Here is a 72,089-nt window from a genome sequence, read left to right as displayed (position 1 = left end):
TCTCGCACGTGCGTGTCCGCACCTACGGCCAACCACACCGCAGGTGCGATGACACCATAAGCTGTGATGCTTCAGCAATACTCCCAAGTCAAATTCTAGTCCACTAACCACCTGGAACCCACCAAAGGCCCCCACAACCTTAACCAAATATACCAACAAGTCCTAAAATACCATACGAACTTAGTCGAGCCCTCAAATCACATCAAACAACAACAAAAACATGAATCGCACCCTAATTCAAGCTTAATGAACTTTGAAACTTTAAAATTTTACAATGGATGCCGAAACCTATCAAATCACGTCCGATTGACCTAACATTTCGCACACAAGTCATATTCGACATTGCAGACCTACTCCAACTTCCGGAATTATAATCTGACCCCAATATCAAAAAGTCCACTTCCGGTTAAACTTTCCAAAAATTTAACTTTCGATATTTCAAGCCTAATTCAGTTACAGACCTCCAATTCACAATCCGGACATGCTCCTAAGTCCAAAATCATCCAACAGAGCTAAGGGAACTGACGAAACTCCATTCCGGAGTCGTCATCACACAGTTCTAACTACAGTCAAAATCCTTGAACTTAAGCTTCCGTTTTAGGTACTAAGTGTCCCAAATCACTCTGAAACCAAGAACAAAACCTCTCGGCAAGTCACATAAGCATAAGATGATACGGGGAAAGCAGTAAATAGGGGATTAGGACTATTACTCTCAAAACGACTGGTTGGGTCGTTACAAACATATATTCAAAATCCAAAAGAAAAAAAATTAACATAATACTCTTATGTAAAATCACAACATAATATAAAATAAGTTTCAACCTACTTTAAATAAATATAATTCAAAAGAAAAAGAAAACATATGTCCATAACCTCATTCAATAATGAAATTTTACTTTAGTGACACCACTCATGTTATGCTAAGTTTATTAATGGTTTATTATTTCTAATATTAGGAGGAACAATTTAAAAACTAGAATAATAGCACAATTATGCTAAATGAATAAAATAAAAAACTAAAACAATATGAGCAACTCTATGGAATCACAAAAACTAAAGGTTGGAAAATAAAAATATTATTTAAATATTAAAAAGTAATCTGTCATTTTAATATAGTTAAGTTTGCATATAACCTTATCCAATAACAACGTTCAATTTTAATGACATCACTCATTATAAGTCAAGTTTGTGGATGACTTATTCTTTCTAAGAATACGAGGTATAATATTTCAAAAAAATTAGAATTATAACATAGCTAATTATAATTAAAAAAATAAAATAAAATAATTCAGAAAGAAATAAAATATGAGAAAATATGTAGCAGCACGTGAAGTAAAGGATGGAAATGAGAAATAAGGAAATAAAATAAATAATATAAAAATAATATTTGAAAAAAAGAATTTAAAATTTTTTTAAAAAAAGAAGAAAAAATTAGAAATAAAAGTAAATTAAAAAGAAAAGAAAAGAGATTAAACAAATTACCTGGTAATTACACCATATAATTACCAGCAATTCTCAGCTCCCCATTGAGAATTACAGAATGTAATTATACCCCTTCAATTACACTCAATTACATGCTGACCAAGAGTTATTTTTTTAATTACATCCAATTACAACCAAATTCAATTGTAGAGTGACTTTCTAAACAAGCTCTTAGTGGTCAAGGGTAGGGGTGTCAATGGATATTCGAAAACCGACTAAACCGAACCGTACCGCATCGAACTGATTTTTAGGTTTTTTTTTAAGAAACCGTAAGTTTTTATATAAATCTATAATCGCGCCGATAATTAGGGTAGATTTTTTTATTTTATAAAAATAAACCGAAAAAAACCGAACCGTACCGAATAAATTTTAAATGTGGAAAATATATTTATCTAGTAAGTTTAAAAATAATAATGCATTAATTTTTTCTTTGGGCCTTGGAATTATGAAAACTATTACAAGTCAACAAGTAATTAAACTCAAAATACTAATTCCTAAAACCTATTATGCTACGTCCACTTAAATTAAGTTATTTCAAGTATCTTTATTAGCAAGACAAAAAGTATTCTAGCGATTATGAGTAGCAAACTATAATGTATTGAATATGTTTCCTTTCATATAATTTAGATTTATCTTTTTGAATATTTAATCTTCTATAGACTTTATTCTTGAGTCCCAACTTGGTTAGTATCTTTCCACTCGTGTGATTTATATTTTCTTTGTCTTTGCTTGGTTTCTTTTACGTTGTTGTAGAATAGTTGATAGATATATACTCTAGCCATCTTTCATTTTTTTAATTCATCACCATTTAAAGAGTAAAAATGTCTAGAGAGTTTTGCTAAGTCCTATAAAAGAATGTATATTATTGCATTCTACTTTTACTGATGAATTTTATATGATATTTAAAAAAAACACCGAAAATTAACCGAACCGTACCGATATCGAAGAAAAACCGACATGATTGGGACGGTTTCGAAAAGTCTAATTTTGGTTATACAGAATAGAATAACCGAAAAATTGGTATGGTATAAATTTTATAAAATAACCGGCCGAACCGAACCATTGACACCCCTAGTCAAGGGTTTCAAATTCATTGAAGGATCATAGGTTCAATGCCTGCTAAGCGTAATTCTTCTCTTTTTAGCTTTAGTTTTTTATTTTTTGAAAAATCTATATCTATCTATACTAAATTAAGAGTACGAATGCCCTTACCGAAATGTCGTTCACATTTTTTACCCTTTAAAAATAGAGTTCACACTAAACAAAATAGTCAATTAATTATTTTTCCTTAAATTTAGGATTTTAAAATCAACTAAAAAATTTGTTATTAAATTTTTCCTTATATAAACAATGTAAAAGGTCATAATATTTTAGGACTTCAAAAAAACCAAACTTTACTACTTATATAAGAGCACACGCATAAACATATTTAAGAAAAATTCCTAACAAAGCATGACCCGAAATTTTATATGTGTGACATACAAAAACATACTTTTTATAAATTTGGTATATATCACTGTCACGACCCGAAATTTTCCATCTTCAGGATCGTAATGGCGCCTAACATTTCACTTGCTAGGCAAGCCAACATTAAAATAGTCTTAACCATTTTTTAAGTAAATTAAATTAAATAGAAGTCAATTACTGAAATAAAGTGCGGAAGACCATAAATACTGAATTATCAAAATACATCCCCTAATCTGGTGTCACAAGTGCACGAGCTATTATAATAATACAATCAAAGGTCTGAATAAAATTCAAGTTGTTTGAAATATAATACACAACTAAGATAAGATAGAAGGGGACTTCAGAACTGCGAACGATGTGCAGTTATACCTCAAGTCTCCTCTGAGTAGCTAAATCTAAGCACGTTTATGGTACGCCGCTGAGACCAACTCTAAAATCTGCACAAGAAGTGTAGAGTGTAGTATGAGTACAACCGATCTCATGTACTCCGTAATTGTCGAGCCTAACCTAGACGAAGTAGTAACGGGGCTATGATAGGACACATACGTAAATAACCCATACAAGTATATACATATATGAAACAACAATAACACAATAAATAATAATTTATAAATTTGGAAGGGAACATGCGAAGGGGAGTGATATAAAAATTTTAGCAGGAGAAGTATCACATAGCAGCCAATTGATTCATCAACAATAAAATGAGCAACTGATGATATAAAAATGGCACGGTACCACCCTTCGTGCTTTTACTCTCATTCCTCCCATAAATTGATAAATAAATAATAATAATTGGCACGACATCACCCTTCGTGCTTTTACACTACTTGAAATGGCACGGCAACACCCTTCGTGCTTTTACACTCTTCCTTACCATGACAATGATATTATAAATAATAAAAATGGCACGGCATCACCCTTCGTGCTTTTACACTCTTCATTACCATGAAAATAATAATATAAATTTGGAAGAGTATTTAAATGCGGAGATATACACTTATCAATTAATTCAATACCAGAATACCGACTTCACCTTCCAAAATATTCAACAATAATTAAATGAATAAAAAATTTATGAATAATGATCAAATAGTCAATAATAAATTTAAGCAAGAATATCTTAATTAAATTGGCAGTTATTCACAATAAATAAATTTCACCCGCATGCTTTGACTCAACCACAATGCATAAGTACTCGTCACCTCACATATACGTTGTACCCGCACATTAAATCATGTAGCAAATAGACAAATAAGTCATACTCCCTCAAGTCAAGGTTAACCACGACACTTACCTCGCTTTGCAACCGAATTCAAGAATCCAATAAACCTTTGCCTCACGAATTCGTGTCCGAAATCCTCAAATCTAATCATAAACAATTCAATATAGACAATACAAATCGTAGGAATTAATTCCATATGAATTTACTAATTTTTCGGATTAAAATCCGAAATTCATCAAAAAAATCGATAGTGGGGCCCACATTTCGAATCTCGGAAAAACTTACGAAATCCGAACACACATTCCGATACGAGTCCAACCATACAAAAATTATCAAATTCCGATGTCAAATGGACCTTCATACCATTGAAAAGTTTTACCCAATTTCTTCCATCTAAATCTGAAATAAATGATGAATATAGACATGAATTTATGAAATATAATCACTTTTGGTTATAGAACACTTACCCAATTCAAAGTCGTAAAAAATTACTTTGGAATCGCCTAAATCTCACACTCAAAACTCAAAAATGAGTAAAAATGAATAACTCCCGATTTTTATGTGTTCTGTCCGGCATCTCCGCTCTGCGGATATTTGACCGCATCTGCGGTTTTCGCTTCTGCGAAAACTTGACCGCATCTGTAGTTTTTGCTTCTACGGAAATTTAACCGCATCTGCAATTTCCAAAATGACATAACAGAGATATTTCAATTTCCAGAATCGAATTCCGGCCCCGATATCAAAAAGTCAGATCCGTGGTCAAACTTTGGAAATCTTTAGCCTTTAAATTTCTAGTTTCCGTTAAATGGCCATAACTTAAGCTAGGGACCTCCAAATTAAAATTCGGACATATGCCCAAGTCTCAAATCATGAGACGGACCTACCGAAACTGTCAAAACACTGATCCGGGTCTGTTTGCTAAAACTATTGACCAAAGTCAACTTAATTGAGTTTTAAAGCTTTATTTCCCATATTAATTTATTTTTCACATAAAAACTTTTTGGAAAATTATATGGACTGCGCACGCAAGTCGAGAAATGATGAATAGTACTTTTCGAGGTCTTAGAACAAAGAAATAATTATTAAATTTAAAGATGACCTTTTGGGTCATCGCATTCTCCACCTTTAAAACAAACGTTAGTCTTCGAACGGAATTAGAAAAGTATCTGAGCTGGTGAAAAGGTGTGAATATTTACTCCGCATATACGACTCGGACTCCCAGGTAGATGCTTCTACCGGCTGACCTCTCCATTGCACCTGAACTGAAGGATAACTCTTAGACCTCAACTGTCGTACCTGCCGGGCTAGAATAGCTATTGGCTCCTCTTCGTAAGTCAAATCCTTGTCCAATTGTACTGAGCTAAAATCTAACACATGGGACGAATTACCATGATATTTTCGGAGCATAGACACATGAAACACCGGATGAACCGCTGATAAACCAGGTGGTAATGCAAGCTTGTAGGCTACTTCACCCATCCTTTCAAGAATTTCGAAGGGTCCTATATACCTAGGGCTCAACTTGCCCTTTTTCCTAAACATCATTGCACCTTTCATAGGTGAAACCCAGAGCAATACTCTTTCTCCAACCATGAATGCAATATCACGAACCTTACGGTCGGCATAACTCTTTTGCCTAGACTGAGCATTGTGAAGTCGATCCTGAATAATTTTGACCTTATCCAAGGCATCCTGTACTAAATCGGTACCCAACAACCGAGCTTCTCCCGGTATAACCAACCAACTAGCGAACGACATCGCCTCCTATACAATGCTTCATATGGAGCTATCTAAATGCTCGACTGGTAGCTATTATTATAGGCAAACTCTGCAAGTGGCAAGAACTGATCCCGAAATCTTCCAAAGTCTATAACATAAGCGCGAAGCATATCTTCCAATATCTGAATAGTGCGCTCTGACTGTCCGTCTATCTGTGGATTAAATATTGTACTCAACTCAACCCACATGCCTAACTGCGTACCTTGATTTGAAATAATAGATACGGGCACACCGTGAAGGCGGACAATCTCACGAATGTAAATTTCAGCTAACCGCTCTGAAGAATAGGTAACTGCCACTGGAATGAAATGTGATGACTTGGTCAGCCTATCCACAATGACCCAAACTGCATCAAATTTTCTTTGAGTCCGTGGGAGCCCAACAACAAAATCAATAGTGATACGCTCCCACTTCCACTCAGGAATTTCTAACTTCTGAAGCAAATCACCATGTCTCTGGTGCTCGTACTTAACTTGCTGACAATTCAGACACCGAGCTACATATGCAACTATATCCTTCTTCATTCTTCTCAACCAATAATGTTGTTGCAAATCTTGATACATTTTGATGGCGCCTGGATAAATAGAATACCTGGAACTGTAGGCCTCTTCCATAATTAATTCACAAAGCCCATCCACATTAGGCACACATATACGACCCTGCATTCGCAGAACTCCATCTTCCCCCACAGCAACCTGTTTGGCATCACCGTGCCGCACAGTGTCCTTAAGTACAAGTAAATGAGGATCATCATATTGTCGCTCTCTGATGCGCTTATATAAAAAAGACCGAGTGACTGTGCAAGCTAGAACCCGACTGGGCTCTGAAACATCTAACCTCACGAATTGATTAGCCAAAGTCTGGACATTTGCAGCTAACGGTCTCTCACCAACCGGAATATAAGCAAGGCTGCCCATACTCACAACCTTCCTACTCAAAGCATCGGCCACCACATTAGCCTTTCTGGGTGATACAAAATGGTGATATCATAGTCTTTCAACACCTCCAACCATCTTCTATACCTCAAATTAAGATCTTTTTGTCTGAATAGATACTGTAGACTACGATGATCTATGAATACTTCACATGATACGTTGTAGAAGTAGTGTGTCAAAATCTTCAGCGCATGAACAATGACTGCCAATTCTAAGCCATGAACCGAATAATTCTTCCCATGGACTTTCAACTGCCGCAATGCATAAGCAACCACTCTGCCAACTTGCATTAATATTGCACCAAGTCTAATACGAGATGCATCACAATACACCGTGTAAGATCCTGAACCTGTGGGTAATACCAACACTGGCGTTGTAGTCAAAGCGGTCTTGAGTTTCTGAAAGCTCTCCTCACACTCTTCGGTCCACCTTAACGGAGCACCCTTCTAGGTCAATCTAGTCTTAATAGTTGTTCATAATCAATTACAGAATCGTCAATTAACTTCATGTTAACAAAAATCTCATTTCAAACCTTTACAATACTGATAACGAGATGTGAGGCATGAAGACCTCATAATTATTTACCCAAATTAACGAGTCACATTTAACGCCACCTGGGCGGGCACCTACCTCGTAGGTTAAAACTCAATATTACAACACGAATTTGGCAAGTATGCATAGAGAATTTCATACAAAAATTTTCAAATAAGCCTAACAGGCATGACTCCCTATTAGTACTATAGTACATATTTAATTTCACAAGGGAGAATTTAAACACAAGATTTTTTATCACAAGGATCTCGTCCTTATATAACTTCCACTGCAGCTCGTAGCCCGATTTAAACATATCAATTTATTTTAAAATGCGAGGATCTCATCCTCAGTTCTGAATCACAAGTAATATGCACATCGTGCCAATCGAAACTTTCCATTTTCTCCTTTTAAATAATTTTTGTTAAACAAAATCACAACACATAATGAACCCTACACCGGTAGGGCACATAATTCACAATTTGTAATTAATTATCCGGAAATTACATCAAAACTTACCGAAATGAGTACCAGAAAGCCACCTTTAGCCTCACAACTCTTATTAGAGTCCAACATGGAATGATAGGCGCAGTTATCTCCATAGAACCTCCCAATGGGAGTAAACACATAAGTAGATTATAGAATTACGAAGCTCACTCATAAGTGGAGCAAAATAGGAGGACTCGTCTCGATACTCAGAACCGGATAAAGTTAAGGAAATTATTCCTTTATATTAAATCGAAGTCGTACCTGTAACGACACCATCTGATGTAGCGACCTCCGCCATACCATAAAACAAATATATCAACGGCTGGGCCTCCACCTCTAGGACGCCTTCTACTCGTCTGTCCTCCACCCCTAACTGGCCGTGCGGGTGGTGTAGTAATTGCAATGGGGCACGTAGCCTGAGTGCTTTGATGAAATATGTCTTTCCCAAGTCTGGGACAATTTCCTCATGATCTGCCTAGTATCATGGCATTCATAATAACCCCTTTTGCTGGTTTGGCTACTCATACTAAGACTGTGCCAGATAACTGAAATAACAATTGTAGGAAACTCGTATCAGTGGTGCATTAAAAGAACATACTGGAGCACCCCGAGTAATCCGATGTGTGGACTGGGCTGGCCGATTGCCCGAGCCCCCGCCATAATGATTTATACTCGCAAAGTAGAATCCACTGAATCCCCTAGAAACTTGAGACGTCTTGGTCTCCTTAGTTTCCTTTTTCCTCACCCCGAACACGTTCTAATATCTTGGCAATTTCTACCACTAGTGAAAATGAAGTATCAACCTGTAGCTCCCAAGTCGTACACAATTTTACGAATAATGATCAAATAATCAATAATAAACTTAACCAAGAATATCTTAATTAAATTGGCAGTTATTCACAATAAACAAATTCCACCTACATGCTTTGACTCAACCACAACGCATAAGTACTTGCCACCTCACATATACGTTGTACCCGCACATTAAATCACGTAGCAAATAGACAAATAAGCCATACTCCCTCAAGTCAAGGTTAACCACGACACTTACCTCGCTTTGCAATCGAATTCAAGAATCCAATAAACCTTTGCCTCGCGAATTCGTGTCCGCAATCCTCGAATCTAATCATAAACAATTCAATATACTAAATACAAATCGTAGGAATTAATTCCATATAAATTTACTAATTTTCCAGATTAAAATCCGAAATTCATCTACAAAATCGATAGTGGGGCCCACATTTCGAATCTCAAAAAACTTACGAAATCCGAACACCCATTCTGATACGAGTCCAACCATACAAAAATTATCAAATTCTGATGTCAAATGGACCTTCAAATCTTAAATTTTTATTTTTGGAAAGTTTTAAAAAAATTCCAATTTCTTTCATCTAAATTCAAAATAAATGATGAATATAGATATGGATTTATGAAATATAATCACTTTTGGTTATAGAACACTTACCCAATTTAAAGTCATAAAAATCACTTTGGAATCGCCTAAATCCGAGACTCAAAACTCAAATATGAGTAAAAATGGCTAACTCCCGATTTTTATATGTTATGTCCAGCATCTCCGCTTCTACGAAAATTTGACCGCTTCTGCGAAAACTTGACCGCATCTGCGGTTTTTGCTTCTGTGGAAACTTGACCGCATCTGCGGTGTAAAATCCGCAGGTGCGGTTACAGCAGAAGGCCAAAATTTTAGATTTTTCCTTAAGTCCAAATTTTGATCTGTTAACCATCCGGAATCCACCCGAGGCTCCCGGGACCTCAACCAAATATACCAACAAGTTATAAAACATCATACAAACTTAGTCGAGATCTCAAATCACATCAAACAACAATAAAATTATAATTCACACCTCGATTCGAACTTTTGAGTTTCAAATTTTTCAATTTACAAATCTTGTACCGAAACATGTTAAATGAATCCGGAATGACTTCAAATTTGGAGCACAAGTCATAAATAACATAACGGATCTATTCCAATTTTCAGAATCAGATTCCGACCCCGATATCAAAAAGTCAAATCCGTGGTCAAATTTTGGAAATCTTTAGCCTTTAAATTTCTAGTTTCCGTTAAATGGCCATAACTTGAGTTAGGGACCTCCAAATTAAATTTCGGGCATATGCCCAAGTCCCAAATCATAAGACAGACCTACCAGAGTTATCAAAATACTGATCCGGGTCTGTTTGCTAAAAATGTTGACCAAAGTCAACTTAATTGAGTTGTAAAGCTCTATTTCCCATTTTAATCCATTTTTCACATAAAAACTTTCCGAAAAAATTATACGGATTACGCATGCAAGTCGAGGAATGATGAATAGTGATTTTTGAGGTTTTAGAACACATAAATAATTATTAAATGTAAAGATGACCTTTTGGGTCATCACAATCACCGAAAGAAAAAAGTACAAGCATATTTTTTTTATATTTATTAGAATCTAAAATTATAATTCTCTATTTAAGAGTTGTCTATTGATGTTTGAGTATAGATTTGCATCCCAATACTAAATCCTTTATTAGAATTTAGCAGCTAAATAATACTCTAACAATGTAAAAAATTTAACTTATTTTGAGTACACCAACAATATAAATAATTTTTAAGGGGTCAGTTCCACCACAGCAGGGGTCGTCCTTATAGGCCCGCTCAGATGGCTCGTTCAGTTCATCGTGGTGCATCAGCTAGCCATTGTTCGTATAGTTCTCGACCGGGACATTCATCTCTTAGTGCACTCCCAGCTTAGAGTTTATCTCGTGCACCTTCAGTTCAGGGTTCATCTGGACCAGGTTCTTCTGGTAGTTATTCTGGTTCTCGAGGTCAGCCTCAGTATTTGCCACCATTTTTCGAGAGGGGATGTTTCAAGTGTGAAGAGTTGGGTCATGTGAAGAAGTTTTGTCCTCGCCTTATGAGAGGTCCAATTCAGCAGAGGAGTCAGGCCACGACTTCAGCACCAGTTACTTCGCCACCCGCCCAGCCAGCTCGGGTAGGGCTTAGGTAGCTAGGGGTCGCCTTAGAGGGGGAGGCTGATCAGGTGGCGGTCATGCTCGATTCTATGATATTCCTGACATGCCAGATGTCGTTGCTTCAGACATAGTGATCATAGGTATTGTCTCAGTATGCCACATGGATGCTTCTGTATTATTTGACCCTAGTTCCACTTATTCGTACGTATTATCATATTTGGTTCATTAACTGGATATGCCCTGTGAGTCCTTAGCTTCATTTGTTCATGTATCTACACCGATAGGTGATACTATTGGTGTAAACCAAGTATATCGGTCGTGTGTAGTGACTATTCGGGGATCGGAGACCAGAGTTGATCTCTTATTGCTCAGTATGGTTTATTTCGACGTGATCTTGGGTATGGATTGGCTGTCTCCATGTCATGCTATTCTAGATTGTCACGCTAAGACCGTGACGTTGGCGATGCCGAGTTTGCTAAGGATCGAGTGGAGAGGTTCTCTAGATTATGTTCCCAACAGGGTGATTTCTTATTTGAAGGCCCAATGGATGGTTGGGAAGGGATGTCTGTCATATTTGGCCTTTGTGAGGGATGTTGGGGTTAATACCCTTACTATTTATTCTGTTCTGGTGGTGCGAGACTTTCCGTATGTGTTTCCTGCAGACCTACCGGGCATGCCACCTGACAAGGATATTGACTTGGTGTTGGGCACTCAGCCCATTTCTATTCCTTTGTATCGTATGACACCAGCTAATTGAAGGAGTTGAAAGAGCAGCTTCAGGAACTTCTTGATAAGGGGTTTATTAGGCCTAGTGTGTCTCCTTGAGGTGCACCAGTTCTGTTTGTGAAGAAGAAAGATAGTATAATGCGAATGTGCATCGACTATAGGCAGTTGAACAAAGTTACAATCAAGAACAAGTATCCTTTGCCGCTCATTGATGATCTATTTGACCAGCTTCAGGGAGCGAGGGTGTTCTTCAAGATTGATTTGAGGTCTGGGTATCACCAAATGAAGATTCGGGACTCAGATATTCTAAAGGCGTCATTCAGGACCCGTTATGGTCATTATGAGTTCCTTGTGATATTTTTTGGACTGACCAACGCCCCGGCAGCATTCATGCATCTGATGAACAGTGTATTTCAGCCATATCTCGACACGTTTGTTATAGTATTTATTGATGATATCCTGGTGTACTCACGTAGCCAGGAGGAGCATGCCCAACATTTGAGGATTGTATTGCAGTGGTTGATGGAGGAGAAGCTTTATGCAAAGTTCTCCAAGTGTGAGTTTTGGCTTAGTTTGGTGGCGTTCTTAGGGAACGTGGTGTCCAGTGAGGGGATTAAGGTAGATCCAAAGAAGATAGAGGTGGTTCAGAGTTGGTCCAGACCGTCCTCAGCTACTGAGATTCTAAGCTTTCTCGGCTTGACCAGTTATTATCGTCTCTTAGTGGAGGGTTTCTCGTCGATTGCATCTCCTTTGAACAAATTGACCCAGAAGGGTGCTCCTTTCAGGTGGTCGGATGAGTATGAGGAGAGCTTTCAGAAGCTTAAGAATGCCTTGACCACAACTCTAGTTCTAGTTTTGCCTTCAGCTTCTGGTTTTTACATGGTGTATTGTGATGCTTCTCGATATTAGTCTTGGTGTGTCTTGATGCAGGAGGGTAGAGTGATTGCGTATGCTTCACGCCAGTTGAAGCCCCATGAGAAGAACTACCATGTTCATGATTTGGAGCTAGCTGCCATCGTTCATGCATTGAAGATTTGGAGGCATTATCTTTACGGTGTGTCTTGTGAGGTATTTACGGATCATCGGAGTCTCCAGCACTTGTTCAAACAAAAGGATCTAAATTTGAGGCAACGAAGATGTTTTGAATTGCTAAGGACTATGTTATCACGAAGATGCCTATAGTCGATGCACATCCGCATTATACCATCTTTCTGTATCATCTCGGGAAGGCTAATGCGGTGGCTGATGCCTTGAGTAGAAAGGCGGTAAGTATGGGTAGCCTTGCATTTATTCCTGTTGGTGAGAGATAGCTTGCAGTTGATGTTCAGGCCTTGGACAACCAGTTTGTGAGATTAGATATTTCGGAGCCTAGTCAGGTTCTAGCTTGTGTGGTTTCTTGGTCTTCCTTATTTGATCGCATCAGAGAGCGCCAGTATGATGATCCCCATTTGCTTATCCTTAAGGACACGGTTCAGCACGGTGGTGCCAAGGATATTACTATTGGGGATGATGGGGTGTTGAGGATGCAGGGCCGGATTTGTGTGTCTAATGTAGATGGGTTACGTGATTTGATCCTTGAGGAGGCCCAGAGTTTGCGGTATTCCATCCATCCGGGTACCACGAAGATGTACCAGGACTTGAGGTAACATTATTAGTGGAAGAGGATGAAGAAGGATATAGTAGGGTTTGTAGCTCGGTGCCTAAATTGTCAGCAGGTGAAGTATGAGCATTAGAGGCCGGGCAGATTGCTTCAGAGGCTTGAGATTCCGGAGTGGAAATGGGAGCATATCACATGAATTTTGTTTTTGGACTCCCACGGACTTCGAGGAAGTTTGATGTTATTTGGGTGATTGTGGATCGGTTGACCAAGTCCACACATTTCATTCTAGTTGGGACTACTTATTCTTTGGAGCGGTTAGCTGAGATCAACATCCGCGAGATTGTTCGCCTTCATGGTGTGCCAGTGTCCATCATTTCAAATCGGGGCACGTAGTTTACATCACAGTTTTGGAGAGCCGTACAACGAGAGTTGGGCACACAAGTTGAGCTGAGTACAGCATTCCACCTTCAGATGGACGGGCAGTCCGAACGCACTATTCAGATATTGGAGTATATGCAACGCACTTGTGTTATAGATTTCGGGGGTTCTTGGGATCAGTTCCTTCAACTCGCAGAGTTTTCCAACAATAATAGCTACCAATCGAGCATTCAAATGACTCCATATGAGGCTTTATATGGGAGACGATGTCGGTCTCCGGTGGGATGGTTTGATCCGGGTGAGGCTAGGCTGTTGGGTACTAACTTAGTTTAGGATTCTTTGGACAAGGTTAAAATGATTCAGGATCGGCTTCGCACGGTGTAGTCTAGAAAGAAGAGTTACGCCGATCGGAAGGTCTGTGTTGTTGCTTACATGGTTGGAGAGAAGGCATTGCTTAATGTTTCACCCATGAAGGGTGTTATAAGGTTTGGGAAGAAGGGCAAGTTGAGCCCTCGGTATATTGGGTCGTTTGAGGTGATTCAGATGATTGGAGAGGTGGCTTAAAATCTTGCCTTGCCGCCTAGTCTGTCGAGTGTTCATCCGGTATTTCATGTTTCTATGCTCCAGAAGTATGTCGGCGATCCGTCCTACATTTTGGATTTCAGCACCGTTCAGTTGGATGGTGAGTTGACTTATGATGTGGAGCCATTGGCCATTTTGAATCGGCAGATTCGAAAGTTGAGGTCAAAAGACATAACTTCAGTGAAGGTGCAGTGGAGAGGTCAGCCAGTTTAGGAGGCTACTTAGGAGACCGAGCGGGAAATGCATAGCAGATATCCACGCCTATTTTAGACTCTGGGTACGTTTCTAGACCCGTTCGAGGACGAACGTTTGTTTAAGAGGAGGAGGGTGTAACAACTCGGCCAGTCATTTTGAATGTTGTAGCCATGTTCCTCCATTTACTGCTCATTTTATACTTAATTATTGTTATGTGACTTGTCGGGGTAGTTGATTCGATTCCGGGGATGTTTCAGAATGCGATGAGACACTTAGTCTCAAGATTGGAAGCTTAAGTTGAAAAAGTTGACAGTATATTGGCTTATGTGTAAAAGACTCTGGAATGGAGTTTTGATGGTTGTGATAGTTCGTTAGGTGATTTTGAACTTAGGAGTGTGTCCGGGTGGTGATTTGGAGGTTCGTAGTTAAATTAGGCTTGAAATGGCAAAAATTGGAAAATTAGAAGCTTTAGAAATTTAAAATTTTGACCGAGAGTTGAATTTGTGGTTACCGGGCTCGGATTTTAGTTTCGTGAGTTGGAGTAGGTCCGTTGTGTCAATTATAACTTGTGTGCAAAATTTGAGGTCAGTCAGACTTGATTTGATAGGTTTTGGCATCGATTGTATAAGTTGAAATTCCTTTGTTTTCATTATGCTTGAATTGGGGTGCAATTCGTATTTTTGATGTTGTTTGATGTGATTTGAGAGCTTGATTAAGTTCGTATCGTGTTTTAGGACTTGTTGGTGTATTTGGTTGAGGCCTCGGGGGCCTCGGGTGGAGTTTGGATGGTTGACTGATCAAAATTTGGAGTTTAAAGACTGCTGAAGTGCACCAGGTATGGTGTGATCACACCTGCGGAGTTTTAATCGCAAGTGCGAGCTCGCAGAAGTGAGTAAGGGATCGCAGAAGCGACCTTGAAGGAAGTGGGCAGTGGTCGCACGTGCGAGGTTATTTTCCGCACCTGTGTGGTCGCAGATGCGGCGCATTGGCGCAGATGCGGAGATTGGCATGCTGGGGGAGTTGCGCAGCTGCGAAGGGAATTTCCGCACCTGCGAGTTCGCAGATGCGGAGGAAGCACGCAGAAGCGAAAGGGGGCCGGATGAGGCAGGTCCTCAGAAGCGGAAGAATTACTGTAAAAGCAGAACCGCATGTGCAGTTAAATGATCCGCATAAGCGAAAGTAATGGACAAAATGTTAAATTCGAGGGTTTCGTGATTTTTCTAATTTTGGACTTTGAAAACTCGGTCTAAGGCGATTTTTGAGAGGATTTTCGAGGGGTTTCTTGAGGTAAGTCACTTGCGATCATTTTTATTCAATAATCTTGTTTCCCCATTGAATTTTTCACCTAGTTTGTGTATTTTTTAGGTGAAATTTGGGAGTTTGAGGCTAGAGATTTGGAGCTTTTAATGGGGAATGCTTGGACTCGTGGTTGAATGGGCTTTCGATTTTTGTGACTTTTATTGGATTCCGATACGTGGGCCCGGGGGATCGACTTTTGAGTTGATTTTTTTGACTTTTGATTAAGAACATACTCTATTTTCTTATGGAATTGATTCCTTAACTCGTGTTGATTGTATCGAATTATTTGTGGCTAGATTCGAGGCATTCAGAGGTCGAGTCACGAGGTAAGGACTTATTGGAGTAGGGATTTGCATGGGTTGAGGTAAGTAACACTTCTAAACTTGGTTTTAAGGGTATGAAACCCCGATTTACGTGTTATGTGATTGGTGTTGAGGTGACGCGCATGCTAGGTGACAGGCGTGTGGACGTGCACTATAGTAATTGTGATTCTGTCGATTCCATGGAACTGTGTAGCTACCTTGTCTGAACATTATTACCGTACTCTATGTGTTAGAGCAATTGAGTTGTGATTTATGTTAGAAAACTTGTTTAGACTATGTGCCGGTACTATTGGGACCTACAATGGTCGATCTTTGTTGTTGCGTTTTTTGCTTAATTCTTGTTATGTACTCAGTCGCATTTATCATTTCATATCATAGCTTAGTCTCTGTTACCGTATATTGTCACATCTTGTATCATTGATTTAGGCTACTTAGCATGAGCGTTGTGAGCCCGAGAGACTAGAGAGATTGATGATTGAGTGAGGCCGAGGGCCGGTTCATAAGCGATATTTATGGGATCGGGTTGCACGCCACAGGAAGCTCCATTGATTCATGCTTGGATTTGGCTTATATAGTGCTTGGGCTTAGATCTGCCCCTCTGGAGTTTGCACACCCACAATGAGCGCAGTTGTATCGATTCATTTGCATTAGGCTGGATCTGCCCTGGATTTATTTGCATTTGGGTTGGATCTGCTCTGGACTTAATTGCATTTGGGCTAGATCTTCCCCGTACAATGCTGAGTGATTGAATGTGATAAGTGAGAATTGAGACAGTTAGGTTGAGTACTCCGAGAGTGTGAGTACGCGAGGCTATATTTGTGATGGATCACATACGATACGCATATTGGCATGTAGATATAGAGATGTCATATTCCTCATATCATTCAGACTTGGCATATTTTATCTGTTCCGAGTTTGATTGTTAAACCTGGAAGCATGCCTACATTCTTGTACCGTTACTTGCAGATTATGAATTTCTGAGATGTTACTGTCATATTTTTCGTGAATATTTGTGCTGTTAATTCCGTATGTGGATTGTAATGTTCAAGCCCGTCACTACTTATTTAAACCTATTTTAGTATACTTTAAATTTGGAAGTGTTGGTAATGTCTGAGTTGTCGGCTTGCCTAGTACCATGATAGACGCCATTACAACAAGTTGAGCTTTGGGCGGTGACAATTTCTTTAAGACTATGAGAACATAGTATAGTAATACAAGTCAATGTATTATTCAATTCTATTTGAGCTATTAAAGCAAATGCACTTCTATATCGAAGTTATGTAAAGGTGTTAGAATACTTTTGCATGACATAGTTTTTTTCTTTCTTAAGTTGGCTAAATTGGATGAATAGTCAATAATTGTCAAGAGCTTGTACTTCTTAAATTTTTTATTCTATAACTCATCACATAGTTTAATAATATTTGTGTATTTTTTTTTTAATTTTATATTTATTAATACGGAGAACACGCGCAACGCGTGTACTCTAAAGCTAGTAATTTAAAACAATCCAAAGTCGTTTGTTAGGGGTGTGCACTATTCGAATTAAACCGGAAAACCAAACCGAGATTTCAATTTGAATTGGTTTTACGGATTGAGAATTTAAAAAATTTAGTTTTTTTATTTGGTTTCGGATTTAAAAAAAATAAAAATCGACACACTGGAAGAACCGAAATATTTAACACATACTATTTACAAAAATTAGAGTTTGAGTATTTTATTATTTTTCGTCTTGCTTACTTAATGGCCTACTTGTGCTAGAATGTATAACGTCTCATTCGTCATCTTTAAAATATTACCCTTTATTCCTCGTCTTTACTAAGTAATATTTTGATTGCGAAGCTTTCATCAAAAAATTCATTGTTTCTTCATGTTTTAATATTTGCAAGCAAGAATTGATCTCATTTGAGCTTGAATTATGATTTAATTTTTAAATTTTTATGTATACTACTTTTGAATATTATATTTTAAATGTTTTACCGTGACTGACGTTAAAAATTATATTTAAGATATTTAATATTATTACTTCTTATTCTCTGAAATATTTAATTTCTTATGCCATGGAATATAAATATTTGATTATGATAATTATTTTATATGACATAACCGAATAATTAAAACCAAACCAAGCTTATTCAAATTTGAATTTGATTGTACTATTTTAAACCGAAAATCAAAAAACTAAAACTGAAAAATACAAAATCAAACCGAAAAACCGAATGCACCCTTCTTTTATTTGTATTAAATCCCTAATTTCAAAGTTAAAAGATATAAAAAAAAACTCTCAAAGTAAAAAAAGTTGGATGAGCACTGGTTCTTGCTTCTTGCCGCTGCTTGCTGCTCGTCTTCTCGTCCTCACCTCGTCAGTCGCTTCTTCGGTCGTGGGTTCCCCGGTAAGTTCCTTTTATGTTTTTTGTTTTGTTTATGGTTTCGGAATTTCCTCCGGCTTAGCGAGGTCATGAGCCTGAATAAGAAGGTTTGGAGGCTGAGAATTATAAGGTGGAAGGCTAGGTAGCCGAGCATTGTCCTTGCTTGTTTCAGTGGTTTTAATGCATTTCTCAGTGTTAGTCTTGTATTTTCTTATTATTAAATTTCTGTTATTACTTATTGTTTCTTTCACTTTGGTTTTCTGTTTCGTTTGCTGGTATTGTTGCTTGTTGTTACTCCTTTCTTTCGAGCCGAGCGTCTTTCGAAAATAACCTCTCTTAACTTCTTAATGCAGAGTAGGTGTGCCTACACTCTAACAAGTGTAATTACAGTGGAATTATTGTTGTTGTTATTTATGGTTTAGGAATTTTGGTAAATGAGTTGCTTGGAATTACAGTAAGCATTGTGTTTTTCTTAGATATTGATGAATTTCGAGTTGGAGCTTGAAAGAGATGGGATGGGTGTCTGTTACACAGTTGTATGGGGCTTTTGATGTTACTGAAGTTTCAAAAGAGGGGCTTTGCTTATTTTAAACTTTGTTCATGAAAAATAGATATTTTTTCATTTGTTTTGTAAATAAATGGTGTCAATCATATTATTGGCCAGTGAAACTGAAAATTATAGACTATTTGGCTATCCTGGCCTTGAGTTCGAGAAATCGAGATAGATAAATGCTTCAGAATTGCCCTCTGCCAAGCAATGGCGAAACTAGGAATTCCCCAAGGGTGTTTAAACTTGAAAGAAGTAAAAGAAATCCCCGAGAAACGGTGTTCAATATATGTTATATACCTCTAAAACTTAATATTTTACCCATATACGCAGTGTATTTTTCAACGAAGGGTGGTCAGTTACCAGAGTGTAGCCTCCCCCTTGCTACCAAGTGCCAATATATTCAATGGCTAACTTGTTAAACATCCAAATGTATATAAAGTTAATTACTTTTCTATTTATTCTTCTTCAAGAGTATTAGATAGTTGTTCTCATTGGGTCCTTGTAACTAACACAAGACTTGTTTTTTTGTTTTTTTTCTCTTTTGAAAGTCTTGTAACTATGGTCTGTTTATCTTAGCACTATCTTTGTGTTGAGAACTTGCTCTTTCTAATAATAAGATCTATTACCCTCTAAAATTTTTATGTTCTGGTTGGCTTCTTTGCATATTTGGTTTTTTAATTTTTTGAATCCCTTTGGCAAAAATCCTGGCTCCGCCACTGGCGGTTTTATACCTCTTCTCCTCCCTCCTTGCATTGTCTCTTCTGGGTCTTATTCTAATGAGATTGCATCAGAGCTACCTTCTTCTTTCCTCCATTTTTTTTGGGTTAGTTAGCATTTTGTTTTCACGTTCTAATTTACACCCTGATGTCTGTTTCTTTGTTATATATCACTAATGTTTTATCTTGGGTCTATAATACAAAGTAACGGGGAGATTGACGAGGAAGTCGCACATCGTATAGGTGCGGGGTGGTCGAAATGGAGGCTCGCTTCTTGTGTTTTGTGTAACAGGAATGTGCCACCTATACTTATGGGTAAGTTCTATAAAGCGGTAGTTAGACCGGCCATGTTGTATGGAGCCGAGTGTTGGCCAGTTAAGAAATCTCATGCTCAGAAGATGAAAGTAGCAGAAATGAGTATGTTGAGATGGATGTGTGGGCATACCAGAAAAGACAAGATTAGGAATGAATATATTAGGGACAAAGTGGGTGTGTCTTATGTGGAAGATAAGTTGCGAGAATCGATGCTGAGATGGTTCGGTTATGTGAAGAGGAGAGACTCTGATGCCCCCGTTAGGAGGTGCGAGAGGTTGCCCATGGCGAGTCAGAGGAGGAATAGAGGGAGGCCTAAGAAGAACTAGGGTGAGGTGATTAGGCAGGACATGACTCTCCAGCTTACCGAGGACATGACTCTCGATAGAAAGGTGTGTAGGTCGGGAATTAGGGTGGTGGATTGATAGATAGTCTAGGGTTTCGCCATGTGTGTCATTATTAGCAGTGGGATTGGCTCTATTATTGTAGTTTCATACCCCTAGATCTCTGTCATTACTTGTTTTATTTGTTTCCATTGTCTCATTACCTTGTTGTTGCTATTGTTTCCTTATTGCTCCATTTTTAATGTTCTAGAGCCGAGGGTCTTTTGGAAACAACCTCTCTATCTTCATAAGGTAGGGGTAAGGTCTGTGTACGCACTACCCTCCCCAAACCCCACTTGTGTGATTTCACTGGGTTTTTTTTTGTTGTTGTTGTTGTTGTAGAATAGATTAGGTTGATAAGTTAGTGAAATTATATGATTTCTATCTCCTGAACAATACAGTAAAAAAAATTAATATAAAAATATTTGATATGATGATCATTACAAATATCTTCTTGACATCTTTGATGGTTTTGTTTCAAAATACTGGAAGCTAACATTATGTTAGAATTTTAGTGACATCTTTTCCCTTTAGTATTCGGATATATGCTTTTACCGAATAGATAACTATGTAGATACGACTGCATTAGCATTATGATCTAAAGCCCACAAATGCAGATGAATACTATTTGCTCCTAAGATCGTAATGCATTTACATTATGAATACTAAATTAGTTACAGTATCATCATAGCACCAATCGGCATATGACATAACCGAATAATTAAAACCAAACCAAGCTTATTCAAATTTGAATTTAATTGTACTATTTTAAACCGAAAATCGAAAAACTAAAACTGAAAAATACAAAATCAAACCGAAAAACCGAATGCACCCTTCTTTTATTTGTATTAAATCCCTAATTTCAAAGTTAAAAGATATAAAAAAAAACTCTCTAAGTAAAAAAAAGTTGGATGAGCACTGGTTCTTACTTCTTGCCACTGCTTGCTGCTCGTCTTCTCGTCCTTACCTCGTCAGTCGCTTCTTCGGTCGTGGGTTCCCCGGTAAGTTCCTTTTATGTTTTTTGTTTTGTTTATGGTTTCGGAATTTCCTCCGGCTTAGCGAGGTCATGAGCCTGAATAAGAAGGTTTGGAGGCTGAGAATTATAAGGTGGAAGGCTAGGTAGCCGAGCATTGTCCTTGCTTGTTTCAGTGGTTTTAATGCATTTCTCAGTGTTAGTCTTGTATTTTCTTATTATTAGATTTCTGTTATTACTTATTGTTTCTTTCACTTTGGTTTTCTGTTTCGTTTGCTGGTATTGTTGCTTGTTGTTACTCCTTTCTTTCGAGCCGAGCGTCTTTCGAAAACAACCTCTCTTAACTTCTTAATGCAGAGTAGGTGTGCCTACACTCTAACAAGTGTAATTACAGTGGAATTATTGTTGTTGTTATTTATGGTTTAGGAATTTTGGTAAATGAGTTGCTTGGAATTACAGTAAGCATTGTGTTTTTCTTAGATATTGATGAATTTCGAGTTGGAGCTTGAAAGAGATGGGATGGGTGTCTGTTACACAGTTGTGTGGGGCTTTTGATGTTACTGAAGTTTCAAAAGAGGGGCTTTGCTTATTTTAAACTTTGTTCATGAAAAATAGATATTTTTTCATTTGTTTTGTAAATAAATGGTGTCAATCATATTATTGGCCAGTGAAACTGAAAATTATAGACTATTTGGCTATCCTAGCCTTGAGTTCGAGAAATCGAGATAGATAAATGCTTCAGAATTGCCCTCTGCCAAGCAATGGCGAAGCTAGGAATTCCCCAAGGGTGTTTAAACTTGAAAAAAGTAAAAGAAATCCCCGAGAAACGGTGTTCAATATATGTTATATACCTCTAAAACCTAATATTTTACCCATATACGCAGTGTATTTTTCAACGAAGGGTGGTCAGTTACCAGAGTGTAGCCTCGCCCTTGCTACCAAGTGCCAATATATTCAATGGCTAACTTGTTAAATATCCAAATGTATATAAAGTTAATTACTTTTCTATTTATTCTTCTTCAAGAGTATTAGATAGTTGTTCTCATTGGGTCCTTGTAACTAACACAAGACTTGTTTTTTTGTTTTTTTTCTCTTTTGAAAGCCTTGTAACTATGGTCTGTTTATCTTAGCACTATCTTTGTATTGAGAACTTGCTCTTTCTATTAATAAGATCTATTACCCTCTAAAATTTTTATGTTCTGGTTGGCTTCTTTGTGTATTTGGTTTTTTAATTTTTTGAATCCCTTTGGCAAAAATCCTGGCTCCGCCACTGGCGGTTTTATACCTCTTCTCCTCCCTCCTTGCATTGTCTCTTCTGGGTCTTATTCTAATGAGATTGCATCAGAGCTACCTTCTTCTTTCCTCCATTTTTTTTGGGTTAGTTAGCATTTTGTTTTCACGTTCTAATTTACACCCTGATGTCTGTTTCTTTGTTATATATCACTAATGTTTTATCTTGGGTCTATAATACAAAGTAACGGGGAGATTGACGAGGAAGTCGCACATCGTATAGGTGCGGGGTGGTTGAAATGGAGGCTCGCTTCTTGTGTTTTGTGTAACAGGAATGTGCCACCTATACTTATGGGTAGGTTCTATAAAGCGGTAGTTAGACCGGCCATGTTGTATGGAGCCGAGTGTTGGCCAGTTAAGAAATCTCATGCTCAGAAGATGAAAGTAGCAGAAATGAGTATGTTGAGATGGATGTGTGGGCATACCAGAAAAGACAAGATTAGGAATGAATATATTAGGGACAAAGTGGGTGTGTCTTATGTGGAAGATAATTTGCGAGAATCGATGCTGAGATGGTTCGGTTATGTGAAGAGGAGAGACTCTGATGCCCCCGTTAGGAGGTGCGAGAGGTTGCCCATGGCGAGTCAGAGGAGGAATAGAGGGAGGCCTAAGAAGAACTAGGGTGAGGTGATTAGGCAGGACATGACTCTCCAGCTTACCGAGGACATGACTCTCGATAGAAAGGTGTGTAGGTCGGGAATTAGGGTGGTGGATTGATAGATAGTCTAGGGTTTCGCCATGTGTGTCATTATTAGCAGTGGGATTGGCTCTATTATTGTAGTTTCATACCCCTAGATCTCTGTCATTACTTGTTTTATTTGTTTCCATTGTCTCATTACCTTGTTATTGCTATTGTTTCCTTATTGCTCCATTTTTAATGTTCTTGAGCCGAGGGTCTTTTGGAAACAACCTCTCTATCTTCATAAGGTAGGGGTAAGGTCTGTGTACGCACTACCCTCCCCAAACCCCACTTGTGTGATTTCACTGGGTTTTTTTTTTTTGTTGTTGTAGAATAGATTAGGTTGATAAGTTAGTGAAATTATATGATTTCTATCTCCTGAACAATACAGTAAAAAACATTAATATAAAAATATTTGATATGATGATCATTACAAATTTCTTCTTGACATCTTTGATGGTTTTGTTTCAAAATACTGGAAGCTAACATTATGTTAGAATTTTAGTGACATCTTTTCCCTTTAGTATTCGGATATATGCTTTTACCGAATAGATAACTATGTAGATACGACTGCATTAGCATTATGATCTAAAGCCCACAAATGCAGATGAATACTATTTGCTCCTAAGATCGTAATGCATTTACATTATGAATACTAAATTAGTTACAGTATCATCATAGCACCAATCGGCATATGACATAACCGAATAATTAAAACCAAACCAAGCTTATTCAAATTTGAATTTGATTGTACTATTTTAAACCAAAAATCGAAAAACTAAAACTGAAAACTACAAAATCAAACCGAAAAACCAAATGCACCCTTCTTTTATTTGTATTAAATCCCTAATTTCAAAGTTAAAAGATATAAAAAAAAACTCTCAAAGTAAAAAAAGTTGGATGAGCACTGGTTCTTGCTTCTTGCCGCTGCTTGCTGCTCGTCTTCTCGTCCTTACCTCGTCAGTCGCTTCTTCGGTCGTGGGTTCCCCGTTAAATTCCTTTTATGTTTTTTGTTTTGTTTATGGTTTCGGAATTTCCTCCGGCTTAGCGAGGTCATGAGCCTGAATAAGAAGGTTTGGAGGCTGAGAATTATAAGGTGGAAGGCTAGGTAGCCGAGCATTGTCCTTGCTTGTTTCAGTGGTTTTAATGCATTTCTCAGTGTTAGTCTTGTATTTTCTTATTATTAGATTTCTGTTATTACTTATTGTTTCTTTCACTTTGGTTTTCTATTTCGTTTGCTGGAATTGTTGCTTGTTGTTACTCCTTTCTTTCGAGCCGAGCGTCTTTCAAAAACAACCTCTCTTAACTTCTTAATGCAGAGTAGGTGTGCCTACACTCTAACAAGTGTAATTACAGTGGAATTATTATTGTTGTTATTTATGGTTTAGGAATTTTGGTAAATGAGTTGCTTGGAATTACAGTAAGCATTGTGTTTTTCTTAGATATTGATGAATTTCGAGTTGGAGCTTGAAAGAGATGGGATGGGTGTCTGTTACACAGTTGTGTGGGGCTTTAGATGTTACTGAAGTTTCAAAAGAGGGGCTTTGCTTATTTTAAACTTTGTTCATGAAAAATAGATATTTTTTCATTTGTTTTGTAAATAAATGGTGCCAATCATATTATTGGCCAGTGAAACTGAAAATTATAGACTATTTGGCTATCCTGGCCTTGAGTTCGAGAAATCGAGATAGATAAATGCTTCAGAATTACCCTCTGCCAAGCAATGGCGAAGCTAGGAATTCCCCAAGGGTGTTTAAACTTGAAAAAAGTAAAAGAAATCCCCGAGAAACGGTGTTCAATATATGTTATATACCTCTAAAACCTAATATTTTACCCATATACGCAGTGTATTTTTCAACGAAGGGTGGTCAGTTACCAGAGTGTAGCCTCGCCCTTGCTACCAAGTGCCAATATATTCAATGGCTAACTTGTTAAACATCCAAATGTATATAAAGTTAATTACTTTTCTATTTATTCTTCTTCAAGAGTATTAGATAGTTGTTCTCATTGGGTCCTTGTAACTAACACAAGACTTGTTTTTTTGTTTTTTTTCTCTTTTGAAAGTCTTGTAACTATGGTCTGTTTATCTTAGCACTATCTTTGTATTGAGAACTTGCTCTTTCTATTAATAAGATCTATTACCCTCTAAAATTTTTATGTTCTGGTTGGCTTCTTTGCGTATTTGGTTTTTTAATTTTTTGAATCCCTTTGGCAAAAATCCTGGCTCCGCCACTGGCGGTTTTATACCTCTTCTCCTCCCTCCTTGCATTGTCTCTTCTGGGTCTTATTCTAATGAGATTGCATCAGAGCTACCTTCTTCTTTCCTCCATTTTTTTTGGGTTAGTTAGCATTTTGTTTTCACGTTCTAATTTACACCCTGATGTCTGTTTCTTTGTTATATATCACTAATGTTTTATCTTGGGTCTATAATACAAAGTAACGGGGAGATTGACGAGGAAGTCGCACATCGTATAGGTGCGGGGTGGTCGAAATGGAGGCTCGCTTCTTGTGTTTTGTGTAACAGGAATGTGCCACCTATACTTATGGGTAAGTTCTATAAAGCGGTAGTTAGACCGGCCATGTTGTATGGAGCCGAGTGTTGGCCAGTTAAGAAATCTCATGCTCAGAAGATGAAAGTAGCAGAAATGAGTATGTTGAGATGGATGTGTGGGCATACCAGAAAAGACAAGATTAGGAATGAATATATTAGGGACAAAGTGGGTGTGTCTTATGTGGAAGATAAGTTGCGAGAATCGATGCTGAGATGGTTCGGTTATGTGAAGAGGAGAGACTCTGATGCCCCCGTTAGGAGGTGCGAGAGGTTGCCCATGGCGAGTCAGAGGAGGAATAGAGGGAGGCCTAAGAAGAACTAGGGTGAGGTGATTAGGCAGGACATGACTCTCCAGCTTACCGAGGACATGACTCTCGATAGAAAGGTGTGTAGGTCGGGAATTAGGGTGGTGGATTGATAGATAGTCTAGGGTTTCGCCATGTGTGTCATTATTAGCAGTGGGATTGGCTCTATTATTGTAGTTTCATACCCCTAGATCTCTGTCATTACTTGTTTTATTTGTTTCCATTGTCTCATTACCTTGTTGTTGCTATTGTTTCCTTATTGCTCCATTTTTAATGTTCTAGAGCCGAGGGTCTTTTGGAAACAACCTCTCTATCTTCATAAGGTAGGGGTAAGGTCTGTGTACGCACTACCCTCCCCAAACCCCACTTGTGTGATTTCACTGGGTTTTTTTTTGTTGTTGTTGTTGTTGTAGAATAGATTAGGTTGATAAGTTAGTGAAATTATATGATTTCTATCTCCTGAACAATACAGTAAAAAAAATTAATATAAAAATATTTGATATGATGATCATTACAAATATCTTCTTGACATCTTTGATGGTTTTGTTTCAAAATACTGGAAGCTAACATTATGTTAGAATTTTAGTGACATCTTTTCCCTTTAGTATTCGGATATATGCTTTTACCGAATAGATAACTATGTAGATACGACTGCATTAGCATTATGATCTAAAGCCCACAAATGCAGATGAATACTATTTGCTCCTAAGATCGTAATGCATTTACATTATGAATACTAAATTAGTTACAGTATCATCATAGCACCAATCGGCATATGACATAACCGAATAATTAAAACCAAACCAAGCTTATTCAAATTTGAATTTAATTGTACTATTTTAAACCGAAAATCGAAAAACTAAAACTGAAAAATACAAAATCAAACCGAAAAACCGAATGCACCCTTCTTTTATTTGTATTAAATCCCTAATTTCAAAGTTAAAAGATATAAAAAAAAACTCTCTAAGTAAAAAAAAGTTGGATGAGCACTGGTTCTTACTTCTTGCCACTGCTTGCTGCTCGTCTTCTCGTCCTTACCTCGTCAGTCGCTTCTTCGGTCGTGGGTTCCCCGGTAAGTTCCTTTTATGTTTTTTGTTTTGTTTATGGTTTCGGAATTTCCTCCGGCTTAGCGAGGTCATGAGCCTGAATAAGAAGGTTTGGAGGCTGAGAATTATAAGGTGGAAGGCTAGGTAGCCGAGCATTGTCCTTGCTTGTTTCAGTGGTTTTAATGCATTTCTCAGTGTTAGTCTTGTATTTTCTTATTATTAGATTTCTGTTATTACTTATTGTTTCTTTCACTTTGGTTTTCTGTTTCGTTTGCTGGTATTGTTGCTTGTTGTTACTCCTTTCTTTCGAGCCGAGCGTCTTTCGAAAACAACCTCTCTTAACTTCTTAATGCAGAGTAGGTGTGCCTACACTCTAACAAGTGTAATTACAGTGGAATTATTGTTGTTGTTATTTATGGTTTAGGAATTTTGGTAAATGAGTTGCTTGGAATTACAGTAAGCATTGTGTTTTTCTTAGATATTGATGAATTTCGAGTTGGAGCTTGAAAGAGATGGGATGGGTGTCTGTTACACAGTTGTGTGGGGCTTTTGATGTTACTGAAGTTTCAAAAGAGGGGCTTTGCTTATTTTAAACTTTGTTCATGAAAAATAGATATTTTTTCATTTGTTTTGTAAATAAATGGTGTCAATCATATTATTGGCCAGTGAAACTGAAAATTATAGACTATTTGGCTATCCTAGCCTTGAGTTCGAGAAATCGAGATAGATAAATGCTTCAGAATTGCCCTCTGCCAAGCAATGGCGAAGCTAGGAATTCCCCAAGGGTGTTTAAACTTGAAAAAAGTAAAAGAAATCCCCGAGAAACGGTGTTCAATATATGTTATATACCTCTAAAACCTAATATTTTACCCATATACGCAGTGTATTTTTCAACGAAGGGTGGTCAGTTACCAGAGTGTAGCCTCGCCCTTGCTACCAAGTGCCAATATATTCAATGGCTAACTTGTTAAATATCCAAATGTATATAAAGTTAATTACTTTTCTATTTATTCTTCTTCAAGAGTATTAGATAGTTGTTCTCATTGGGTCCTTGTAACTAACACAAGACTTGTTTTTTTGTTTTTTTTCTCTTTTGAAAGCCTTGTAACTATGGTCTGTTTATCTTAGCACTATCTTTGTATTGAGAACTTGCTCTTTCTATTAATAAGATCTATTACCCTCTAAAATTTTTATGTTCTGGTTGGCTTCTTTGTGTATTTGGTTTTTTAATTTTTTGAATCCCTTTGGCAAAAATCCTGGCTCCGCCACTGGCGGTTTTATACCTCTTCTCCTCCCTCCTTGCATTGTCTCTTCTGGGTCTTATTCTAATGAGATTGCATCAGAGCTACCTTCTTCTTTCCTCCATTTTTTTTGGGTTAGTTAGCATTTTGTTTTCACGTTCTAATTTACACCCTGATGTCTGTTTCTTTGTTATATATCACTAATGTTTTATCTTGGGTCTATAATACAAAGTAACGGGGAGATTGACGAGGAAGTCGCACATCGTATAGGTGCGGGGTGGTTGAAATGGAGGCTCGCTTCTTGTGTTTTGTGTAACAGGAATGTGCCACCTATACTTATGGGTAGGTTCTATAAAGCGGTAGTTAGACCGGCCATGTTGTATGGAGCCGAGTGTTGGCCAGTTAAGAAATCTCATGCTCAGAAGATGAAAGTAGCAGAAATGAGTATGTTGAGATGGATGTGTGGGCATACCAGAAAAGACAAGATTAGGAATGAATATATTAGGGACAAAGTGGGTGTGTCTTATGTGGAAGATAATTTGCGAGAATCGATGCTGAGATGGTTCGGTTATGTGAAGAGGAGAGACTCTGATGCCCCCGTTAGGAGGTGCGAGAGGTTGCCCATGGCGAGTCAGAGGAGGAATAGAGGGAGGCCTAAGAAGAACTAGGGTGAGGTGATTAGGCAGGACATGACTCTCCAGCTTACCGAGGACATGACTCTCGATAGAAAGGTGTGTAGGTCGGGAATTAGGGTGGTGGATTGATAGATAGTCTAGGGTTTCGCCATGTGTGTCATTATTAGCAGTGGGATTGGCTCTATTATTGTAGTTTCATACCCCTAGATCTCTGTCATTACTTGTTTTATTTGTTTCCATTGTCTCATTACCTTGTTATTGCTATTGTTTCCTTATTGCTCCATTTTTAATGTTCTTGAGCCGAGGGTCTTTTGGAAACAACCTCTCTATCTTCATAAGGTAGGGGTAAGGTCTGTGTACGCACTACCCTCCCCAAACCCCACTTGTGTGATTTCACTGGGTTTTTTTTTTTTGTTGTTGTAGAATAGATTAGGTTGATAAGTTAGTGAAATTATATGATTTCTATCTCCTGAACAATACAGTAAAAAACATTAATATAAAAATATTTGATATGATGATCATTACAAATTTCTTCTTGACATCTTTGATGGTTTTGTTTCAAAATACTGGAAGCTAACATTATGTTAGAATTTTAGTGACATCTTTTCCCTTTAGTATTCGGATATATGCTTTTACCGAATAGATAACTATGTAGATACGACTGCATTAGCATTATGATCTAAAGCCCACAAATGCAGATGAATACTATTTGCTCCTAAGATCGTAATGCATTTACATTATGAATACTAAATTAGTTACAGTATCATCATAGCACCAATCGGCATATGACATAACCGAATAATTAAAACCAAACCAAGCTTATTCAAATTTGAATTTGATTGTACTATTTTAAACCAAAAATCGAAAAACTAAAACTGAAAACTACAAAATCAAACCGAAAAACCAAATGCACCCTTCTTTTATTTGTATTAAATCCCTAATTTCAAAGTTAAAAGATATAAAAAAAAACTCTCAAAGTAAAAAAAGTTGGATGAGCACTGGTTCTTGCTTCTTGCCGCTGCTTGCTGCTCGTCTTCTCGTCCTTACCTCGTCAGTCGCTTCTTCGGTCGTGGGTTCCCCGTTAAATTCCTTTTATGTTTTTTGTTTTGTTTATGGTTTCGGAATTTCCTCCGGCTTAGCGAGGTCATGAGCCTGAATAAGAAGGTTTGGAGGCTGAGAATTATAAGGTGGAAGGCTAGGTAGCCGAGCATTGTCCTTGCTTGTTTCAGTGGTTTTAATGCATTTCTCAGTGTTAGTCTTGTATTTTCTTATTATTAGATTTCTGTTATTACTTATTGTTTCTTTCACTTTGGTTTTCTATTTCGTTTGCTGGAATTGTTGCTTGTTGTTACTCCTTTCTTTCGAGCCGAGCGTCTTTCAAAAACAACCTCTCTTAACTTCTTAATGCAGAGTAGGTGTGCCTACACTCTAACAAGTGTAATTACAGTGGAATTATTATTGTTGTTATTTATGGTTTAGGAATTTTGGTAAATGAGTTGCTTGGAATTACAGTAAGCATTGTGTTTTTCTTAGATATTGATGAATTTCGAGTTGGAGCTTGAAAGAGATGGGATGGGTGTCTGTTACACAGTTGTGTGGGGCTTTAGATGTTACTGAAGTTTCAAAAGAGGGGCTTTGCTTATTTTAAACTTTGTTCATGAAAAATAGATATTTTTTCATTTGTTTTGAAAATAAATGGTGCCAATCATATTATTGGCCAGTGAAACTGAAAATTATAGACTATTTGGCTATCCTGGCCTTGAGTTCGAGAAATCGAGATAGATAAATGCTTCAGAATTACCCTCTGCCAAGCAATGGCGAAGCTAGGAATTCCCCAAGGGTGTTTAAACTTGAAAAAAGTAAAAGAAATCCCCGAGAAACGGTGTTCAATATATGTTATATACCTCTAAAACCTAATATTTTACCCATATACGCAGTGTATTTTTCAACGAAGGGTGGTCAGTTACCAGAGTGTAGCCTCGCCCTTGCTACCAAGTGCCAATATATTCAATGGCTAACTTGTTAAACATCCAAATGTATATAAAGTTAATTACTTTTCTATTTATTCTTCTTCAAGAGTATTAGATAGTTGTTCTCATTGGGTCCTTGTAACTAACACAAGACTTGTTTTTTTGTTTTTTTTCTCTTTTGAAAGTCTTGTAACTATGGTCTGTTTATCTTAGCACTATCTTTGTATTGAGAACTTGCTCTTTCTATTAATAAGATCTATTACCCTCTAAAATTTTTATGTTCTGGTTGGCTTCTTTGCGTATTTGGTTTTTTAATTTTTTGAATCCCTTTGGCAAAAATCCTGGCTCCGCCACTGGCGGTTTTATACCTCTTCTCCTCCCTCCTTGCATTGTCTCTTCTGGGTCTTATTCTAATGAGATTGCATCAGAGCTACCTTCTTCTTTCCTCCATTTTTTTTGGGTTAGTTAGCATTTTGTTTTCACGTTCTAATTTACACCCTGATGTCTGTTTCTTTGTTATATATCACTAATGTTTTATCTTGGGTCTATAATACAAAGTAACGGGGAGATTGACGAGGAAGTCGCACATCGTATAGGTGCGGGGTGGTTGAAATGGAGGCTCGCTTCTTGTGTTTTGTGTAACAGGAATGTGCCACCTATACTTATGGGTAAGTTCTATAAAGCGGTAGTTAGACCGGCCATGTTGTATGGAGCCGAGTGTTGGCCAGTTAAGAAATCTCATGCTCAGAAGATGAAAGTAGCAGAAATGAGTATGTTGAGATGGATGTGTGGGCATACCAGAAAAGACAAGATTAGGAATGAATATATTAGGGACAAAGTGGGTGTGTCTTATGTGGAAGATAAGTTGCGAGAATCGATGCTGAGATGGTTCGGTTATGTGAAGAGGAGAGACTCTGATGCCCCCGTTAGGAGGTGCGAGAGGTTGCCCATGGCGAGTCAGAGGAGGAATAGAGGGAGGCCTAAGAAGAACTAGGGTGAGGTGATTAGGCAGGACATGACTCTCCAGCTTACCGAGGACATGACTCTCGATAGAAAGGTGTGTAGGTCGGGAATTAGGGTGGTGGATTGATAGATAGTCTAGGGTTTCGCCATGTGTGTCATTATTAGCAGTGGGATTGGCTCTATTATTGTAGTTTCATACCCCTAGATCTCTGTCATTACTTGTTTTATTTGTTTCCATTGTCTCATTACCTTGTTATTGCTATTGTTTCCTTATTGCTCCATTTTTAATGTTCTTGAGCCGAGGGTCTTTTGGAAACAACCTCTCTATCTTCATAAGGTAGGGGTAAGGTCTGTGTACGCACTACCCTCCCCAAACCCCACTTGTGTGATTTCACTGGGTTTTTTTTTTTTGTTGTTGTAGAATAGATTAGGTTGATAAGTTAGTGAAATTATATGATTTCTATCTCCTGAACAATACAGTAAAAAACATTAATATAAAAATATTTGATATGATGATCATTACAAATTTCTTCTTGACATCTTTGATGGTTTTGTTTCAAAATACTGGAAGCTAACATTATGTTAGAATTTTAGTGACATCTTTTCCCTTTAGTATTCGGATATATGCTTTTACCGAATAGATAACTATGTAGATACGACTGCATTAGCATTATGATCTAAAGCCCACAAATGCAGATGAATACTATTTGCTCCTAAGATCGTAATGCATTTACATTATGAATACTAAATTAGTTACAGTATCATCATAGCACCAATCGGCATATGACATAACCGAATAATTAAAACCAAACCAAGCTTATTCAAATTTGAATTTGATTGTACTATTTTAAACCAAAAATCGAAAAACTAAAACTGAAAACTACAAAATCAAACCGAAAAACCAAATGCACCCTTCTTTTATTTGTATTAAATCCCTAATTTCAAAGTTAAAAGATATAAAAAAAAACTCTCAAAGTAAAAAAAGTTGGATGAGCACTGGTTCTTGCTTCTTGCCGCTGCTTGCTGCTCGTCTTCTCGTCCTTACCTCGTCAGTCGCTTCTTCGGTCGTGGGTTCCCCGTTAAATTCCTTTTATGTTTTTTGTTTTGTTTATGGTTTCGGAATTTCCTCCGGCTTAGCGAGGTCATGAGCCTGAATAAGAAGGTTTGGAGGCTGAGAATTATAAGGTGGAAGGCTAGGTAGCCGAGCATTGTCCTTGCTTGTTTCAGTGGTTTTAATGCATTTCTCAGTGTTAGTCTTGTATTTTCTTATTATTAGATTTCTGTTATTACTTATTGTTTCTTTCACTTTGGTTTTCTATTTCGTTTGCTGGAATTGTTGCTTGTTGTTACTCCTTTCTTTCGAGCCGAGCGTCTTTCAAAAACAACCTCTCTTAACTTCTTAATGCAGAGTAGGTGTGCCTACACTCTAACAAGTGTAATTACAGTGGAATTATTATTGTTGTTATTTATGGTTTAGGAATTTTGGTAAATGAGTTGCTTGGAATTACAGTAAGCATTGTGTTTTTCTTAGATATTGATGAATTTCGAGTTGGAGCTTGAAAGAGATGGGATGGGTGTCTGTTACACAGTTGTGTGGGGCTTTAGATGTTACTGAAGTTTCAAAAGAGGGGCTTTGCTTATTTTAAACTTTGTTCATGAAAAATAGATATTTTTTCATTTGTTTTGTAAATAAATGGTGCCAATCATATTATTGGCCAGTGAAACTGAAAATTATAGACTATTTGGCTATCCTGGCCTTGAGTTCGAGAAATCGAGATAGATAAATGCTTCAGAATTACCCTCTGCCAAGCAATGGCGAAGCTAGGAATTCCCCAAGGGTGTTTAAACTTGAAAAAAGTAAAAGAAATCCCCGAGAAACGGTGTTCAATATATGTTATATACCTCTAAAACCTAATATTTTACCCATATACGCAGTGTATTTTTCAACGAAGGGTGGTCAGTTACCAGAGTGTAGCCTCGCCCTTGCTACCAAGTGCCAATATATTCAATGGCTAACTTGTTAAACATCCAAATGTATATAAAGTTAATTACTTTTCTATTTATTCTTCTTCAAGAGTATTAGATAGTTGTTCTCATTGGGTCCTTGTAACTAACACAAGACTTGTTTTTTTGTTTTTTTTCTCTTTTGAAAGTCTTGTAACTATGGTCTGTTTATCTTAGCACTATCTTTGTATTGAGAACTTGCTCTTTCTATTAATAAGATCTATTACCCTCTAAAATTTTTATGTTCTGGTTGGCTTCTTTGCGTATTTGGTTTTTTAATTTTTTGAATCCCTTTGGCAAAAATCCTGGCTCCGCCACTGGCGGTTTTATACCTCTTCTCCTCCCTCCTTGCATTGTCTCTTCTGGGTCTTATTCTAATGAGATTGCATCAGAGCTACCTTCTTCTTTCCTCCATTTTTTTTGGGTTAGTTAGCATTTTGTTTTCACGTTCTAATTTACACCCTGATGTCTGTTTCTTTGTTATATATCACTAATGTTTTATCTTGGGTCTATAATACAAAGTAACGGGGAGATTGACGAGGAAGTCGCACATCGTATAGGTGCGGGGTGGTCGAAATGGAGGCTCGCTTCTTGTGTTTTGTGTAACAGGAATGTGCCACCTATACTTATGGGTAAGTTCTATAAAGCGGTAGTTAGACCGGCCATGTTGTATGGAGCCGAGTGTTGGCCAGTTAAGAAATCTCATGCTCAGAAGATGAAAGTAGCAGAAATGAGTATGTTGAGATGGATGTGTGGGCATACCAGAAAAGACAAGATTAGGAATGAATATATTAGGGACAAAGTGGGTGTGTCTTATGTGGAAGATAAGTTGCGAGAATCGATGCTGAGATGGTTCGGTTATGTGAAGAGGAGAGACTCTGATGCCCCCGTTAGGAGGTGCGAGAGGTTGCCCATGGCGAGTCAGAGGAGGAATAGAGGGAGGCCTAAGAAGAACTAGGGTGAGGTGATTAGGCAGGACATGACTCTCCAGCTTACCGAGGACATGACTCTCGATAGAAAGGTGTGTAGGTCGGGAATTAGGGTGGTGGATTGATAGATAGTCTAGGGTTTCGCCATGTGTGTCATTATTAGCAGTGGGATTGGCTCTATTATTGTAGTTTCATACCCCTAGATCTCTGTCATTACTTGTTTTATTTGTTTCCATTGTCTCATTACCTTGTTGTTGCTATTGTTTCCTTATTGCTCCATTTTTAATGTTCTAGAGCCGAGGGTCTTTTGGAAACAACCTCTCTATCTTCATAAGGTAGGGGTAAGGTCTGTGTACGCACTACCCTCCCCAAACCCCACTTGTGTGATTTCACTGGGTTTTTTTTTGTTGTTGTTGTTGTTGTAGAATAGATTAGGTTGATAAGTTAGTGAAATTATATGATTTCTATCTCCTGAACAATACAGTAAAAAAAATTAATATAAAAATATTTGATATGATGATCATTACAAATTTCTTCTTGACATCTTTGATGGTTTTGTTTCAAAATACTGGAAGCTAACATTATGTTAGAATTTTAGTGACATCTTTTCCCTTTAGTATTCGGATATATGCTTTTACCGAATAGATAACTATGTAGATACGACTGCATTAGCATTATGATCTAAAGCCCACAAATGCAGATGAATACTATTTGCTCCTAAGATCGTAATGCATTTACATTATGAATACTAAATTAGTTACAGTATCATCATAGCACCAATCGGCATATGACATAACCGAATAATTAAAACCAAACCAAGCTTATTCAAATTTGAATTTGATTGTACTATTTTAAACCAAAAATCGAAAAACTAAAACTGAAAACTACAAAATCAAACCGAAAAACCGAATGCACCCTTCTTTTATTTGTATTAAATCCCTAATTTCAATGTTAAAAGATATAAAAAAAAACTCTCAAAGTAAAAAAAGTTGGATGAGCACTGGTTCTTGCTTCTTGCCGCTGCTTGCTGCTCGTCTTCTCGTCCTTACCTCGTCAGTCGCTTCTTCGGTCGTGGGTTCCCCGTTAAATTCCTTTTATGTTTTTTGTTTTGTTTATGGTTTCGGAATTTCCTCCGGCTTAGCGAGGTCATGAGCCTGAATAAGAAGGTTTGGAGGCTGAGAATTATAAGGTGGAAGGCTAGGTAGCCGAGCATTGTCCTTGCTTGTTACAGTGGTTTTAATGCATTTCTCAGTGTTAGTCTTGTATTTTCTTATTATTAGATTTCTGTTATTACTTATTGTTTCTTTCACTTTGGTTTTCTGTTTCGTTTGCTGGTATTGTTGCTTGTTGTTACTCCTTTCTTTCGAGCCGAGCGTCTTTCAAAAACAACCTCTCTTAACTTCTTAATGCAGAGTAGGTGTGCCTACACTCTAACAAGTGTAATTACAGTGGAATTATTGTTGTTGTTATTTATGGTTTAGGAATTTTGGTAAATGAGTTGCTTGGAATTACAGTAAGCATTGTGTTTTTCTTAGATATTGATGAATTTCGAGTTGGAGCTTGAAAGAGATGGGATGGGTGTCTGTTACACAGTTGTGTGGGGCTTTAGATGTTACTGAAGTTTCAAAAGAGGGGCTTTGCTTATTTTAAACTTTGTTCATGAAAAATAGATATTTTTTCATTTGTTTTGTAAATAAATGGTGCCAATCATATTATTGGCCAGTGAAACTGAAAATTATAGACTATTTGGCTATCCTGGCCTTGAGTTCGAGAAATCGAGATAGATAAATGCTTCAGAATTGCCCTCTGCCAAGCAATGGCGAAGCTAGGAATTCCCCAAGGGTGTTTAAACTTGAAAAAAGTAAAAGAAATCCCCGAGAAACGGTGTTCAATATATGTTATATACCTCTAAAACCTAATATTTTACCCATATACGCAGTGTATTTTTCAACGAAGGGTGGTCAGTTACCAGAGTGTAGCCTCGCCCTTGCTACCAAGTGCCAATATATTCAATGGCTAACTTGCTAAACATCCAAATGTATATAAAGTTAATTACTTTTCTACTTATTCTTCTTCAAGAGTATTAGATAGTTGTTCTCATTGGGTCCTTGTAACTAACACAAGACTTGTTTTTTTGTTTTTTTTCTCTTTTGAAAGTCTTGTAACTATGGTCTGTTTATCTTAGCACTATCTTTGTATTGAGAACTTGCTCTTTCTATTAATAAGATCTATTACCCTCTAAAATTTTTATGTTCTGGTTGGCTTCTTTGCGTATTTGGTTTTTTAATTTTTTGAATCCCTTTGGCAAAAATCCTGGCTCCGCCACTGGCGGTTTTATACCTCTTCTCCTCCCTCCTTGCATTGTCTCTTCTGGGTCTTATTCTAATGAAATTGCATCAGAGCTACCTTCTTCTTTCCTCCATTTTTTTTGGGTTAGTTAGCATTTTGTTTTCACGTTCTAATTTACACCCTGATGTCTGTTTCTTTGTTATATATCACTAATGTTTTATCTTGGGTCTATAATACAAAGTAACGGGGAGATTGACGAGGAAGTCGCACATCGTATAGGTGCGGGGTGTTCGAAATGGAGGCTCGCTTCTTGTGTTTTGTGTAACAGGAATGTGCCACCTATACTTATAGGTAAGTTCTATAAAGCGGTAGTTAGACCGGCCATGTTGTATGGAGCCGAGTGTTGGCCAGTTAAGAAATCTCATGCTCAGAAGATGAAAGTAGCAGAAATGAGTATGTTGAGATGGATGTGTGGGCATACCAGAAAAGACAAGATTAGGAATGAATATATTAGGGACAAAGTGGGTGTGTCTTATGTGGAAGATAAGTTGCGAGAATCGATGCTGAGATGGTTCGGTTATGTGAAGAGGAGAGACTCTGATGCCCCCGTTAGGAGGTGCGAGAGGTTGCCCATGGCGAGTCAGAGGAGGAATAGAGGGAGGCCTAAGAAGAACTAGGGTGAGGTGATTAGGCAGGACATGACTCTCCAGCTTACCGAGGACATGACTCTCGATAGAAAGGTGTGTAGGTCGGGAATTAGAGTGGTGGATTGATAGATAGTCTAGGGTTTCGCCATGTGTGTCATTATTAGCAGTGGGATTGGCTCTACTATTGTAGTTTCATACCCCTAGATCTCTGTCATTACTTGTTTTATTTGTTTCCATTGTCTCATTACCTTGTTGTTGCTATTGTTTCCTTATTGCTCCATTTTTAATGTTCTTGAGCCGAGGGTCTTTTGGAAATAACCTCTCTATCTTCATAAGGTAGGGGTAAGGTCTGTGTACGCACTACCCTCCCCAAACCCCACTTGTGTGATTTCACTGGGTTTTTTTTTTTTGTTGTTGTAGAATAGATTAGGTTGATAAGTTAGTGAAATTATATGATTTCTATCTCCTGAACAATACAGTAAAAAAAATTAATATAAAAATATTTGATATGATGATCATTACAAATTTCTTCTTGACATCTTTGATGGTTTTGTTTCAAAATACTGGAAGCTAACATTATGTTAGAATTTTAGTGACATCTTTTCCCTTTAGTATTCGGATATATGCTTTTACCGAATAGATAACTATGTAGATACGACTGCATTAGCATTATGATCTAAAGCCCACAAATGCAGATGAATACTATTTGCTCCTAAGATCGTAATGCATTTACATTATGAATACTAAATTAGTTACAGTATCATCATAGCACCAATCGGCATATGACATAACCGAATAATTAAAACCAAACCAAGCTTATTCAAATTTGAATTTGATTGTACTATTTTAAACCGAAAATCGAAAAACTAAAACTGAAAAATACAAAATCAAACCGAAAAACCGAATGCACCCTTCTTTTATTTGTATTAAATCCCTAATTTCAAAGTTAAAAGATATTAAAAAAAACTCTCAAAGTAAAAAAAGTTGGATGAGCACTGGTTCTTGCTTCTTGCCGCTGCTTGCTGCTCGTCTTCTCGTCCTTACCTCGTCAGTCGCTTCTTCGGTCGTGGGTTCCCCGGTAAGTTCCTTTTATGTTTTTTGTTTTGTTTATGGTTTCGGAATTTCCTCCGGCTTAGCGAGGTCATGAGCCTGAATAATAAGGTTTGGAGGCTGAGAATTATAAGGTGGAAGGCTAGGTAGCCGAGCATTGTCCTTGCTTGTTTCAGTGATTTTAATGCATTTCTCAGTGTTAGTCTTGTATTTTCTTATTATTAGATTTCTGTTATTACTTATTGTTTCTTTCACTTTGGTTTTTCTTTTTCGTTTGCTGGTATTGTTGCTTGTTGTTACTCCTTTCTTTCGAGCCGAGCGTCTTTCGAAAATAACCTCTCTTAACTTCTTAATGCAGAGTAGGTGTGCCTACACTCTAACAAGTGTAATTACAGTGGAATTATTGTTGTTGTTATTTATGGTTTAGGAATTTTGGTAAATGAGTTGCTTGGAATTACAGTAAGCATTGTGTTTTTCTTAGATATTGATGAATTTCGAGTTGGAGCTTGAAAGAGATGGGATGGGTGTCTGTTACACAGTTGTGTGGGGCTTTTGATGTTACTGAAGTTTCAAAAGAGGGGCTTTGCTTATTTTAAACTTTGTTCATGAAAAATAGATATTTTTTCATTTGTTTTGTAAATAAATGGTGTCAATCATATTATTGGCCAGTGAAACTGAAAATTATAGACTATTTGGCTATCCTGGCCTTGAGTTCGAGAAATCGAGATAGATAAATGCTTCAGAATTGCCCTCTGCCAAGCAATGGCGAAGCTAGGAATTCCCCAAGGGTGTTTAAACTTGAAAGAAGTAAAAGAAATCCCCGAGAAACGGTGTTCAATATATGTTATATACCTCTAAAACCTAATATTTTACCCATATACGCAGTGTATTTTTCAACGAAGGGTGGTCAGTTACCAGAGTGTAGCCTCGCCCTTGCTACCAAGTGCCAATATATTCAATGGCTAACTTGTTAAACATCCAAATGTATATAAAGTTAATTACTTTTCTATTTATTCTTCTTCAAGAGTATTAGATAGTTGTTCTCATTGGGTCCTTGTAACTAACACAAGACTTGTTTTTTTGTTTTTTTTCTCTTTTGAAAGTCTTGTAACTATGGTCTGTTTATCTTAGCACTATCTTTGTGTTGAGAACTTGCTCTTTCTATTAATAAGATCTATTACCCTCTAAAATTTTTATGTTCTGGTTGGCTTCTTTGCGTATTTGGTTTTTTAATTTTTTGAATCCCTTTGGCAAAAATCCTGGCTCCGCCACTGGCGGTTTTATACCTCTTCTCCTCCCTCCTTGCATTGTCTCTTCTGGGTCTTATTCTAATGAGATTGCATCAGAGCTACCTTCTTCTTTCCTCCATTTTTTTTGGGTTAGTTAGCATTTTGTTTTCACGTTCTAATTTACACCCTGATGTCTGTTTCTTTGTTATATATCACTAATATTTTATCTTGGGTCTATAATACAAAGTAACGGGGAGATTGACGAGGAAGTCGCACATCGTATAGGTGCGGGATGGTTGAAATGGAGGCTCGCTTCTTGTATTTTGTGTAACAGGAATGTGCCACCTATACTTATGGGTAAGTTCTATAAAGCGGTAGTTAGACCGGCCATGTTGTATGGAGCCGAGTGTTGGCCAGTTAAGAAATCTCATGCTCAGAAGATGAAAGTAGCAGAAATGAGTATGTTGAGATGGATATGTGGGCATACCAGAAAAGACAAGATTAGGAATGAATATATTAGGGACAAAGTGGGTGTGTCTTATGTGGAAGATAAGTTGCGAGAATCGATGCTGAGATGGTTCGGTTATGTGAAGAGGAGAGACTCTGATGCCCCCGTTAGGAGGTGCGAGAGGTTGCCCATGGCGAGTCAGAGGAGGAATAGAGGGAGGCCTAAGAAGAACTAGGGTGAGGTGATTAGGCAGGACATGACTCTCCAGCTTACCGAGGACATGACTCTCGATAGAAAGGTGTGTAGGTCGGGAATTAGGGTGGTGGATTGATAGATAGTCTAGGGTTTCGCCATGTGTGTCATTATTAGCAGTGGGATTGGCTCTATTATTGTAGTTTCATACCCCTAGATCTCTGTCATTACTTGTTTTATTTGTTTCCATTGTCTCATTACCTTGTTGTTGCTATTGTTTCCTTATTGCTCCATTTTTAATGTTCTTGAGCCGAGGGTCTTTTGGAAACAACCTCTCTATCTTCATAAGGTAGGGGTAAGGTCTGTGTATGCACTACCCTCCCCAAACCCCACTTGTGTGATTTCACTGGGGTTTTTTTTTTTTTTTTTTTTTTGTAGAATAGATTAGGTTGATAAGTTAGTGAAATTATATGATTTCTATTTCCTGAACAATACAGTAAAAAAAATTAATATAAAAATATTTGATATGATGATCATTACAAATTTCTTCTTGACATCTTTGATGGTTTTGTTTCAAAATACTGGAAGCTAACATTATGTTAGAATTTTAGTGACATCTTTTCCCTTTAGTATTCGGATATATGCTTTTACCGAATAGATAACTATGTAGATACGACTGCATTAGCATTATGATCTAAAGCCCACAAATGCAGATGAATACTATTTGCTCCTAAGATCGTAATGCATTTACATTATGAATACTAAATTAGTTACAGTATCATCATAGCACCAATCGGCATATGACATAACCGAATAATTAAAACCAAACCAAGCTTATTCAAATTTGAATTTGATTGTACTATTTTAAACCGAAAATCGAAAAACTAAAACTGAAAAATACAAAATCAAACCGAAAAACCGAATGCACCCTTCTTTTATTTGTATTAAATCCCTAATTTCAAAGTTAAAAGATATAAAAAAAAAACTCTCAAAGTAAAAAAAGTTAGATGAGCACTGGTTCTTGCTTCTTGCCGCTGCTTGCTGCTCGTCTTCTCGTCCTTACCTCGTCAGTCGCTTCTTCGGTCGTGGGTTCCCCGGTAAGTTCCTTTTATGTTTTTTGTTTTGTTTATGGTTTCGGAATTTCCTCCGGCTTAGCGAGGTCATGAGCCTGAATAAGAAGGTTTGGAGGCTGAGAACTATAAGGTGGAAGGCTAGGTAGCCGAGCATTGTCCTTGCTTGTTTCAGTGATTTTAATGCATTTCTCAGTGTTAGTCTTGTATTTTCTTATTATTAGATTTCTGTTATTACTTATTGTTTCTTTCACTTTGGTTTTTCTTTTTCGTTTGCTGGTATTGTTGCTTGTTGTTACTCCTTTCTTTCGAGCCGAGCGTCTTTCGAAAATAACCTCTCTTAACTTCTTAATGCAGAGTAGGTGTGCCTACACTCTAACAAGTGTAATTACAGTGGAATTATTGTTGTTGTTATTTATGGTTTAGGAATTTTGGTAAATGAGTTGCTTGGAATTACAGTAAGCATTGTGTTTTTCTTAGATATTGATGAATTTCGAGTTGGAGCTTGAAAGAGATGGGATGGGTGTCTGTTACACAGTTGTGTGGGGCTTTTGATGTTACTGAAGTTTCAAAAGAGGGGCTTTGCTTATTTTAAACTTTGTTCATGAAAAATAGATATTTTTTCATTTGTTTTGTAAATAAATGGTGTCAATCATATTATTGGCCAGTGAAACTGAAAATTATAGACTATTTGGCTATCCTGGCCTTGAGTTCGAGAAATCGAGATAGATAAATGCTTCAGAATTGCCCTCTGCCAAGCAATGGCGAAGCTAGGAATTCCCCAAGGGTGTTTAAACTTGAAAGAAGTAAAAGAAATCCCCGAGAAACGGTGTTCAATATATGTTATATACCTCTAAAACCTAATATTTTACCCATATACGCAGTGTATTTTTCAACGAAGGGTGGTCAGTTACCAGAGTGTAGCCTCGCCCTTGCTACCAAGTGCCAATATATTCAATGGCTAACTTGTTAAACATCCAAATGTATATAAAGTTAATTACTTTTCTATTTATTCTTCTTCAAGAGTATTAGATAGTTGTTCTCATTGGGTCCTTGTAACTAACACAAGACTTATTTTTTTGTTTTTTTTCTCTTTTGAAAGTCTTGTAACTATGGTCTGTTTATCTTAGCACTATCTTTGTGTTGAGAACTTGCTCTTTCTATTAATAAGATCTATTACCCTCTAAAATTTTTATGTTCTGGTTGGCTTCTTTGCGTATTTGGTTTTTTAATTTTTTGAATCCCTTTGGCAAAAATCCTGGCTCCGCCACTGGCGGTTTTATACCTCTTCTCCTCCCTCCTTGTATTGTCTCTTCTGGGTCTTATTCTAATGAGATTGCATCAGAGCTACCTTCTTCTTTCCTCCATTTTTTTTGGGTTAGTTAGCATTTTGTTTTCACGTTCTAATTCACACCCTGATGTCTGTTTCTTTATTATATATCACTAATGTTTTATCTTGGGTCTATAATACAAAGTAACGGGGAGATTGATGAGGAAGTCGCACATCGTATAGGTGCGGGGTGGTTGAAATGGAGGCTCGGTTCTTGTGTTTTGTGTAACAGGAATGTGCCACCTATACTTATGGGTAAGTTCTATAAAGCGGTAGTTAGACCGGCCATGTTGTATGGAGCCGAGTGTTGGCCAGTTAAGAAATCTCATGCTTAGAAGATGAAAGTAGCAGAAATGAGTATGTTGAGATGGATGTGTGGGCATACTAGAAAAGACAAGATTAGGAATGAATATATTAGGGACGAAGTGGGTGTGTCTTATGTGGAAGATAAGTTGCCAGAATCGATGCTGAGATGGTTCGGTTATGTGAAGAGGAGAGACTCTGATGCCCCCGTTAGGAGGTGCGAGAGGTTGCCCATGGCGAGTCAGAGGAGGAATAGAGGGAGGCCTAAGAAGAACTAGGGTGAGGTGATTAGGCAGGACATGACTCTCCAGCTTACCGAGGACATGACTCTCGATAGAAAGGTGTGTAGGTCGGGAATTAGGGTGGTGGATTGATAGATAGTCTAGGGTTTCGCCATGTGTGTCATTATTAGCAGTGGGATTGGCTCTATTATTGTAGTTTCATACCCCTAGATCTCTGTCATTACTTGTTTTATTTGTTTCCATTGTCTCATTACCTTGTTGTTGCTATTGTTTCCTTATTGCTCCATTTTTAATGTTCTAGAGCCGAGGGTCTTTTGGAAACAACCTCTCTATCTTCATAAGGTAGGGGTAAGGTCTGTGTACGCACTACCCTCCCCAAACCCCACTTGTGTGATTTCACTGGGTTTTTTTTTTTTGTTGTTGTAGAATAGATTAGGTTGATAAGTTAGTGAAATTATATGATTTCTATCTCCTGAACAATACAGTAAAAAACATTAATATAAAAATATTTGATATGATGATCATTACAAATTTCTTCTTGACATCTTTGATGGTTTTGTTTCAAAATACTGGAAGCTAACATTATGTTAGAATTTTAGTGACATCTTTTCCCTTTAGTATTCGGATATATGCTTTTACCGAATAGATAACTATGTAGATACGACTGCATTAGCATTATGATCTAAAGCCCACAAATGCAGATGAATACTATTTGCTCCTAAGATCGTAATGCATTTACATTATGAATACTAAATTAGTTACAGTATCATCATAGCACCAATCGGCATATGACATAACCGAATAATTAAAACCAAACCAAGCTTATTCAAATTTGAATTTGATTGTACTATTTTAAACCAAAAATCGAAAAACTAAAACTGAAAACTACAAAATCAAACCGAAAAACTTGAAATTTTTGCAGGTTAAGCCCGGTCCTGCACCCACCCCACCACGCCCACTGTCATCCCTACACCAGAGGTTAAAATTGTTGAAATTATGGAGCTCTTAAATCTTGAAACACATCTGCACAAGACTTGAAAACTTGTTTATTTGCTTCTCAAGTTAAGGGTGGGATGAGCTTTTTCTTCAACGAAATACACTAAAAGTAACTTGTGAAGCAAAATTGGTGAAGAATATTTTAATCTTTTTAGTTTCTTATATGGAGGATGAAGTTTTTGAAAGTGTACCTAATTCAAAATATGTCAAGTCATCAAATACAATTATAATGGTAATGTTAATATTCATATGCTGTATGTAAGTGGTTCGTTACTTTATAAATATATACTGAATATCGTTCCCGTTCCTTGGTTTGGTTATTAATGTTTATTATGAAAATTAGATTTCTTTATCGAGTGTGTCATTGCTAGTCTTTGTAATTTGGGTTTGTGTCCATGTAATAGTACTTAGACAATTTAGGGCATAGAAGTTCGAATCTGATGTGTTGATCAGTTTCTTCACTTTGAAAGTGCGACAATTGTTTTTCATATATAGTTACTGTGATAGATTAGAGGATGGATACAACGTGCATCTAGTACCACTCCGTTTTGTTATCCTTCTTTTTCACGGGTTTTATTTTGCATTTGATGTTATGGAAAGGCACCTGCTATGATTTTTCCGGTTTATGCATTTCAGTTATTTACAACTTATAAATCTGGAAATAATATGTGATAGACTTTTGATATGTAAACTTTTAGGATTGTAGTTGACTGTTTTGTTGCTAATACTGAATAGTTCATGATCTGAACCAACCTTTGTATTTAACAAATAAATAGCCACTACTATGTTTAAATAAGATATGTTTTCTATGAGAAATTCTTATTATTAGGCTATTCTTATATGAACCTGCAAATATGTATCATTATCTACTTTACAAATGCAACCTCTCAGTCCTAGCAAACAGCGGTCTGTTGGTTCTTATTGTATGTTCTTGGCCGTCTTCTTTTCTAACTGTAGTGATATTGAATTTATAGTTGTGTATGCTCTTTGCACTAGCTAAATGAAGAAATGTTCTACTTGTAGGCCATAAAGAGAAGTCAACTTCAACAATATGGACCTCAAACCGTTCAAATTAGACATTGATGAGCTTATAAATGAGTTTGGCAAGGTACTAATATGCCTGTTTTTTCCCTTAATTTAAGCATAGTTTAGATCTATTTATTTATCTTGCAACAACAATTACGCCTCAGTCCCAAGCAAGTTGGGGTTGGCGATATAAATCCTCATTCCTTTCATTGAGCTCAACTCGTCGTCATCATCTATTCATTTATCTTGTACTTTTCATAATTGTTCATACCCGTAATATGGTGTTTTATAGGGTGGATCTCCTAGTTTTGCAGAAATGAAGAAAGTGTGGGTTTCTAAAAAGTTCTCCTATATTTTTGAGGCCAGTCCCTCTAAAGATCAGGCATGCTTTGTGCAATCACTCTATGCCTACTGTAGTGGTATGTCTAAATGTTTTCTATTTTACCTTTTTGTTAGTTTTCCTAATTTAACATATTTTAGCTTCATCCGGAGAGAATGATTCTGATTATTGTGGCATACACACACTTATCTATGAAAAACTTTCTACCTTTAATGTGAAACGTATGGAACTATAGGAATGGAACTGATAGGAATATTGAGAAATGTCACCTACACCCCCACGCCCAAAAAAATGTTGAAAAGCTTTATAACACTGAGGTAGCAGTAGATCTGTATTATTTGTCTTTTGCTCAACAGAACTGAAGTCAATCTTGTGTTCAAGTGAACACCATTTTGCTTATTTATTTACGTGGTTAAAAGTTACAAATTACAAATATAAATGACTGTTGATTTATTTGATTGCTAAATATGATGCATTCCATGTGCTACTATAACCAAATTTTACCTGCTTATCAGTCGATGAGTGGCAATGTGAAGGGTCACAAACTAAGAGAAGCACAAACTCTTTAAAGATTTTTCCAAATCACGATTTCTAAGAGAAATATAGAAACCTTGAGAGATTCTTCCAAATCAATTCAGACATTTCATTTTGTTCTAATATTCTCTCCCTCATCATCATATGCTCTTGTAAATGTCGATAGATAGCACAGTAAAATGTGTAAAATTTTGGCTCTGACACCAAAAAAAGCCTTGAAAGTGATTTTAGTATTTGGAGAGATATCACTAATGTAGTGAATGTGAGTGCATCCTTAAATTCTTTTTCTGATGTTTCTCTTCTCTTAAATTTCTGATGCATTCCATGTGCTACTATAACCAAATTTTACCTGCTTATCAGTCGATGAGTGGCAATGTGAAGGGTCACAAACTAAGAGAAGCACAAACTCTTTAAAGATTTTTCCAAATCACGATTTCTAAGAGAAATATAGAAACCTTGAGAGATTCTTCCAAATCAATTCAGACATTTCATTTTGTTCTAATATTCTCTCCCTCATCATCATATGCTCTTGTAAATGTCGATAGATAGCACAGTAAAATGTGTAAAATTTTGGCTCTGACACCAAAAAAAGCCTTGAAAGTGATTTTAGTATTTGGAGAGATATCACTAATGTAGTGAATGTGAGTGCATCCTTAAATTCTTTTTCTGATGTTTCTCTTCTCTTAAATTTCGATGAGAGAGCTGTCATACTAGTGTAAGATTTTCACCTTATCCTGTGGCTGATATTTTCCTGCTTTGGACTAACCGAATGCATTGCAGGTTACATGGTGTCTACTCATTCTCTTTTGAGTAGACTGGGTGGGCTTTATTCCCTGTACTGCCTTTTTGAGACGCAGCCATTCAAGCCTCCTTTCAAGATTTATATATCTCTAGGTATATATGTACCATCTTTTAAACATGATATGTCATGAAACACTGCTTCTTATATGATGATTCTCTCTCGATGCCCGATGGTGCAGTTTTGGTCTTATGAGATGAGACAATTAAAGGTTACGATCGAATCTTAACAAAAAACATTAGAATCAAACCTGAATCAGTCACTTCACCGATTGAGTTGCAAATTTCTTTCTTTGTGATGGCGCTGTCTGGAGCATATATCATCATGGATACTTTCTAGATTTCTGTTTCAAAATATGTTACTGGAACTCCACAAGATTAATGTTGTATATCAGATGAATTATTGTAACATGTATATGTAAATCAAATGAATAGCTCTAGTAAGGATGTTAAGTCATAGTTTACTCATACATTAAGTAGGTTGCTTTAGCTCTTTGAAGAGTTCTCCAAACATGTAATTGGACTATCAAGTATATATTTTGCTGGTTATGTGGATGGAATTGGACCACTATTAGGTGTTCACCATTGTTGCTTCGACTGATGTGTTAAACCTTTTCTTGGTTTAGCTTTGAGGACATTAACCTGTATAATTGGAATCACAGGTGGGTCAACACTCTATTCAGTTTTCTCATCAAATCATAATAATAAATGAGGCATAAGAAGTCAGGAATTCTTGAGTAATTAGTGAAAAATTAAAATCTAGGTGAGGAATATGTTGATGCTACTAAGATACCAATCACAATACCACCTCGTACTGTCATTTTGCTAAAAAAATCTTAAATGGCAGTTTTAATTTCATTTGAAGAACAGGTTGTGTTTCAACAACAACAACCACCCAGTAGAATCCCACTATTGGGGTCTGGGGAGGGTAGAGTGTACGCAGACCTTACCCCTACCCCGAGGGATAGAGAGGCTGTTTTCATTAGGTTGTGTTTCATTTGTCCAAAATCAACAGGACTTCCAATTAAATCTTCCTTTGATGCCAAATGATCTCCTTCTCTCTATCATTTCTCAAACTACCTCTTGACAACACTTAATTCAGGGAAAGCCATGCATCCTCAGTTTCACCTTCAGAAATACCCCATTGAACAATATATGTTTTCAACTATAATTTGCAAGTTCAATATATGTTCCTTGGCACTTCTAGAACTGGTTCACCATAATTTATGTTCCTGATATATGGCACAGCATCAGCCTTATTTAAATGAAGTATGACATTCTATTCATATTCCTTTAGTTGTAGATCTTTGAGGATATAAAAATTTGTATTTTTGTGGGTGCGTAGCCGATGTAATTCTTCTAATCTAGCAGTACCAATCAGAGAAGAAATGTCCCTCTGGAAGACCTTCTGGTGTTATTTGGGGATTCCTTAAATTAATATTTGGAGATTCGAAACTCTTACTTTGGCTAGTGTTTGTTTGCAAAATTTGGCAAGTGTCTAATTGCCGATATAGTTTACTGTGCAACTGTCAGTAGCTTTTGATGCTTTGTAGTTTGACCATAATTCTTTTTGTTCCGTTTGGCAGGAGACCTGAAGAATCTTCGGAACATCGTCACAGAGGCAAAGGTTAAAGGTGTTAAAGTAGTCCCTGCTTTAGTCAAACGTATGTTAGACAGAAACATGTTTCTTTTTGGGTCTGTGGATGTTAATGAGGGCTCTGCAGCTGAGAGATTAGATGAACTGACAGAAATACAAAATGCAAGTATCCGTATAGCATCCAAAAAGTATGTTACCGATACTTTTCTGGCAACCGTTTGTTATATTTCACAGCCTTCTCTATACATTCGCTCACCTTGTTTCCTTGGATGATGTAGGTTATTTGCAAATACCCGGATCGAGCACTTCACCCACATGGATATGGTATGTTTGTAAAACTCTGTTTTTTAAATTCAAAGAGAAGGGCTCTATCAATTTCCATTCTAGAATATGCTTCCAGCTGTGTGTTTTTGCCTACAGTTTCATATGGATTGATGTGACTAAATATATGGATTTGTTGAACTCAGCCACCATTTTGATGGAAATTTTGAGTGGACCTGTACTTTACTGATTTTGCAAGAAAATTGTCAGGTACAACATCAAAAATAAAAATTATAAGTAGGATTTTAGTAATTTTGGACCAATTGACTGTGTAAAACTTCTTTCATTAAATTGGTTGGATTTCTTCCATCCAAATATGATTCGTATTGTTTGCTGGAATACGAGATTGTTTCTGCTTTTGTGGGGGTCTGTGTTTGTATTTATGCAATTTAGCAAGTATTTTCAGAATAGCATAAGATTGTTCTTTTATGAATTCTTTTTTCTTGGAGTGGATGCTTAGTTTTTACCTCAGCGGTGTGATAGTTAAAAGGGCAAGTGAAAGGAAGTACTACAAAAGGAATGGACTAATCTCGAGTTGCCTGTTTGTGAGAGGAAAACAATCAATGGAGTTTTTTTTTTTAAAAACTTGAATAGCGCAAAAATCGTGTTAGAGGATCATTTGACCATATGATGCATTCTTATTGTTGATCAGGAGTTATTTGAATGTTGGTGTTGATCAGTATAAGCAAATTAGCTTGTTACTTGTCACTAAAAAGTGGACGAGTTAGCTTTTTGGGAGGCTGCTTTAGTGATGCAATTCCTTTCATTAGGTCTCTTGTCACTTAACCTGCTATTGCATGTCTCTTTCTTTGACTTCAGAGTGCTGAATTCGTATTCCCATTTATTCCAGGGCATGGAGCTTGAGGTGGATTTGCTTAAGCAAAAGTCAGCAGAATATGCAAGGGCCAAGGAATTAGCTATTAGAGGTAACCTCAATGAGCTTCTTAAGCTTTTAACGGAAAACATATTTTGGTCATTTTTTATTTGTTGACAGCAATATTTATGTGTTAAGTAAGGCACATTTTGATTTATTTCGAAAGGATTATCCAAGTCTGTATAATACTGGTCAAATTTTCTTCTATCTTAGAAGTATTCCGTTGCTAAAGTCAATATTTCGGTACATACTGAAGTTATCGTGAATATGTTGATGCAGTGAAGCTACCAATTAGTTCACAAACTATTGCATTCCTTTTGTTCAGAATGTATATAGGAAGTTGCAAATGAGTTAAAGTTCCCAAGATTCTCCGGCAATTGGGCACACACTAAATCCCATAAGGCTCTTTTGCATCCAAGATTTTAACTTTCCCTTTAAAGTTGAGGAGGACATCTTTTCACTTTCTTTTTTCTTTTTTCTTTTTTCTTTTTTCTTCTCGAAGCGGCTAGAGACATGGTGGATGTAGAAAATATAAAGCACATAACAGAGAACCAGACATTGATAGGGGATGTAGTTGAGAAGACTGCTGAGGACTGGAAAGCTCAGAAGGAATTATTCTATCAACAAACAGGCATTGACATTGTAAAGGAAGTGCAGGAGAAAAGTTCTCCCAACAACAAGTGGCTGAAGAGCAGGATGGCAATGAAGACTTCAGTAAGGAACTAGAAGCAGTGCTATTGTCGGAGCAAAACGAATGTGATTTTGAAGAATAAGGAGAGAACTTGTATAAAAACTGGACAATGTTTTTAGAAGGTTTGGCACTAAGTTATAAGTAATGCTTGTAAATGATTTTCGCAGCTACATGAAAGAGCTTGCAGCTTCTAATACTCTCCTGTATATTGAACATTTTCCAGAAATGGGATAGGCACATGAAAAATTTTGTTCCTTTTTTTCTGCTTCACTATTTCAGTTTGATCCAGAAAGGAAGGAAGTTTTGCATGCATATAGATAAGATGAATGTTTCCAGTTTTTCTATCGGTATTGAACCTTGTCGCTCTCCTTTCTTTCCTCGCGAGCACGAAGCACACCAACGGGCATATGTTGCAGGATTTTACTGTGTTTTTTTGTGCTCTAGGCTAAAGCCTGGCTGGAAATTTTTAGATTTGAAGATTGTTAAGGACGTATGTAAAGAGAAAAAGATGTCTTCTTGTTGAAAGCAAATGAAGTTCAAAAAACTTGCACGTCCTGGGTTATGATAAAAAGTTTAAAGAAGAATTAAGCTAAATAAGCTTCCTTAATTATTTAAACTAAAAATAGCCGGTGAATCAACAACAACATATCCAGTATTATCCCATATCGTAGAATTTGGGGAGGGTAGTGTGTACGCAGACCTTACCCTACCTTGTGAGGATAGAGAGACTGTTTTCAATAGATCCTCGGCTCAGGAAAGTATAAGCATTACATTAATGAAAATATAGACAAGGTACAGTACCAAAAAATCATATAAAAACAGAATAAAACAACAAGACAGTAATGTGATCAACAATAAAAGAAAATAGCTGGTGAATGTATAATCTATTTATATATATATATATATATATATATATATATATATATATATATATATATATATATATATATTATCATATATAATAAGTGTATAATCTATGTATATCGTCTAGAAAACAAGATTATGATGTTTGAGCTAGTGTTGGCGATTCAGTTAATGTCATCTTTAACCAAAGAAACTTAGTTTCTTAACATATTACTATTACTACTGCTCAGGGGCGTATGTAGCATATACATGACAGATTTAACTGAATCCATAACTTTTGATACGCAGCATAAATTTATGTGTAAAATATACTAACATTGCAACAAATAATAAATTTGAACCCATAACTTTAAAAATATAATGAGTTCAATACTAAAAATCGTAAAGGCTAAACTCATAAAGTTTAAATCTTGTACCCGCCTTCGCTACTACTTGTTATAAGAACATAGGCACTGCTCCGTCAACATGTGTGCTCCCCTGGAATTACCAAATTATCGAAGGGTATTTCTGTAAATTTTTATTCATTTCATGTTCATCCCTACAGCTGACTCTTTCGGTTGCTGCCTCAACACGTGTATTCTCATCTTTAACATCGGAATATTACTTAACAAAGTGATCTGGACGGGGGTTCACAGCATATAAATTTGGATTTTGTTGGATAATTTTGAGAAAATGTTTAGATAAACAGAAATAATTATCCTGACTGTTGTGTCACTTGTGTGTAGCATATACGTGGAAGTAGAAGGTGACCATAGTTTTATCTATTTTCTGCTTTTATTTTCCCTTGTTCTTAAACTGCAAAAACAGAACTTCCTTTTAAACATCAGTTTTTAAAAGATTGAACCTAAAGTTATCGTTACCTTTGTATTCCCAGTTAGTTGAAAGCTATCAAGTTTCAACTTCTAACCTTCGGTGTTTCTGCGGACGATTTGATGATTGTATGTTTAGTTTCCTTCTTGCCGTTGCATTTTTTGTTAATGGACTGCGATATGCTTCTACAGATATGATGGATTCTATCTTTCTTTTAGTTCCCTCGTCCAATGGTTGTTGATGTTGAAGATTGTAGCAAGTCGAAAACGGTCTGTTTTTGGGTGTAAGATAAAGATGACAAATGTACCAGGTGCTCTATCTGGTGTTTAGAGTAATGGCTTTTCGCAAATGAATTTTGAATAGCTTGTGCAGCAGGTGCGGGAAAAAAGTTTAGAGCACAACAAGTGAGTAAAGTGAAGATTTTAACTTAATTTTCAGTAAGTTGGAAATAATCCTAGAGTTGTTAGAATGTACACTTTCACAATGGTAGTTTTATATATCTGGTCAGTGAAAGCATTCTTTCAGCCAATTTCTCTCATACTACTGCTGCTACTGTTCTGCTCTGTCTGTGATTTCAACTTCAAATTCATATCTGCGATATTTTTTTTTTTTCGAGTTAATTTAGATGAAATATGGTAAATAATAAAGTTTTGGGTCCGTGGTGATACTATATCAATGGTAACAGTTATTTTTACCTTGTAATCAACATTCTTTGTAGCTTGCTCTTTGATACAAAGAACTTTCTTTTCGCGCTTGAGTTGTGCTAGATGTTGACACTCAGAGCATAGAAGCACGAAGAAAACTGAACTTCACTGTGAAATTAGCAGATTATAATACCAACAAAATTCACAATATCTACCATTACATTACAGGGCAAAGGACAACGGGCAGATGCTAATTGCATACACTTTGAAAAGTTCGTCAGAATCGCCTTCAACACCAAATGTTGCACCTTTTGAAGATGAAATAGTCCCTATTTCAGCCATTCCCTCACAGTCCACTGTGAGTTTATTAAAACATATGATACGGTCTATGATCTTGGTTAGATTTGGCATCGACTTTTCTTTTGCTGCTATATCTGATTACCGTTGTGCATTATCATTATTGTGTTTCATTTTTTTGGATTGCATGTGTTGAAACGAAGGATCAGACTGTCGGGAAATCAATATCTGATTTTGTTGTTCGGTTATTCCACCGGAGTGATTGCTGTGATCAACTTGTGTTCCTTCAAATAACTTTATGCTCAGAATATTTTTTCTCCTATATATTGAACTTTTCCGCGGCGTATACTATGTTGTTTTCTTGTATGCTGGCTTTGTTCATTTACATTCTTCCATTTGAATACATTATCAAGGATTTCTTTTGGAAATCATTTGCAGTACTTTATTGATTCGCTTAGGCGTATTAAGAATTAGACTTCTACTGCTGCTGTAAAAATAATATACAGCTGGGATGAAACAAGAAAAAGATAATGAACTACAGAATGACTACATTCAATTAGATAACATCCTCAGCTAGAGCATTTACAGGAAGAACTTCAACATAAGATATACTATCCAGTGGGTTGGCTGATATTGGGATCACCATTTTACCTTGCGAGTTATTGTATGTAGTAATTACTAAGTATGACCTTTTTATGATTTTCTCAACAGGCACAAAGTTTTTATGTTGAAGGAGAAATATCATTGCCGAGTGAATTTCAACTTTTCTTCGTGTTTTTATGCTCTGAGTGTCAACATCTAGCACGAATCAAGCGCAAAACGAAAGTTCTTTGTATCAAACTGCAAGCTATAGAGAATGTTGATTCCAAGGTAATAACAACTCTTTCCATTGACATAGTATCACTACCGACATCTGATAGCCAAAACTTTGTTATTTACCATATTTCATCTAAAATTAACTCGCACAAAAACAACATCGTAGATGTGTATTTGAAGTTGAAATCACAAAAGGGAGCGGAATAGTAGCAGCACTAGTGTCAGTGAAATTGGCTGAAAGAATGCTTTCATTAACAGCGGACCAAATATATGAAACTACCATTGTGAAAGTGTACATACTGATTCAACTTACTGGAAATTAATTTAAAATCTTCACTTTACTAATTCTGTGTGCTCTAAACTTTTCTCCGCATAAGCAATTGTTACCTGTTGAGCGCACCTGTTGTACAAGTTGTTCAAAATTCATTTGCAGAAGTCACTACTCAGGACGCCAGATAGAGCAGCTGGTATATTTGTCATCTTATCTTACACCCAAAAAACAGGCCGTCTTCGACTTGCCACAATCTTCAACATCAACGACATTGGCGAGGGAAGTAAAAGAAAGATAGAATCAATCACTTCTGTAGAAGCAGATCGCGGTCCATCAACAAAAGATGCAACGGCAAGCAAGAAACCAAACATACAATCACCAAGTCCTCCGCAAAAACACTGAAGGTTAGAAGTTGAAACTTGATAACTTATACTTTTTCCTTTAATAGCTTTCGTATGAGTTAGTCGGGCAAAGAGATTGCTTTTGGGTATACAAACAAAATTACAAAACATATACTTGATAAACAACCTCGATGCAAAGAGTAAGCTCATATATAATAAAAGTTTTGTTGCGTGAAAAATGAACAACAATGTTTAAAAATTTGAATACAGTTAACTTTTCTGAACAATTTAAGTCTTTTTCCAGTAAAGAAGCACTCATACTACCTCTTCATTTTCATTATAGAGTATTGAAAGTATTGAACTGAGAAGAAAAAACTTGTGCCTTTTTTAGCAAAAAGAGTGTGTGGTTAAGTTTGGAACAATGCAAAATAAAATGTATGTCCAATCTGCATATTTCCAACTCTTCTTTTGTTCTAACTGTCAATTTGTTGTTCATACAGATACTTCATCATATTTTGACTGCAACAAAAGTCGCCTGAATGTTTTTTGATAACCTACAGCAGTTGTAATGCTTGCGTTCAGATTTTGATGCTGCAGTTCACTGCATTACAATGTTTCACATTTTTGTGTAAATATCTATGCAGATTTTGATGCGTTTTTTCATTGCAGTACAAACTTTCACATTTTGTGTAAATAAGTATGCAAACTATGTCTTTGTATATTCTTGTAAATGCAGGTAGCTCCTTTTATGCATGCATTTATGTTTCCATCATACCTCCGAAACTCAGAAGCTTCTAATCGTAGCTCTAATTGTGAAACAATAGCTGCATACTTATACAACAATATATCCAAGCTTAGCTTAGCAGTAAGACAACTGTTACAACAACAACACCAACAAACTCAGCGAAATCACACAAGTGGGGTCCGGAGAGGGTGGTGTGTATGCAGACTTTACCCCTACCTTATGAAGGTAGAGGGTTGTTTCCGGTAGACTCTCGGCTCAAGAACACGAAGACAATTGTTCTCAAAGATAAAAATTTGCTGTCAAGGCTTAAAATGAAGATAATTATTCGCTGCATGTTACGCTTAGAATAACAAGGTAACATATTGTAGAACAAAAAAGCATAACGTTGTTCACGTTGGGCCCGGGCAAAGCTCGGGCTACCCCTACTAGTTATGTGATATGTGGCAAGATCACCATTAATTATCTTTTTTGATGAAGAGATGGCCATTAATTATCTACGTTTAACATCTTTCTTTCTGCTTCAGATTAGCAAAAAAGTTGGAAAGAATCAACACACTATCAAATACAATCATCGCGTTATTTTAGGACATGAATATTCCATCAAAAGTAGAACTACATAAATTTATCCTTCCTTCTCTCACCAGCTTTTGCCATGCCTTCTTTCAATGAAAAGGTAAATGGAGCTAAGTATTCAATGGTAATACAAATCAGTGGGGACAAAGCATAGAGATCATAATCTAGGCCGGGAAGTTTATACAAATCTAACCAGTCCCAACCAGTGCAATCTCACTCGCAATTCGCAAACCCGAGGGATGTGAAGAGCCAAAATAATGTAGTAGGTTTCACTTGCTTTAATCCCAGAAGCATCTATGTCCCCAAAATAATGCCTTTTAAATATCTATACTTCAACTTCAATGAGATGCACTTTCTGATCAGCTGCAGGCATATCATCAAGATTCAAAGTTAACAAACCAGAATCTGAGTCATAGGCAAAATCAACCATATCTCCACCCACAGTGCACTTCCTTGGCTTGACAGACGAGTAAGCACCAAATCGACCACAACCCTTTACTTCCATCGACACTACTGCAACTGCTTCTGTGCTCAAGTTCTCGATTCTATCTTCAGCAACAAGATTTCCTTCACCTTGGTATCCAGTCTCTAGTTCAGACAATTCTGCGCCTGACTTCACCTCGTATTTTAGTCCCTCGATCGCCCCACCAGCATTGTACATGTCAATGAGCCCTAACGGTGCAAAACTGAAGCCAGGTGCCAGGACCTTAATTGGTGTGACAGTGTATGTCTCGTGCTCGAGGACCTTCAAAGAAATGGGAATCACTGCATTGTGAGGGAGAACAACAAGCTCAGCGCTCACATTGGAGTAAAGAGCACAATCTCCACTCCAGTTGGGGTCTACGGCAGCTTCAGATATGAAATGGACATCACGACCCCTGACATAGCCTGTTATCGCCTCGGAATTAGTTTCGTGGAATGTGTTCTTCCTTTCAACTGTGTTCCATGCTGCACCTTGGCAGTTGTATACTCCAAGCACACCAGTGTATTTGTTCATGTTCCATATCTTCAAGAGGCTGAAACACATTATTAGAATAGTTAGATACTATAAACGCCATTGCAATCAAATTAAAAAACAGTTCACCGCTAATTTCCAGCCAAATAAACACCATAGTTAGAACTTCAAAAGAGAAGTAGAGAAGAGTCTAACTTGCACCTCTTTGTGGTTAAAGTACACTACCATTACACCTTTTTTCTTTTTTGCATGTGTATTTGGCCGAGTCTGAAGCAATGGATTCTACTAGTTTCCTTTTCACTAAAAGAGCAGCCCGGTGCACAAAGTATCTCGCATTCACGCAGGGTTCGGCCGCACCCCAAGGGGTGTGATGTAGACAACCTACCCTAATACAAACATTAATGGCTGCTTCCACGGCTCGAACCCGTGACCTATAGGTCACACGGAGACAACTTTACCGTTCCTTTTCACTCTAATCAAATAAAGTTTATCGGTAGAAAATTTCAAAATTAAGGACCACCTAAAGCAAACTTACTATAAATAGCATTGATTTTGAAAATGAAATGCTTACCTAACACCATCCCGAGAAGGATCGGAGAAAAGGGAATCCTTTGTAGGTCGACCAGGCAAACGAGCTCGAAGAATTGAACCATCTCGGAGAACAAGCTTCCTTAGGACATCAAAGTTGTGCTTGCCAGGTGCATCACTGTCATTCAGAACATATAAAAAATTAGCAACTTGTCGCAAATCATCACATAATTTGTTATTACAAAACAAGGATTCATAAATACTCGTCGGATATCAATTTCTTACCTAACATAGACAGGTCCACCACTCAACGCCCTGGCCGAGCCGTGATACTCGGCAGCTGGATGAAGGGAGTGGAACATGTCCCAATCAGGCACCATAATTTCCCCAAGGAACACACTGTTGTATGCCACACAAGCAATGTGAATGGTGTGTGAGATTGGATCTCTTGGATAGAAGTCGTTTGATGCTCTTACAACAGCTGTCTGCTTTGAGCTGTTTCATTCAATGATCCAAACACAACATATCACTATAGTTACAGAATTTCAACATTAAAATAAGTTATAGAATCTGCAACTGCAATAGCTTCATACTATATGCCATAAGTTCTAGCTCAACTACCACATTAGTCACATATATGATTGACATTGAGAAATCAAGAAGAGACACATCGGTCATGTATCATATTGAATGAATATTCTAACGAAAAGAAAAACTTTAACAAACAAGAAACAGTTTAGATGGTAATATAATTCACTTAAAACTTTAGGAATATTCTATTTCTTAATTAAAGATAATCAAAACACCACCAGAGAGCAGTCTCAAAAATCAGATCTTTACATATTATAAATTGCCTTTACTTTCCAAAATCAATAAATATCTCAAAATTTTCAAGAAACTGACCAAAAATTAGTGGATAACATGAGAAATACAGATCATGCTAACATCAAATGAATAACTTATACAGGACATCATCAAAATCATCAACAATGCTTCTTTTTTTTTTTCTTCGACAGGACAGAAACAATGTAAACAGAAAACACCTAAAAATGGTAAATTAGAGCTAACAATGAAATAGTATAAACAGATCAAAAGTATTTAACCAAAATAGGAAGTGAACGTACCAGTAAAGTGCATCAGTACTGTGGCTCATGCAAGCAATGCAACCATTATCGGGGAAGTTCTTAGAAACAGAAGCATCAAGAGCTTGATGATACTGTTTCGTGAGCTCAACCCGACCCCCTAAACCACCCCCTAGGGTCTCCAATATACACTGCACATCCACCTTCAATCCATCTACCCCAGCTGATGCCAAATAACTATGCATTTCATTATAAAACTTATAAGCACTTTTCGGGTTAACCAAACCCAAACCCTGAACCGCAATCGCATCCGTTTTCCAACCAGGTTCGTTCTCCATCACCCCTTTTGTAATTTCCGGATACTTCATAACTGATCCGTATTCCTCCATCCCCTTCACTCCGGGTCGGACCCCGCCCCAATAACCTGTTATTGCATGCCACACGTACACGTAATTCAATCCGTATTTTTCTTTAGCTATATTCACAATGTTTTTAATCCCCACTGTTGGATCTTTGTTCTTCTGAAACTTCTCATTTTCTTTTAATCCTGTAAGTCTCATTAACGGCTTTTCAACTTCCACGTCCGTGCCGACGGATTGCCAACCATCATCGATGATGACGAATTTCGGCGGTACTCCGCCGGCAGTGAGACTTTCAAGGCCGGCTTCAACACCTTCTTGAGTAACTTCTTGGTAAAAAGCATCCCACGTACACCACCCGAAGTAATCAACAATTCCGGGGAGTTTCTTCTCATGCCGTTGCCGGAAAGTCTTGAGGTGTAATTTCACCGCCCTTATCGCCTCTGTAATAACAATAAACGGATCACAACCGGCATGCACATAAACTGCTTGATTAAATGCCGAGCTGACAGTATCCTTATCCCCGCTCTCGAGGCACAATTCAAGCTCGTCTTCAGGATTCCCCTGAAGAACAGCTCGAAATGAACCTTCGATTAATGGAAGGAAAACTGCATAAACAATATTATTGTCATTGTTGTTGTTATCGGATCCGAGGTGCGACCCATCTTTGGTTTCGACAAGTAAAAATTGGGTTTCAAGTGGAATCTCACTTCCTTTGTCACCCATTTTTTGAGCCATCCACCATAATTTGAACCTGAAACAAGATAAGAATTTAACATCCTGTAATTTTCCTAACGGCACGACGTGGCGGCTATTCTCTTGATCGAATTCTGCGCCTATAAATACACCTTCCACTGGACCTGATGCTGCACCGGAAGTGGTAATCACATTGTCTGGTACATTTGTTAATATTGTTCTGTCCTTTATCACCAGCTTCCTATCGGAAATTCTAATCGCTGGAGTAATCGTCATAGCGGATTCCTCCTCCTCGACCCCCTTCTCAAACTCAACTTCACTTCCCTGGAATGAAAAATAAATTCGAATCCAAATTACAATCTTTTATCACCATGCTAAAATAAGAATCTTTTCCCACTAATGTAGTTAAATTAAGAAGGGATTGTTACACAAATAGCCGACCATATTTACTGTTTACTTTTTCTAGCCGGTATACATAGATTATATATTGATTAATACATAGTTATACACACAGTATACATCAGTTACACATATATTATCCATCGCCGGCTATTTTTAGTTTAAGAGATTAGGTTCGCAACTATTTGGGTTAATTCTTCAATTAAGAAAGAGTAGGTTCGCAAATATTTAACAATCTCGTATAATAAAACAGTAATTAGTAATTTCATAACTTATATAAGTAATGTACCCAATTTAAGTAATTTATGTCCAGAGTCATAAATTAAGGTGAGAATAGAATACAAATCAATAGTGTTTATTTGAAAATTTTCTCCTATCTTTTAAGGTAAACATCAGCGGGATTAGTTTTCTCTGTTATCAGATTATGAACCCGTGATCAACAAATTATTAAAAAAACAACTCTATGGTTCGTTAGTACAAATTTATAATGAACAAAACTGATTAATTAAAAAATACAACTGAGGAAAAAGCAAATGCGAAAAGGCAGAATAGACTTACTTTGTGAGCAAGAATTGAAGGAAGTGACGAAACAGAGGATCGAAAAGGAATAATGGGTTTGGTTAATGAGTAAGAAAAATGGTTTATTGGGAAAGAGAAGGGCGTGAGAATTGGCTTTTGGATTTGGCTATTTATAGTAATAATGAAGGGGTTGAGACGATGGCCAGAAATAGAAGTGAATTGAAACATGATTGGTAATTTTGGTCTGCCAAAACCAAGCCTACATCGGTTTCTTCTGCTGTCCGAAAACAAAAAACAAATATTGGTTCGAGGAAAACGGCGGTCGTTAAGTGTGACGGTGGATCAGACTTCCACGTTGGACCGTAGTTTCTTGAGCCGGCAAGTTGTGCCTACTTGAAAGAGAAAATGACAAATTTAGAACGACTCTTCGGTTTATGAAACGAATAATTAACCTAAAATAGCCAACTCAACCGCTTAAACTAAAAATAGATATACGGATGAAAAAATTATAATTTATGTATGATATCTGTATAATTGTATGTTATTAATGTATAATTTATGTATACTAACTACGAAAAATAAATAATGAATCTACCCGGCTATTTGTATAAAGAAAAATCTGGTATGATTTGACAGGACAAACAATGGCGTACGCAAGATTTTTCATAAGCCGTGTCATAATTTAAAAGACATAAACAAATAAATAAATTACTATAATGACAAGCGGTATCATTTTCTATATGTATTCTCAATATTTTTATTTTTCTTACAAATATCTGGAGGAAAATATCGATCAAGCGGTGTCCTGTAATGCCTTATTGTATAAGGGTGAATACGCCCCCTTGTGGACAAGTGTTATGCTTTCATCTGTGAAACATTGATTTTCTTAATGAATTTTAAATGAAGAAATATGAGTAATGAGGATTTCAGACTCTCTTACTTGGGATTGAAGTGTACTTATTATCATTGTAGATGATTTATTACAAGAGCTTATCGAGGAATGATGCAATACGTGTAATTATGTGATTATCATCCCTAGTTCAATATGGGATAAATAATACTCGTATCAAGATTGATATAAAATATTTATCGGTATTATAATAAAATATTAAATAAATATAATCTCAACTTTTATACCGAACTCATAACCCATATATGAAAATATACTGAGTATGATATGATAATCTTTGTACCGAAATTAGTATCATAATCCCGAATTTGGTCCAATAGAACAGCAGCAGAGGTTGTTGATACGAGTAAGATTGATGTATGTGGATACAGCAAAGTCTGAGGTTATCAAATGGCTGATATTTTTAAAAGAAAAGTAAAAAGTACAGTTTTTAGAGGTCAATCGTATAGAAATTTAGTATTAGTAAATTAACAAGGTGATTATGTGAAGAAACGGGAAAGGAAAAGTGAGTTTTCGTGACGGCTAAGAATTGAGTTATTTAAATTATTGACCAATGAAGAATGTTTCAAGAAATTCATGAACTTTATTGAGATTGGATGGGTAAGGAAATATTTTTAAAAGTAGTATAATTCTGTAATTTAAGGGATTTTAATGGTTTTTCTAAATATGTAAATATTATATTCAAACAAATTTAATCGGTTGGTATTTACAATCCAACTTGGTCGCTTTTTTGTAGAGAAAATCTATATTAGATATGAATCATATATATATATAGAGAGAGAGAAAGAAAGAAAAAAGGGCAGTCCGATGTACGAAATATACTTTGTTCACGTAGGATCTGAAGAATGATCGTATCTCAAGGGGGTATAATATCAACAGTCTATTCTGATGCTAACATTAGTGATTAATTTTACGATTCGATTCTGTAACTAATAATTTATAAAAAATAATTTTTTATTAATTCAAGGCCATCCTTATACATGATTGATTCCACGGCTTTCGAAACCCGTGGATCATATGGAAAATTCTTGAGATTAGATTGTGGAGGGAAATATCTTGCGTTTAAGGAAGTGATTAGACAGAATGGGCCCACAAAGACAATCATGAAATTAACACGTGGAATATTTGAATGGGATTTAATCGTTTTTAATATGTTCAATTATGGGAGTCAAAGAGCTGAGGTGGAGCTGATGCCTAACTCAGATAATAATTGTTGTGTTTAGAAAGTTATCTGGTGCAATTTGCGTACTTCTTTTCTCTCCACTTATCCATCAAGTTCCAAAAGGATAAGGGAAAGAAAAAAATCGTTTGTCATGATTATGACATCACTTGTTGGCTACATTAATAAGTGTGAATTAATATTAATATATTCGTCAATCATATTGAAACACTCCTAACTAAACGCCTTCTTTTAGAGATGTAACAAAAAAATCAGCAATCCGTATCAAATCGATAATTCAAATCAAATATAAAAAAATAATATTTCATTTAATTTGACTTGATATTAAAAAAAATTTAATCATAATTAATTTAATTTAGTTTTAACTAAAAAAAAGAAGGTAAAAATAAAATAAAATCAACCCGACATTATATGTATATAATTTTTAGAAATTTTTGTACATAATCGTAATGTAATTTATAAATATTTCTCAAACTTTTTAAAAGTTTTTGTCTTTTAAAATTTAAACTAATTGGATTTAGAATTTTTAAATGGTTCAATAAGTTTTATAGCCCATAAATATTAGTAACTCAAATAAAATCCAAATCAAAACCAAATTAATATTAATGCTAATAAAAAAAATCAATTCAACACTAGAAATAGTAATAATGTTGGATGTTATATTTTTGTGTTGCATTGGTTTAGACTGTGAAAATACATACTTGATGTTATTTTTTCTTTAGTTTTAGTCATGTAATTAATAGTACTTATTTTTCGTAACTTATTTTAGTACTTTTAGATTATGTTTATTTTATTACGCTTATTAATTAGCAATATTTATTTTATGTAATTTATTATCTTTATTATTAAATATTTAGTATAATGTCATGATTTGTCTCACATTTTGTATTGTTTTCTTAAGAAACATCTTATATAATTGAGTCCTACTAGGATTAAAGAAAATATTTGAAGCACAAGTTATATATTTTGTGGTATGAAGAATGTACCAGAAAAAAAAACAAAAAAATCAAGAAAATATAGAACTTGAGAAAAACCGAGATCGAAAAATCTGACTTTGACTAGTTTGATTTGATTTATAAATTTAAAAATCTGACACAGTTAATTTAATTTGATAATTAAAAAATATTAACCAATCCGACCAATGAACATACCTTCTTTTGTAAAGAATTTGTTTTTTGTAATGATCCGAACTTTAGAGTGAACTTCTCATAAAAGGCAAATAAAGTTAGTGAACCGAATTTAATTTCATGATTTAAATTTGTATTTGGCTTGAATATTATTATACCACTTTCGGTGTCTTTGATACGAAGGAAAAATAAGTCATCCATCTGACACTTAAATATCAAAAAAAATTTCCTTCAAAAATATTTTTCATTAAAAGAGGGAAACATATTTTCTTCCCTTATATTTTTCTTTGACAATCTATTTAAAATAGTTCCTAAATTTTGGAGAGTATTAAATAGTGAGATAGTTCATCTAAAATATTTTCGGTGATACGACCAAACGCTTTTATCTCTTTTCTTTTTCTGAGTGGTGGCGATTATTGAAGCATGAGAGTTTTCTTTTTAGTTTGTAATTATAACTTAATATAATGAAATTGCGGATAGCATTTGATATAATTCTCTTTAGATATATGTTATATAACACAAACAAACTCATACTTTTTTAAAAAAATAAAACTTTTTTTAGAAATATTTTAGGGTATGGATAAGAATTTTACCTATAAAATTGGAAGCAAAATTTGCTTTTATTATAAAACCACTCGCTTAAATATTCCGATGAATAAGCTGCTGACAAGTAGCTTTGTTTTTGTTACTAAAAAGGAAAAAAGAGGAAAAGTCTCTATTCATTGGCTAGAATAAAAGAAATAAAAAAAGAACCAAGTGGTGAAATCTGTATTGTGTGCGTTATACAATTTCCAAGAAATCTGCTAACGTATAGAAAATAATAATAAAACCACCCACTTGATGAATGAATTATTTTATTATTGATTTGCAAAAAAACATACCCCTTTCCCTTGGTCAGTTGGTTGTTTCTTTTCTTTCTTTTTTCGTTTTTATAAGTACATTTTTACACGCAAAATATTCTGATTAATTTCAATAAGTTACCACTTGTCCATTTTTTTTAGTTTTCTACTAAAGCATTAATATTAGAAGTTCATTGGTTTAAAAAAATATTCATATCACACCGATTTGCTTTTTAAGAAAAACAAAAAACTTTTTTGTAGAACAAAATTTCATTCTCAATCGAATGCAAGACTTTTAAACTACTTTCACTTTCTAGTTTGATATAGTTATTATTATTCGCGATGCTATTCTTCAATTTTATTTCTTCGATTAAGTTGATAGGTTTATTCTTTTTTCTTTCTTTTAGATTCAATAATACTATGACTCCATCTAATTCATTTATGTGACACTCTTTTCTAAAATATATTCAAATATAATATTACTTCCGTTTCAGTTTATGTGAAATTATTTTCTTTTTGATCTGTTCCAAAAAGAATGATCACTTTTTAAACTTGAAAATAAATTTGTTTAAACTTACAATTTCACCCTTAATGAGAAAATTTTATAACCACACAAATACTCTGAGCCTTTTTTTGAATTGTTTAGGACCATAAATTTCAAAAGTCAATAATTTAATTTTAACCTTCTAATTTTTCTTTCAAATTTCTGTTTTTCTTTAGTAATATATTTTTATACTTACAATATGATATATTTGGGATCATAAACAATATTTTTATTTTTAAGTTTGTATTCAGATTTATTTGTATTTAATTTACCACCAATAATTTACGTAGCTAGTGGTGCACGTGTGCGGCTAAATTCTCAAGTCTGAGTACAAAAATATCTCATCGCAGATCTCTAAGTATCTGCGGCCAAACACTTATGAAGGGCCCATGCTGACACAATTTTCCATTTTTCCGGCTTTTGAGCATGTCAAGTATGCGATAATTGTATTTGAAGAATTGTTTTTCTTTTTTCTTTCTTTTAAACAACAATAATCTTTATTCAAGTTGATACAAAGTGGGTGTTGTTAGATCTTGGTTTTAATGATGAAAAATAATATAATTGTGTTTGATGTAGGGACTCAAGAAAAGTATTAATCAAAGATTGACTTAAGCAATCAAGGAGTCAGCGAAGCAATAAAGGTTTGGAAATAGATAATCAATCAAAGTTGAAGGAAGATATCAATCAGAGTATGATTGAAGCCATCAAGGAGAGAAATCAAAGCTGAAGAAATATATCAATCAGAAGATGATTGAAGCTATCTACAATAAAAAGGAAAGAAGTACTAAAGGTTCGGCAAAGGCATAGCCAACACTGGAAATCCGGCGGATATCAAGGCTTAAAGATGTAAAGCTATCAAAGTCCACTCATCAAAGAAGTATAACGAGAATCAATCTTATTCTTGGAAAGAATCAATCTGTGATTCCTTTCAAGGATCAAATCTCTTGGGTTCGCAAATCTCTCGACTCTAAGGCCTCCTGAAAAGTATATATACGATCGTTTCAAACTTGATGAGATATACTTTGATCAAACCATTTACTCTCTCTTTATTCTACTTCAAACAAACATTGTAGTTCTACTAGATCTGATGTGTAACAAGTTAGAAAAGAAAGAGAGAAAATCACTGGTGAGGCATTATATCAAGAAAAGACGAGAGGCATAGAAACTGAGCAGTTGGTGTAAAACTACACCATTCACTTTGTACTCAAAAAACTCAATCACTGAAAGAGAATACCCTTGCAACCCAAGGGGACTGGACTAGGATTCACATTGAATCCGAACCAGTATAAAAACTCCGGTATCTTTAATTCCTGCACTTTACTTCTGTATTTTAATTCTGTACTTCTTACTATCTCGCTCTTATTTCTAGTCGACTAATTGGTAAACTAGTCAACCTATAATAACTAATTTTAAAATAAGCAATCCACCCTCCCCTCTTGTACTTTCAATTGGTATCAGAGCTAGTCTTACTCTTCTTTGCTTAACAGCTTGTGAGAAAAGATCATGGCAAATCAAGAAATTGTTGGAGCACTCTTTCAAGAAGGAACATCACAAGTCAGGTCACCTTATTTCAATGGACAATATTTTTCTCACTGGAAAGTGCGTATGGAAATATATGCAAAGTCATATGATGTCAAAGTTTGGCGAGTAATCAAGAAAGGGAACTATCCACTGCCTGTAGTAGTACAACTTGATGCTGATCCGGAAGATATAGACGAATATACAGACGAGTAGATGACAGTTGTTCAAGTTAATGCTAAGGCCAGAAATCTACTCTATAATGCTATAAGTGGAGAAGAATATGAAAAAAAATATCCAGTTGTGATACAACTAAAGAAATGTGGGATAAACTAGAAGTCACTTATGAAGGAACCAACAAGGTGAAAGAAACGCATATCAATATATTGGTTCATGATTACGAACTCTTCCAGATGAAAGAAGGAGAATCCATTGAAGAAATATTTGTAAGGTTTAGCAAAATCATGAGTGATCTAAAAGCTTTTGGTAAACCATATACAAGTGGTGATCAAGTTCGGAAAATTTTGAGAAGTCTCCCTACGACTTGGCAGACAAAAGTAGTTGTACTTGAATCACAAGATTTGAACAAATTATCGTATGATGAACTTCGAGGGATCTCATAGCATTTGAAAAGACTCATCTCAAGAAAACAACTCGGGAAGAAAAGAAGAAAACAGTCGCATTCAAGGCTACAACTGATAGGACAGAAAATGACATTGACAATGGTCTTGAAGCCCCCGAGGGAGAAATTGCCATGGTATCAAGGAACATGGATGGTCTAATGAGAAGATACAGAAACACAAAAAGAGGAAGAATATCATCAAGGTGAACCAGGCAATATAATGAGCAGGACAAGAATGATGGAAAATGTTATGAATGTGGAAGATACGGACATGTACAAGCTAAATGCCCAAATCTAAAAAGAAAAGTTGCCAGTGGATCTAACAAGAATAAATCTTTTGGAAGCTGGAGTGATGAAGACGTTTCAGAACCAGAAGAAATAGCAAATCTGTGCTTCAGGACAATTCTGGAAAATGACATAAACAAACTTTCGGGTTGTTGGACAGATGAAGATGTTTCAGATGACGAATGCAAGGATGAAAATGAAAACTGTTTTATGGCACGAGGTAAAAAAAGCGAGGTAAGATCCTATAACTGTGAAAGATGCAATGAATTGCATGATATTCTTGACCTTACTTTAAAAGAGTCTCAAAAGTTGTACCTCCCCTGTGTGGTTTGCAGGCTATTACACATGAGGAGGTTTACCCAGTGCGCACCAAGTGTAGCGGATGCGGGTTTCCCTCTTAACAAAAAAAAAAGAGTCTCAAAAGTTGATGAATGAACTAAAGAGACTCAATAGGGAAAAGAAAGACTGAAAACTCAAGCTTGAAGTATGTGAAATTGAAAAGGAAGTTCTTCAAGAAGAATTTTAGGAATTGCAAATGCAACTCAATGGCATGCGCAAATCCACGAGTCATAGTTCTGTTAAGTCCAACCAGGCGACTTACAAGTCAACCGAAAAGGGACCAACCAGAACAGAGTCCACAAGCACTAGTGGAAGATCCAAAAATGGATCACCTTCTGTATGTCACTTTTGTAATAAAAGTGGGCATAAATTTTCCTTTTGTCGTTTTCGAAAATCAAATGTTCCAGGGTGGATTTGGAAACCCAAAGACAATCCTAATCTTAGTAATACTAACCAAAAAGGACCCAAGCAAGCTTGGGTACCTAAGAGAAAGTAATTGTTACATTTTGCAGGAACACCACATAAAGAGACGCAAAGGAAAATGGTACCTAGATAGTGCGTGTTCCAGCCATATGACAGGTGACAAAAACCTGTTCAAAGAGGTCACTAAAATAAATGGTGGAAGTGTTAAATTTGGAGATGACTCAAAGGGGAAGATAGTTGGCACTGGCACATTCCCATTCAATAACAACTGCGATATCACTGAAGTCTATCTCGTAAATGGACTCAACTACAATCTGCTAAGTATAAACCAACTGTGTGATTCCGAATATGAGGTAAAATTCAAGAAAACAGGTTGTGCTATTGAAGATGAGTCAGGTAAAATAATCCTTCCAGGAAAAAGGTATAGAAATGTCTACATTCTTGATGGTTTCGAAAATATAGATGGTCATATCTGTTTAACATCCATGCCTGATGATCCATGGTTATAGCATAAGAAACTTGGTCATGCAAGCATGCATCTTATAGATAAACTATCCAAGCATGATTTAGTTATTGGTCTTCCCAAACTCAATTTTTCTAGAAGTCATATGTGTGATGCATGTCAGATTGGTAAACAGACTAGGAACTCTTTCAAAATCAAAGACATTGTGTCCACATCTAAGCCTTTACAACTGCTTCATATGGACTTGTTTGGACCTACTAGAACTGCTAGCATAGGAGAAAACGATATGCATTTGTTATTATTTATGACTACTCACGTTTTACATGGATGATTTTTCTATCTCATAAAGATGAAGCTTTGAAAAACTTTGAGATCTTCTGTAAAAGAGTTGAACGAGAAAAGTGATATCTTATTACAACCATTCAAAGTGATCATGGAGGAGAATTTAAGAGTAGAGCATTTGAAGAATTCTGCAATGATTAAGGATACACTCATAATTTCTCATCCCCAAGATCACCTCAACAGAATGGGGCAGTGGAATGGAAAAACAGAACTCTAAAAGATATGGCTAGAACCATGTTACTAGAATACTCATTGCCAAACCACTTCTAGGCAGAAGTAGTAAGTACATCCTGCCATATTCTTAACAGATGTCTCATAAGGCCAATCTTGAAGAAAACTCCATACGAACTGTGGAAAGGTAAACAACCCAACATAAGCTACTTCCATACTTTTGGAAGCAAGTATTTTATTCACAACAATTGTAAGGAAAATCTTGGTAAATTTGATCTAAGAAGTGATGAATGTATTTTTCTAGGTTATTCTATAAACAGTAGATCATTTAGAGTTTATAATAAATGCACTTTATCTGTAGAAGAATCAGTACATGTAGTATTTGATGAAAATAACACTTCGGCTGAGAAAGGAACCATTGTAGGTGATGGAGATCAAAATCAAGAAACAACTCAGTCAAGAAATCTCCAAGAGTCGACTAACAGGGTAGAAAATGTCATAGAGTCGACTGGTGAAATTAGCAACAGTCAACCAGAAGCACAGATAAAGTCGACTACTCCTAAAAGCATAACACGACCAAATGAATGGAGGAGTGAACCAGAATATCCTCAGAAGTTTATCGTAGGAGATCCAAGTGAAGGGATGAAAACCAGAGGAGCTCACAAGAAGAAGGCAAACTTAGCCTTGATCTCCCAGATTGAACCAAAGAAGATAGACGAGGCTCTCAAAGATTCAAGCTGGGTTCAGGCCATGCAAAAAGAACTGGATCAATTTGATAAGAACCAAGTATGGAAATTGATGCCTAAGCCTACAAACGCTACTGTAATTGGAACTAAATGGGTCTTCAGAAATAAGCTCAACGAGGATGGAAAAGTCATAAGGAACAAAGTCAGATTAGTAGTTCAATGATATTCTCAACAAGAGGGAGTTGACAATGATGAAAGCTTTGCACTAGTAGCTCGACTAGAGTCGATACGAATTTTTCTTGCATATGCATCCTTCAAGAAATTCAGACTTTTTCAGATGGATGTCAAGAGTGCCTTCTTAAATGGTTTCATTGAGGAGGAAATATATGTAAAACAACTTCCTAGATTTGAAAACTCATTTCTTATCATGTGTATACGTTAATCAAGGCATGTCACACCTCCTTTTTCCCGAAAGGATAGGGGAATTTTTCCAATTAAAGTGACATTAATCGAAATGAGGTTGTTTATTTATTTTAGAGTCGCCACTTGGAATAATTGTTATGGTATTCCAAGTCACCGGTTTACTTTAGAATCCCAAATCGAGAAAACTGACTCTATTATGGTCCGCGAACACAGAAGACTGGGTAAGAAATTCTGTTAACCGGGGAGAAGGTGTAAGGCACTCCCAAGTTCTGTGGTTTTAGCACGGTCGCTTAACAATTAATACTTGGCTTAATTATCTAATTTATTACATATTTTAAACCTATTGTGCATTTTACCTTTGACCGCTTTTAATATTTATGAAATTTATTTATATAAGTCGCGATGTCGCATACTTATTATTTTTGTACACATTGCGAATCGCGTCACGTGAAACGCACCCACGATTTATAATATATTTATTTTATTATTATTTGAAGTCATGGTCGGGTCACGTGAAACGCACACTCGAATTGAGATTATGTATCATAACTATGCCACGGGAGCCATACCCATAGTCGCGATGATTTATTATTAATCGCGCCTAAAGCAAACTACGATGTTCATGAGTTAATTAATTTCCTACGTTTAAGGTCATGTGCCGAAGTTTTAGAATTATGGAGCCATTTTCGGAATACAGTGTTTGTGGTTCATAAATATTAAACATGAGTTCTGTCACCATACACTAAAGTCCGAAATTGTTTGGAAGAATGTAGGTACACAGTGGAAAGTTGGTTGTAAAGGCAGCTAGTCAACAACTGAAGCTATCAGAAACCCATATTAAAGTTGAACTATTTCCTTAACAATGATTAATTGCAGACTAATGAATTAAGAGGAGATGTTATAAGTTAGATTTAAACGAGTATTCATATTAGGACCTCCAATTGAGTCCAATTAAATAACGATGGGCTTCTAATAAAGCTGGATGGGCTTGAAATTGAGCCCATGTGTCCCAAGGTACTTGAGAGTCCAAATTATTTATGCTGCCTCGAATGGGCCAAATATGAAGGCCCAATGCTTCTCAGAAATACAGTAGCCCAAAGATAATCCACCACATTCATGCAAATGATGGGAATAGCACAAACTTCTAAATAAGAACATGTAATTACCGAAAAAATTAAATTAAATCAAACCCACTTTCAGCTTTACACATAATCATCAATTTGTCAAATGATTCTCATATTACAAACCAAATTAGATAAATTAAAGTCAACCAATACATAAATGAATACTTTCAAACTCGGTGAAACTCTTATTGCACCACAAGCATGAGTCGTAGCTCCAAACTTATCACAGACTTCCCAGTACTCCGTCTCTAATGACAGGTTTAGCAATGAAATTCTAGAAATCTCACACACAACACTGATTAAGCTAGGAATAGTTCTGATAAATT

General features: G+C 36.3%; 3 protein-coding genes across 11 annotated transcripts; 2 read left to right on the top strand and 1 right to left on the bottom strand.

The window, feature by feature from the left end:
* The first annotated feature begins 44,598 nt into the window (after positions 1 to 44,598).
* LOC107773107 (uncharacterized) lies at positions 44,599 to 51,124 on the top strand. 6 transcript variants are annotated; one of them, XM_016592552.2, is made up of 8 exons: positions 44,599 to 44,669; positions 45,711 to 45,795; positions 46,006 to 46,132; positions 47,368 to 47,481; positions 48,972 to 49,170; positions 49,261 to 49,306; positions 50,154 to 50,229; positions 50,680 to 51,124. In XM_016592552.2, exons 2-8 carry the CDS (start codon positions 45,739 to 45,741, stop codon positions 50,901 to 50,903), a joined length of 843 nt encoding a protein of 280 aa, XP_016448038.1. In that variant the 5' UTR covers positions 44,599 to 44,669; positions 45,711 to 45,738; the 3' UTR covers positions 50,904 to 51,124. The 6 variants fall into 6 exon arrangements, with proteins under 6 accessions (XP_016448038.1, XP_016448037.1, XP_016448036.1 ...); XM_016592551.2 differs by having other exon boundaries at positions 44,605 to 44,759; XM_016592550.2 differs by having other exon boundaries at positions 44,605 to 44,796.
* Positions 51,125 to 52,328: 1,204 nt separating this feature from the next.
* LOC107773109 (uncharacterized) lies at positions 52,329 to 55,678 on the top strand. 4 transcript variants are annotated; one of them, XM_016592556.2, is made up of 6 exons: positions 52,329 to 52,477; positions 52,734 to 52,946; positions 53,415 to 53,544; positions 54,195 to 54,353; positions 54,733 to 54,974; positions 55,412 to 55,678. In XM_016592556.2, exons 3-5 carry the CDS (start codon positions 53,434 to 53,436, stop codon positions 54,970 to 54,972), a joined length of 510 nt encoding a protein of 169 aa, XP_016448042.1. In that variant the 5' UTR covers positions 52,329 to 52,477; positions 52,734 to 52,946; positions 53,415 to 53,433; the 3' UTR covers positions 54,973 to 54,974; positions 55,412 to 55,678. The 4 variants fall into 4 exon arrangements, 2 of the variants coding, with proteins under 2 accessions (XP_016448042.1, XP_075077592.1); XM_075221491.1 differs by lacking the exon at positions 52,734 to 52,946 and having other exon boundaries at positions 52,340 to 52,477; XR_001645238.2 differs by lacking the exon at positions 52,329 to 52,477 and having other exon boundaries at positions 52,487 to 52,946; positions 54,466 to 54,974.
* A 515-nt stretch (positions 55,679 to 56,193) lies between these two features.
* Positions 56,194 to 61,193, bottom strand: LOC107773108 (putative galactinol--sucrose galactosyltransferase 6). The gene is made up of 5 exons (XM_016592554.2): positions 60,807 to 61,193; positions 58,837 to 60,173; positions 57,998 to 58,207; positions 57,756 to 57,890; positions 56,194 to 57,245 (listed from the first exon to the last, which is right to left on the bottom strand). The coding sequence occupies exons 1-5, from the start codon at positions 60,993 to 60,995 to the stop codon at positions 56,555 to 56,557; spliced, it is 2,562 nt and encodes an 853-aa protein (XP_016448040.2). The 5' UTR covers positions 60,996 to 61,193; the 3' UTR covers positions 56,194 to 56,554.
* Between the last annotated feature and the right edge of the window lie 10,896 nt (positions 61,194 to 72,089).

Source organism: Nicotiana tabacum, chromosome 9, assembly GCF_000715075.1.
Source record: "Nicotiana tabacum cultivar K326 chromosome 9, ASM71507v2, whole genome shotgun sequence".
In the NCBI taxonomy this organism is placed as follows: Eukaryota; Viridiplantae; Streptophyta; class Magnoliopsida; order Solanales; family Solanaceae; genus Nicotiana; species Nicotiana tabacum.
Note: the sequence above shows the minus strand (reverse complement) of the source record. Positions and strands in the feature narration are given on the sequence as shown.

Excerpts from the sequence above, each read along its gene's own strand:
- LOC107773107 (XM_016592552.2), top strand. The coding sequence starts at position 45,739 with ATGGACCTCAAACCGTTCAAATTAGACATTGATGAGCTTATAAATGAG. Across the intron at positions 46,133-47,367 it reads ACTCTATGCCTACTGTAGTG|GTTACATGGTGTCTACTCAT; the intron begins GTATGTCTAAAT and ends AATGCATTGCAG. Across the intron at positions 50,230-50,679 it reads CAAGGAATTAGCTATTAGAG|CGGCTAGAGACATGGTGGAT; the intron begins GTAACCTCAATG and ends TTCTTCTCGAAG.
- LOC107773109 (XM_016592556.2), top strand. The coding sequence starts at position 53,434 with ATGCTAATTGCATACACTTTGAAAAGTTCGTCAGAATCGCCTTCAACA. Across the intron at positions 53,545-54,194 it reads CCATTCCCTCACAGTCCACT|GCACAAAGTTTTTATGTTGA; the intron begins GTGAGTTTATTA and ends TTTTCTCAACAG. Across the intron at positions 54,354-54,732 it reads TAGAGAATGTTGATTCCAAG|AAGTCACTACTCAGGACGCC; the intron begins GTAATAACAACT and ends ATTCATTTGCAG.
- LOC107773108 (XM_016592554.2), bottom strand. The coding sequence starts at position 60,995 with ATGTTTCAATTCACTTCTATTTCTGGCCATCGTCTCAACCCCTTCATT. Across the intron at positions 60,174-60,806 it reads CTTCAATTCTTGCTCACAAA|GGAAGTGAAGTTGAGTTTGA; the intron begins GTAAGTCTATTC and ends TTTTCATTCCAG. Across the intron at positions 58,208-58,836 it reads AGTACTGATGCACTTTACTG|CTCAAAGCAGACAGCTGTTG; the intron begins GTACGTTCACTT and ends TGAATGAAACAG.